General features: G+C 38.3%; 2 protein-coding genes across 2 annotated transcripts; one reads left to right on the top strand and one right to left on the bottom strand.

Annotated features, from left to right (window-relative positions):
• The first annotated feature begins 31,256 nt into the window (after positions 1–31,256).
• pth1r (parathyroid hormone 1 receptor) lies at positions 31,257–53,593 on the top strand. Its single transcript, XM_070844900.1, has 12 exons — positions 31,257–31,428; positions 37,620–37,730; positions 38,341–38,462; positions 41,684–41,778; positions 43,691–43,877; positions 48,588–48,741; positions 50,845–50,905; positions 51,856–51,922; positions 52,076–52,170; positions 52,775–52,916; positions 53,101–53,142; positions 53,231–53,593. Exons 1-12 carry the CDS (start codon positions 31,257–31,259, stop codon positions 53,591–53,593), a joined length of 1,611 nt encoding a protein of 536 aa, XP_070701001.1.
• A 3,954-nt stretch (positions 53,594–57,547) lies between these two features.
• On the bottom strand, positions 57,548–68,256 carry tmie (transmembrane inner ear). Its single transcript, XM_070845781.1, has 4 exons — positions 68,146–68,256; positions 64,879–64,996; positions 63,041–63,190; positions 57,548–57,852 (listed from the first exon to the last, which is right to left on the bottom strand). The coding sequence occupies exons 1-4, from the start codon at positions 68,254–68,256 to the stop codon at positions 57,548–57,550; spliced, it is 684 nt and encodes a 227-aa protein (XP_070701882.1).
• Between the last annotated feature and the right edge of the window lie 3,833 nt (positions 68,257–72,089).

The raw sequence follows: 72,089 nt of genomic DNA, 5'->3' as shown, positions 1-72,089 counted from the left end.
TTTTGGGGGGATTCAACTCACAGCAGGATTTCTGTTAAAACATTTTTTATATCAAATATTTTAAGCCTTAATAAACAACATTTATGCTGCTCTTGTTTGTGTGTGTGCGCGCATGTGTGTGCGTGTGCATGTGTGTGTTGCAAAGAGGCAATATGCTATTTACTGAAGTTTTAACTATTCTTGGTTCCATTCTTTCACAATCAATTAAACATCCCTAACACACAGACTGTAGCTGCAACATCAAAGTGTATCCTGAGTGTTCACCAGCGGATGGTTCATGCATCAAAGATTAGACTCTGAGAGGTAATTAGGATGAAGTATTACGTATTCAGGACGGCAGGATGTCAGTCAACAGGCCTAACTGGTTAGTAGTCAACATCTGTGCTGTGTCAAACACTAACGGCTGAGCCAGCAGCTGAGGCACAGCGCCCTCCTTTGGTCATACTAGTAACTAGCAGGGCCTGGGTAGTGTCAGTCTTCTTTTGATTCCCCTATTGAGTAGATTTATCAACTTTTCCAGGCTTTTCATCTTGGATGCTTTTACCTCAATTAACATGAGTTTACACACAAACAGTGGTGTAATGTGGACACTTGGGTGCTGAGCTGTGCTGAGCAGCATCACTGAATCACTCTGACATTTCTAAGATGACCTTGCACAAAAGTTTCTGCACATTAGGTAGATGACATGTCACTTTCATTTGATTAAAACCCAATCTGCTAGTGTGTGCAATGTCCTCTACTGTGCAGCGCTGCTACTCTCATGAGAAAAAAGAAAAGATTTATTGAGGTATGTTACAAGTACTGAGGACAAGCCGGTATTGATCCTTTATGGGGGACGTTTGTTCTCTGAATTTGACTCAGCAGAGCGGTGGGCGGCCTGCCTCCAGCACACAGTGATCACACGACCGAACGCCCTTGCTGCAAGGCGACAGCACTAACCAACAAGTCACTGTTTGTTCCATGTTTGTTTATTCTGAAATTGCATACTGGGTTATGATCTATGCACAGTGCGGAGACAGCAGTAAACTGAGAAACCACCCTACTGTCGCAGCTATTCCTCACTGCCTCACCCCCACTGCTGCTGCTTGTATTGATTAGTTAAATGGCGTCCTCTGCTCTGTCCACATTATATTTGTTTAGCAGCCAGTTCTCTACTACCGTCACAACCCTAGTGTATGTAATATAAGAAAGCATGTGTAAAAGCATATTAACATACATAAAACAAACATAAAACATATACCAACGTGTTCAGGTTGGTATCATTTTCTGAATCAATTATTTCTTAATTATTAATTGATTTACATATACCTGAAGAACTTGGATCAGCTGCACCCACCCTAACAAGTTTGATTTGACTTATTCACTTACCCAGATCACAAAACAAACCATTTAGTCTGGGTTAAGATGCATCATTGTTGGCTCACCTTATTAAAACTACCATACATTGCTGTTCTTTTGATGTTTTTTTTTTTTTTTTGCTCGTTTGTTGAGCAGGGCTGTGCATAAAATGGAAAGGATCAAAATAAAAGGGCATTTTGTAATTTCAATTTCATCACTGACTTTGAAAACAGTGGCTGACTGAATAAACTCAATTTAGAGAAGCTTTTGAGTTGGCTTTCTTTAATGAGAATTTCCAAGCTCCAGACCTAAATGGACCTTAATCTGCCTTTTCCAAAATGAATTTTCCAGCACAGATGAAAATACTTTAATGAGCTCAGAAAAATAGAAATTATAACATCTACAATTCCAAGAAAAAAAACATCTGCTGAAAAAAGACAGTGTTACATAATTGGAAGCTCAAGAACAGCTACTACATGGACCTTGAGCTGAGATTATTTTGTCAACCATAGCAGTCTATTAGATTTGGGTTTGCAAACTGTTTTCCCATTTGCTGGACTTTGACATTAGTTATGCACTTCCCCCAGCTCTGTTTTTGTATGTGCATTTTTTTCTACAACCACTGTCGTATTGCAAAACAATTTGGTTACTCAGGAATTTGTTTACTCTGATGGACATTGTTGACTGAAACATTGCAACATATTTCATGCATATTGTGTGTGTGCGTGCATGTGTGCGCATGTGTGTGGCTGCTGCATGTTTTTGCACTTACTGTATTTGTGCTCTAATTGTAACTGTGAAGTTTGTTCAACATGGCCACGTTAAGTTCGTCCTCACTCTCGTGTTTTGAGGTCAGTCAGTGGTTACATCACAGTGCCTTATCACCCTGGGAAATGTATTTTATGAAAATGGTCTCAATAGATATTAACATCAAGGTGGAAGGATGGGGTTTGTAATCAATAAACGGGCCAACCTCATCAGCACGTGTGTGTTACCCATGTTCACAATGTCAGGGACAGAGTTTGTTTGACCAGATTTGTTGCTTTTCTCTATTTCTGAGCTATACCTTCGGGAGACCTGAGTGGGTGAGCTGTCAAGACAACAAGAGTCGCTTCAGAGAAGATGAGTTGACCCTGATCCATCTGGAAATAGCTTCTACTCTGGGATTTCACCAATTGTTATGAGACAAAGGAAGAGTAATGGATGTATTGTACATGACGTTTACTGTCCTCAAGTTACGGCAAATGGAAATGATTAAAAATGAAGCAAAGAGGAAGAAGTCATTCCGATCCTAACTGCTTTTTTTCAGAGCACAGTGCGTGGTCATGTGAAATTTGCCATGAACATAAAATTTTTCACCCATGAATAGTATTTGCTGCAAGTAAAGCTTTACCACGCAAATCAAAGATGCAAATATGACTTTTTCAGGGTGATGTGAAAAGGTGAAAAGGTGGCTGAAAACACAGAAAATGTACATATGGAAAAGATAAAGCCAGAAGTATAAATAGTAATCTTCACATGTGAAGTCATGCATGCTACATGAAACCATAAGTATGGTGCAAAAAATGTTTCCACATGAAAACCATCGTGGGTCCAAAACATACATGTGCTTTGAATTTAAATGCGGGTTTTTACATGACTTGGGAAACTCGTCACACAGATATAGGGTTTCAGTGCCCCAGTACCTAGATTCTTGTAGATATTTAGGGTACTTTATATAGCTTCATTTTTTTCAGCAATCTTTTCAGTGAGATTTCTCCGCAAACATGTAATGTGTGAAAACTGGCCTCTTTATCTGATTTGGAAAGGTGTGTTTAAAAAAAAACTAGAGACAGCACATCGACCAAGATAGTCAATAATGTCTAATAAAAAGTTAGTTCAGGAAGTGATTCAGGAAGAAATCTAACATCTATAGTGGGAAAATATCCTATAAATATCTTGCAGCCTCTGTATCTAGGGCACAAACCCGTGCCCAACTTCCTGGATGACTGCAAATTTCTCACTCTCCTGAGAGCGGTTCCATAGACACTGACATCTGACTCGTACCATTCAGCTGATATAATTGCCTGAAAAGAAGCATCTGCATTACAAATATACTTACTATTGACTGAGACTCGCTTTGATGGCAGCTTGCCAAGCTCTTAATAATAAAATTACACCATCATTTTCTATACTTGTTTGCTACAAAAGGCTAAGTGAATGAACACCTACTTACTCCCCTAAAGATCTTTAATATGTGTGCCATGCTAATAAGCTCTTATCTGTTTTGTTGCCTGCAATGGATGACATTTCCCAAATGCTTAGAATAGTTACAGCAGGTGGATAATAATCATTCCAGATGGATATCAAGGATCAGAAGATTTCCACTGCCAGGGATAAGTAGCATAACCAGGGATAGTGACGAGGAGTACTATAACTGTAACTGGCTTAAAGGCACATTTAACCTTTCAAAGAGAATGCTTCTAAAGAAAACCTCGGTCTCTGGTTAATCTTCAGCAGCTTACAGTTTTTGGAATTTCCAAAGGAGACACAGCAGGGTGCAGTCATCTGAATGAGCCAATGTATGGTCACATGTCTTATTGCTGGCTGTTTGTTTATGATAGCATTCATATTGTTCGCTGTCTCTCAACCCAGGAATAACATATTCATGACGGGAATAAAGCCTGTGCTGATTAAGATAGAGGACATTGCTACAGTGATACCGTGATTTCAAAAAGATGAATGCAAAAATGACAGAAAAAAGGAAATGGGGAAAAAAGGAAGATATATTAATGTTCTGAGGACAGTACGATCACTTGTATGTTTCATAACAAACCGATTGCTCATGCACTGATTAGCATCAAGCACATGCTACAAAATAAGAGAACTGAATTGCTTTTCTATTGCTTTATTATCTTTTTTTACGTGCAGCGAGTGAGAGTTCGGGAATACAGCATCAAGGCAATTTTGTCATGAAGGTGATTGTTATATAAAATGCATGGGTGACCTTAAGGTTCTCTGTCATAGTAATTTATAATGTGGCTTGGTGGACCATACAAATGTTAAAACAAATTTGCATTTGATTGAATTAAACTATGAACATGGGGTCTTCAGGCCCCCAGGCTTGTGGGGCCAACAGGTAGTTTGCTCCATTGGTAGTCCAGAACTAATCCACTGACTGAATCATTGCAGCATTGTTGGAGAATAAACTTTTCCAGTTTGACAAAAACAAATGTCAAGTCAAGGTCAGTTTATTAGAATTTTTCCAGAGCCTTCAACTACATCTCAAGGCTTCTCTAATTTGTTCAACGGTCTCCAACTACTGAGAAAGACCATGAGGGAAAAAGCTGGAAAGTGGACTGTGGGTTGAGATTTTTGTTTGTCAAACTGTTTCCACGTCCAGGTAACACTTTACTTTAAGTATAATGTAAAGCATTTACTCTTTTAAAAATTAAGCTGTATATTATATACATGTATACTTAAAGATGTAGTAGATGTGGAAGCAGATATGAGTTTTATATTGATGTACAGTATTTGTCAACAGTTCTAACAATTCTAATTTTATGTACCATCTTGTATTTGTCTGTCTACAGGAGGAGTTAGCTGTCGACAAATATATTATTAAACACTGAAAAATTCGCCTTCAACTACAATATAGTGTGTTAGAACCAATTTAATAAATACGAAAATACGAAATTACGAAATGCTAACCGGGGGACTTGGTATCAATATTTAATTGCACACTGAATGGACAACATAAAGCTTACTTCTTTGTCAATGTGCATACTATAGTATGTTGCATATGTAGTGAGTGCGAGCAAGTTCAAATTTGATTTGGTGCTACATCATGTCAACAATAAGAGATTCCTCATTAGGATAAATGACACTTTAGTGGAGTGTTTTTTTCCACCAAAACGGTAACACATTGCAGTAAATGACTTTGGGTAAAGCATATCTTATCTTAGTCCACACAGTGATGTGTGTCAACGGTAAAAGCTTTTACCGTGTGTGATGTTTGCTGCTCGGTGTGTGCTGTATTGCAAACTTTAGAGCAATAGAGTGAGTGGATTACTGAATTACACAATTATTCCGCTATCATAGCTGTGGCCCTGCATGGTTTAATAGATGGAACATTTCACTCATATTGCCACAGTTAGGGCTTGTTCACAATTGAGACCACACATGCTAAAACCATATTATGCCCTGAGAGTATAATAGCTGCTAGGATGCTATTTTAGCATTATATTGGCCTTATTGTAGGCGTAATTATAACTTCAGAATTCAAAGAGTTTTTTTTCTACGTTGAGAAAATGTAGTTTAATATTGCAAACCGCAGTGCAGCTTCACACCTCTCATGAGGACTGCTGGCCTTAGAGCAGCGCATATTAAAGACTTCAGGTTCAGAAATGACTGCTTTTCAACAGGAACATCAACACTACCTGCCTTACAGAATAATGGTGATCCATTTTAAGTTGAAATGTTAAGTGTTCTGCAGATCCCTGGCAGTCTTCAAAGACCACATTTAGCAGTGTTTTATCACCTTATTACCTCGTAACTTGTAATGTAATTTTAAGAGAATTGCTCATTAAAACGATTTTAAACTCTTGACATATTTCAGCTAAGGAAAATTACACATTACTTCGGCTCGGTGTCTCAGAGACCTCAGCTGTGAAACATTGCACACGCTCCTTATCAGTGATGTTGACAGTACTTTTCATACTGCAGTCAGTGGTGAAAGAACTATTTAAGCTTTTACTTAAATAAAAGTATCAGTATAACAGTGTAAAAATACTCCAGTAATACTCCAGTAGAAATTGAGTGAATGGTAACAACTACAATACAGTAAACAGAATTGTGGTAATTACAAAGGATACATCATATTCTGTAGGTACTAAGTAGTAACTTACAAAGTAGAGGAAATCATGAAGTAATGAGGTATTACTTAGTAACTCAGTAAGATGTACCACTTGGGGTAATTTTGAGTCCTTAATAGTTTTTTTTGCTGCTCAGTAGCTGACTCATAGTCAAAAAGGAAGTACTCATGGAGGAAGTGGTCAGTATGTCTATTCACATTAATTCATGAACATTTCCTAATGATCCATTATTATAGTTTCCCCGACTCTGTTCTCCAGTAACTAATCATTATCTATTATATAGTCCTTAATTTAAGGTTATACAGAGACTACTTATTAATGAGTCATTAACTATCGTGTCGCTCCTGATTTGGTCATGTTTCGTTGTTGTTGTGGTTCTGCAGATAATTGTCCCCTGTGACTGGCACATTATATGATATTATTAGATTCATGATACTGCTGCAGAATTGTGCTGTTGCGCTTAGTAAAGGTGTAGCAGGGTTTAGCTGCAGTGTGTAATGGAAGTTGTGCTTCAACTACAGGAACCCTTTGAACTGGGAACCTTTGGAGGAAACACAGGGACCATGCTGGGTCTAAATAAACCCCCCCAAACAAGTCCCTGTTCGTGGGCTAGTGCATTTCAAAAGTAAGTAGTCACAGCATTGCATTTCAGCCACAGTTTTAAAATTTTTCTACAAAACAATGTATGGGATCGTATAATAATCTCTCACAATCTACCAGAAGTGGGTGGCTGTGTCTGTCCCTGCAGAGACCCTGCACTCTGTCTCTATTTTGTTATTGCATTGTGTGAGATCTTGGACTCAATAAAAAATGTTATAAATAAAAATACTGTCTCCATCGTTCTACTCTGCTCTCTGTCTGAGAGGAGCCGCAGGTCTGAGCTAAACACACACAGAGACCTGACAGCGGGTGGGATGAAACTTCGCTTCAGATACATACTCACAAAAGTGAATTTGAACAATTCAGGTTGTGCGGAGGTGTGTTTATTTGTGCTGCAGAAAGAAACTGCCGTGAAATAATCAGAAAACACTGTTTTATTTACACTGATTCACTGCTTTGTTCTCGTTACCGTCTCTCCATTCAATTTCTTGCTTGTCCACTGTTACTCTCTTTATACATCAGCAGACAAATCTGCCCTATCTTAACAGGTCTTAGACAGCGGTGGAGACTCAGACAACAATAAATGATGATGGACTGAATTGACAATTTAGTTCCTTAAAAAAAAAAAAAGATTCCTGGTTATACAAACTCCAGGTAACTTGGGTGGAAATGTGGCTTTAGTGACTGAGAGTAGTTTCCAACCCAGGGGTCAAGCTCCTCTAAAGGGTCACAAAATAAACCTGGTGGGGCATGACATTATTAATGGAAGAGGAAAAGAGAAAAATAAAGTTCTGGTAGTAATTTTTTTGGACATTTATGGATTTCATATAATTTTGGCTGTCTCCACTCTTCCGGGCCTCCAGCTTCCATTATCTAAATTAAACCATCTCAGTAAGTTTAGAGGGGAAAGCTTTGGTGAAACTGCTAAAAGCTCACATATGTGAAAGCAAGCAGCTACATCAAATAAATGTAGTAGAATAAACAGTGCAATATTTTAGTAGATGTATTAAGTAGCAGAAAATGGAAATACTCAAGTAACATCGAAGTATCTAAAAATTGTATGAGTACGGTACTTAACCCTCCTGTTGTCCTCATATTCTGTATACACCCCGTGTCCTCCGGGTCAAAATGACCCATCTTCGTTAAACCCCCAATATAAGCAACTTAATTGAATTTGAAACACCAAATCTTATTTTGCTTGAAGAAACAACTTGTCATTCACCACAAATTGTGTGAATACCTGAGTTTTCCCTCTTCACCTGGCAGAAAGATTGCATTTATTCAAGACACCACTCCTTGCTGTGACACTGTCAATTGTATTATTGTTTCTTGTTGTCTTGACTCCCGGTTATCAAATCGTAGCAGTCTTGAGTAGGTGTGAAAGAGTTTGAGTGGCATTGTGGCTCAGAAAGTTGGCCTTCCACTCTCTGCATCCCATAGACTAGCTGCAGTCACATGACTGTATACACCTGCTAAGATTCTGGGTATTATAGGGTATTCCTCCCCATCTTCTTCTGATACATCCTCCACTTCCTCTTCTGAATCAGAGTTGTCTTACAGGACATCTGAAAAAATCAGCTCTAGAGCCTGTTCGACGTTATGACACGCACTCCTGGCTTCAGCACAGAGATAATTCGGGGTACTGTCATCTGCAGCACCTTTATAGCGTCTGGGAATCCACAGACAAAGGGGCAATATTGTTCCATTTGGGTCAGATCAAAGGCAGTGCAGTCTGCAAGAAGACCACCTGTCTTGTCTTGTTTGGGTCTGCTACTGATTGATCGGAGACAGAACTAAAACCTTCTCACATTCTGTGGTGTGTAACTAACTCTGTGACTGTGATTTCAACTCAATTTGACTGTCGGGTCATTTTGACCCGAAGACGATCTTTGTACCTTTTTTTGTACAGCTTACATGGAAATGTGAATAAAGGCAACAATTCACTTTTTCTAATGTTGGGGTCAATCTAGGAAAAGTCATCAAATTTCAAGTTGAAAAAATATCGTTTAGGGGATTTTTTTTTGGTTTTTAACACAGTGGCGGGTCATTTTGACCCGAGGACAACAGGAGGGTTAAGTAAATGTACTTTTAAGTTATCACCTGCTGTGCTACTCTTCTCACATCCAAAATAAGTTTGAACACACATGCACACGTGTGAGCTCCCACGCAGGTGCATGTGAGGTCCAACAGGAAGTTAGACCTCAGACATAAGTCCCTGAAAAGACACGTCTTTATATCTGTGAATGACTTTTAGGCAAACAAAATGAACATATAGACTATTTGTTTGTGAATGGCCCATTAAAGGTAAAGTGTAACAACAAAGCTTTATGGTCTTTAATTTCTTCAGTACCTTTCAACATTTTGGAGAAGAAAATATAATAACATTGTTGCTATTACTATTATCATTATCACTATTATTATTATTAATAAGTTAAGTCAATGGGAAAAATCAGGGGTTAAATTAAACAGGTTCTGAAGTGTCAAAAACCTTTAACCTTTTTTTTTTTATACTGCCCTGATACTGTTCATACATTCAGCACTGCAGGCCATAATATCCAGGGTTTCACTTCCAAACACAAGTTTAAAAGCTGTTAGAGAAACTTGTTAATTCGATGCTCTTGAAGCTCTTGATGTAAATTGCAGCAGGCTAAAGCAGCAGATGGTGCCTGAGATAAAAAATCTTCTGCATTATGTCTCGGTAATCCAATCCTGCTAGATGCAACTTTTGAGAGACTGCAGGGGGAAAAAGCGGTTTGGCAAAGACCCTGCGATCTGTTGAATGTAGAGTTTGTTTGAGGGGTGAGAAAATATGTCATTTCGGAGTCGTGGTTTATTCCAACGTAAGAGAGTGCGCACCAATGAGAGGCTGTTACGCTCCACCCTACCTGCCTCCTTTCCGCACCCCCCCCCCTTTCCATCCACATACTCACTACAGAACACGACCTGCCGCCTGCCACATCTGGAGACGCTTCCCAACACGAGAAACTTCAACTTTTGCGTTTACGCACCGCAGAAACACTCAGGCGTTTGCGAATTGTGTGTCCGTCAGGGTGAATTTGGCTTTCTCTTCATAGTAAGTAGAGATTCTTGAAGTCAAGTTGGCGTTTCTGTCTTTTCTCTGAGCTTTTTTTTTTCTTCTTTTTTCTTTTTTTTCTTTTTTACATCACCATTGGTAAACAGAGCCTGTTTGGGAGTTTCATACATTCAGTTGCTGTATGACCGCCACGTTAGATTTGTGTTCCAACTGAAGGCGATTTCTGGAAATAACATAAGTGACACGTTTCCATGTTTTGCTTCCACAATGAGTGAAAAAAGAAGCGCAGCAGGGCATTGATTGAGTTGATCCACGCAAATCAAGTAAAGAAATCTATGAAAAGTTTGTAATTTCATGCTCTGCTCTGTCACATGGTTGTTGTTTTTTTTATTATTATTATTGCTAAATGCCTTAAGTAAACCCTGCCTGAGACCCTGCTGCTGCACGACAGTAGACGGCTGCGTTGATGGTGACATGAGTCAGACGGAGTCAAATTGTGAAATTCATCAGCGACTGGTGATGGAGTGATACATTTCAGGCTTTTTTTTTTTTTTTTTGGTGTCCAACACTGATCTAACATTTGGAAGAGAGGACTGGAATAAGCTATAAGGCGCACAGCTCCATACTGAAGTGTTTAAGTTAGTCTGAGGGGAAATTTAAAAGACCTAAAAATACAGCGTTGGTTTCTTCCCTACAAAGAATCATTTGAACTTCCCACCGCAGAGCGAGAGCGACATAAATAGTTCTGACATGTGGATGTAATTTCAGAAGAGGAAAAAAGACAGATGCAGAGAAATAAAGAGAGCGGGCAGAGCCTGGGCATATAGTAGATTATAGGAAATTAAATTGAGGGCAGAGCGAGGCGATTACAGAGTTATGATTTCACAAGCCGCCATAAGCATCGAGAGACTAGATGGATTAAAAAAAAAATACAACTCGCTCCACTTTGAAGAGAGTTAAGTAGCTTGAGTAATTTCATCTGAGCATCATCAGCGTCTGTTTGAGCCCCGCAAGGACTCTTGGAGGAAGAGCTGCCTCAGGTCAGGGATGGGACCCGCTCAGCTGCTCCACAATCTGGACTTTCTTCTCATCTCACTACTCAGCAGTTTGTGCCTGGTAAGTCTTTTGTTTTTTTTAATGCATTCACGCACGCAACCATGCTTCCTGTGTAATAATCTAAAAATGGCATTTTTGGCGTTGCACTTGCACCTCTCTGTGCACAGATCATTGGTGTCAGAGAGCAGGTAGAAGCAGGGGTGTTAATACAGCCTTTCATATGTAAGTGTTTTGCATCAGGAAATGCTGAGGGGAAATCTACTCCTACCTGAATTATTGATCAGACAGAACAGAACATGCACATTGATCATTTCTGTGGCCTGAAATTTACTCTCAGCTTTCGATTTCTACTAAACCTGCTTGTTGCATCTCTGGCACATCATGGTTAAGGCTGTGCCAGAGGGTAAGCAAAGACCTCCAAAATAAGAGACACAAGTCACAAGCCTTGTACTCGCATCACATCCACACCTTTTAATTGACTTGCTGCGCATCACACATCTTCTGGAATTGCTGTGTTGTCAGCGAACACAGGCTGATTTGGAAATGAACTATTTGTGAGCTTAAATGGTTGGACACATGCTTGTGTATTGACACACACATCGCCCATTTCTTAACTGGACCGAAGGGGTTGATGAGGCTCTTAAAAGAAGCTGCTGTGATTAGTGATTACACCCTTGTTCCATTAAATGCATCATCCCACAGCTCCAAGACAATAACGCAGTGTTTGTGTAAAACAGCGCCTGGTAACCTAGTTCTTATAATAGGCAGGACATTGTGTTTACTACAGATTGTCTCAGAGCTTCGCACAGCTCTCACCGGCCTGAACTGAAGCAATTCTCACCGTCACAGCGGGAGAAAATATTTCATTCATAACTCCAGCAGCACCTGAACAATTTCCCGTTTGTGATTCACAGCTGTAATGATTTACTTTTGCCCACATTGTGATTTCTAATTGCACTCTCAAATATTGCCCTAGCTGTATCCAGAGAGCCTGCTGCACACATACATTTACACACACACACACACACACACACACACACACACACACACACACACACTGAGCAGGCAGAGCAGCGCACTAAGTTGGTTCTGTGTGTTTTGGCTGAGGCTGTTGTGCATTCAACAGGCAGTTCGCCCAGGCTCTGAGGTACAGTGCATTTTCCCAGTGATGTGGTCCATCACTGTACCGCAGTGGACCTCTAGGCTCATTGGTTTAGATGGCAGAGGAAAACAATTATAACATAGCTGTGTATTTATAGCTGATTCAACATTCAGTCGTTAAAAGGCTCTGTCTGTGAATGATGTTTACCCGTTTTTTTAAGTTTGATGTTTGCTTAGTCTTCCCCTCCACAAAAAGGTAATTTTGTTTCCAAACTGTGCATAGATTTCCCTGAAAGCCAAAGCTAGGAGTGGAAAGTCTGTGTCTCGGTTTAAAAAAAGGATACAAAACATTTCAAATTGAGACAAACAGTTGTCAGACTAGAGGACTGTGGCACTTTCCATATGTCTTATTCAACATTTTTATCTGGAGGAAATTGGCTGACACAAGAAAAGACAAGGAACCTCTCCATTGTGTTTTACACCTCAGCAGGCACACTGCAGTGACAGCTCGTAGACAAAGCATTACCTCACAGAGCCTTTGTTTAGTGTGACTGGCTGCCTCACTTACTCAGTTATTACATTTATTAAGCGGAAGCGCTGCTTTCAGGAACCTCAGTAAGCATTTAATTTCTACCTCATGACTGTGTTTTTGTCCATGATGACTTGCATGTGTCCGAATCCTCACTGGGAGGACTAGAGCTGTATCTGCTTGTCACAGCCAAGTATTATGTCAACTCCGGACAAAATATGACTGTTAGGATTGTCATGTTTTGTAGTGTACAAGGCAGTTTTGAGTACTTTGACTAGATGTGGAAAATATCTGTTGTTGACGACTTTGGTCTTTTCTTTTTTACGCGGACAAACAACGGCTCAGTTTCTCAATGTGGCAGAAATTTCTAGATTAAGTAGCTGAATATTTATACCCATCAAAGTAAAACTAAAATGTTAAAATGCCCTTAGATTAAATATTTATGTCTATTTGCCTCAGTCACCCACTCACATGATGTTAACAGACACGACCAATCGAAACTACAGGATCATGGCTGTAGTCTACAGATCCATCAAAATGCATGTAAGAGGAGAGAAATATGCCATAAAATGCACACAGAGAAAGACATCTCTTCATAACAAATGACTGCCTGACTTAGATTATCATTTTAAAGTCTTTGCAGTTAATGGCCCTAAAAAGCACACACTGCATGCCCCTCTTAATAATCTTTCAGAGTAGCTTTATCCATCTCTGGCAAATTACCCTCAATGGAACTTCATAACAGAGATTAGAGTGTGGAATAATCTCATCTCGGTCTGTCGCTGGTAATTAGGGGCAGCAGATTACGTCTCATTAATTCATGTGAACTGCTGGTGTATTTGTGAAATAGGCTTTAAAATTAGAATATATTTCTGCATGGCCCTTTAATTAAGCTCCAGTATGACTTATTATGTGTTTATTATAATTGTTTTTTTCTGCTTTAGACTGAGTTTGTGTGTGTCTGAAGGAGTATGAAATGAAGCATCTCCTTAAATGTATTCCCAAAGCTGCTTTTCGCTGAGTAACTTGGGCAAAACTGCAGAGTCTGTTTTAATTATACTTGCGCTGCAGCTTCATGCAGAGAGTTATTTACCAGAAATCTTCCCTAACAAGAGATGATGCAGTTGACCGTTCTGTGTGTGGCCCAGTGATTATATTTATCATCTATACAAGCATAGTGTGGCAACATTTTCATATGCAAAAACCATATCTTTTAACATAAAACATTAAAATTTGACTTAATGAGACACTCATGGTTTAAATTATTCTTCTTTGCTTTGATTTTGAATATTTTAGCTGTAATTGCATCATTAGCGTGATAATGATAATGCCGCAGTAATTGCTATACCAATTTTTTCAACATTGCAAACTCCATACTGCAAGATTTCATTATGTTTCAAGAACACAAGCAAAGATGGAGCTTTCCAATTTAATGTGCAGCACAGATTCATTACCATCTGAAAAATAGATGACACCTCTTCACTGAAATTACACTAAAAACTAAAACACTGAACTGAACCAGTTGAATGACATGAAACAGGACCTCTCTTTATCAGACATAACTGTTTTTACTCACAGAGGATTTTGAGAGGAAATGAAAGGAAAAGGTTGGAATTTATTTTGTGTTTAGTATAATCTCCATTATGAGTAAATCGATCCAAAATCTATTTGAAAAGCCAAGTGACACGCAGCACATGTAACCAGTGTTTCTTGCCATATTTACTCACAGGGTTCAAAGAGTTTGAATGTGGCCTTGATCTTAATTTTCCCTCTTATCAGGTCCCATTAAGACACAGGGACAACAAAGCCCTGCCAGGACCAATTTGCTAATATCAGTACACATTTCTGCTAAGTGGGTGTCAGTGGGTGTACTCCTTTTATTCAAGGAAAAACCCACGTGTGCGTGAGTAATGCATGGGCAGGCTTTATATTGTGACCTTTACTGCTCCAAAGTGGGAAAAGAGAAGCAATAGGTGTGTCAGCAGTGATTAAATAGCAAAGTGCAGTTTTGGTGTGGAGAATTAACAGGATTTGTTGCCTGCATTCAGGCCACTTCAGAAGCATATGATGCAAATTTGGGTGTCAGCCTCTTTTATGTTTTTTCCACCCAATGAGCAGACTTTTAGTGAAGGTGTCTTTTAATGCAGTCCATTAGTGGTGTTCTTTTATGCGTGGCTTAACCAAACTCCACTGGGATGTGTGAGCATCACAAAGGCTTTTACGTTATTGACATTGGTCACTTGTCACTAAGTTGCCTGTGGATTTACCAGAACCCACTGCTTCACCACTCACAAAAACAATGGAACCACTGTAAGGAATCCCACAAACTTAACACAGTGTATTTTCCTACATCATCCAGCGAGTTCAACTTCAGCAGCTGAGGATCCGTTTAGCGGATTGCTAATTGTTGCTTAGTTTGAACCAGTGTGAGCTTGCGTGTAGCAGGGAGCTATACAGGCCAGGCCAAGGGTGCACCGGCCATCTGGCCATGAGAATCCACCAAAATCTGCACCGGAAAAAACAAACAGACAAATTGTCATTGATAATCCATTATGTGGGCTCACAATCGATAGAACCATACTGGGATGAAATTACATTTTTGGGAGGAAGGTTATGTGTATGTCCAGAGCGGATCAAGTAAAAAGTAATTATAAACACGATTCTATGTGATTTCCAGGCTCCTTGGATATGATTTTGTGTAGTTATCCTTATACACTGTTGCCCATAAAGTTGGAATAAAATGTTTTCTACCTCTTCTCATGAAATGATTGTGACAATGTGATTTATTCTTGATAAATAAAGTGTATATTTTCTCAACTTTATTGATCAAATTCTTCCAAACATATCACAGTGAAACTTAACCTTTGCAAACTGTGTTTTCAGGCTTTAACAAAATTGGGGATATTGAACAATTATTCAACTTTATGGGCAACCGTGTATATTGTAATTAGCTTTGCCTTATTATCTCTAGTGGGATTTTTGAACTCCCTGAAAAACACCACACAGACGGTGAGCTTGAAACCAGCCTTAAGGTAGTTGTGACATGTTTTTATGTTGGCTAATTTCACTTAAATCCTAAAGGATGAAACACTTTTCATATCTTTAATGAGTTAATGTGTTTCCAAAGCGAAGGCCCCTGATACTGATGATAGCAAAATCTACTTTTTAAAGTATGGGACTGGTAGAGGGAATTGTACATCAGAAGATATTGGCCTCCTTGCGTCATCACCTTATATCATCAACTACTTTCCGCATTATTGCAAAATATCTCCTGGGATGAGAGAAACACGGTGACCAAATGTGTAATCTCCTCCAAGAAAATTCAATAAATCACCATATAGCCTGCTCATTTGTGCTCAGTCTCCATCTACCCCACAAGGACAGCAGAGCCACATCAGACTGTTCTCTTCATCACAGAAATCACAGAACTGCTGTTGCGCAGAAGACAACGGCATTTAAAAAGATAAAGAGCCAGTTTGATTGGTCATCACCGATGTCAAAACCCCTACTGATCATTTATTGTATCTCTACATGTTTCACACTGTTTTCAACTGTGCATCAAGTATGTTTTGCATACCCCTGGCTGTGAAATCACCAAACATCAGTCACTTTGCTCAGTGTGTCCTCACCTCACTGATTTCTTAAAACACAGCCTGAAGTGCAGTAATCAGCCAGTAATAATTCAGTAGTCTAACACATAAAACAGAATTCATTGCTTTAAATGTCAAAGGATTTTGCATACATTTTGCATATTGTGACGTTATATTGGCATTGTACTTCGTAGTCAGTTTGTCAGTCAGTCAGTACTGGCTTTTTCAAGTCACTTTGTGACTTAGCTTAGAATTATTAAAAGGCTAAAATCAAGAATGTGAAACTATCCCTTTAAGTTAGTGATCATAAATGCTTGATGATGGTCTCAACAGTACCGTTTGTTGCCAGTTCCCATTTTTACTCTCATGCTACAGTAGACAGCATGCCAGTTGCTCATACTAATACCAGTTTGGGCTGGTGTTAGGGCAAATAGTAGGTCCACATTATAGCTGTTGAACCGGAGAGGACGATTGTGTGGTGTCACTCCTGCAGGCTGCTGTCTTTTTATGTAGAAATAGTGGCAATCTCATGATTTTAGGATGCTGAAAGTCATTATATGTCTTGACGGTCGCTGCATGTGTTTGAAATTATCATAATTGTAGGGAATTTTTATTTTATTCATTTTTTACTATATTGCCATACTTAGTGTGGAGAACTACCCTTAAACCTCTCACTGTTGGCGATAAATGTATATTGCTTGAATACATTTATCCCCAACACAGGCTCGATGTGAATTGCCAGTCGTAGGAGGTGATAGTAGGTTAGTAGATTTTTCAAATTGTGCTTGAGGTTTAACTATGGATTGTGCTTTAAACCACAGGAAGCTTGCAGCTCTGTGGAGACGGTCCACTGCTCCACTGTTTCAGTGACATCACAATGTGAAGTCGCTGAAACATCCAAAATAACATGTTTACACTCTCAGCTTTGATGGTATCATGTAATTGGGAGCTATGGACTGGAGAAATGGAAGTCAGCAGTGGTATATAAAGCTCAAGGATCTGTCATGGTGAATTCTAGTGCACAGATGGTATTTATACCCACCTTGGTAAGATATATTTTCCCCATACAAAGGGCAGATTTGAGACATCCTGTTTTGTAATTTTGTTTTACAGCACGTAATGTGGATTTAAGTGGCATGGAGGTGTAAACTCTGCTGCTGTACATGGCTTGTCGCTGTAGATCGTGAGTCACTCGCTGTCGTCACTGGTCAGTTAACATGTTTGCCTGAATTTTCCTGGGATCAGCATGGGATTCAGCGTACAGAGGCAACTTGTAGTGGGAAAATACCCCTCACACGAATGTCATTATACTGTGTACTTCACTGCAGAGCTTTACAGTAGCTGAGAGGATTCCTGAGATAACTGCAGAATAATCTAATTTCTTGACATTTCTCATAGAAATGCGTACATCTATCCATGGGTATCTCTGTTTTGAGTTGACTGACACATTGCTTGGTTTTTAGAGGGCCTGTGAGTCAGACTCATAACATGTGTCCTAATAGGAGAGTCTTCAGTTTCACCAGCATGGTAAGGTTATACCATGGCTGTGTTTGACTCAGGAAAGGGCTTGTTTTCTTGACTTACTGTGACCTCTGCTTTTTTTTCGTAACTTTTCCACTTCAAGAATGCAAGGGTATGTGTAACTCAATGCCACTTTTACACCTCACTGAAAAACTTACACCTCTAACAGATACTTAAATGATGTGCCCCTGCCCTATGAACTTCCGCATTCATAAAGAACTGCCGTCGGAGTCTGTGGCAATGTTGGCTTTTTATGAGTTTTACTTTTTTAATCGTGATGACTTATTGATGCATTTCAATCGCCTTGTTAGTTCTCAGTGATCCTGTGAATGATGCATCTTTAAAAGCTAAGATCACTACATCTGTCGTTTTCACTCACAAACGTCACCTCTCACTTATTTTTTTTCTCACTGTGGAAATGTCACAAATGAAATGATTTTTCTTTTTCTTTTTTTGCGCAGACAGTCAGTTTCCAAGTTTCAGCTGAATAGCCGAGACATGCTCTATGGTCTCGATGGTTATCTCAGAGAAGTTAAAGCCATGTGTCAAACATTTGACACATTTCAGCTGCCTTCCCTCTGCTGGGCTTTGATAAGATGGTCTGGCTTCTATCCTCTACGAATTCAGTGTTGAGAATGTTGAGAATGTCTAATATCAACATTGTTTTCACTCAAGCATTGCACTAGGAAATTAATGGACAGAGTATTATAGGTCAACAGTTCAAAACCAATTGATTGTTTGTGTCCAATGTGGTTCTTTTTCATCAGTTACCTGCTGTATCAATATTGTGGTGCAGACTTCCTTGCAGGCAATATGCTTGGATTCCCAGAAGATCTCAGTTGAGTTGACATGTGAAAATTCTCAGCTATGTAGATGCCTTTGCCATTGCCATTGACGGTTCTGCTCAGCCCTACCCCCACTGTTAGTAAGGGGATTGAGTTTCAAATATACAGAAGCTCACAGACTCATTCTACTCTCCTAAATGCAACAAGAATTGAGTTTGTAGACAGTTCCTAGTCAATTCCCCAAATTATCAACAGCAGGAAGAGTAGGATTTCACACATCTGATTCAGTTGTTTACGTGATTTGGAAGCAGCTCAAATCTTGGGCAGGAATACTCCCCTGGCACATGGCTTATGGCTGAGTGGAGGCCGGATTTCTTAAAAGAACCTTTATTAGTTTCATTGCAAAACTCCGGGGCTTATGGGTTTGTAAGTATGCAGTTCACAGCTCCAGATTTTCCAGCAATAAGTAAGAAATCCTCACATTGCTCTACAGGGGAAATCTCAACCAATTTTAGATTCAGATAACAGTGTGAAGTTTGGCTGCACTTTCGTGTGTTAGCACCATTGCGTGTATCACAAGAGCCAATAAGAGCAAAAACTCTGAAGTTACACTTCAAGTCATTACAGATCTGAAGTCAAAGTGCTCCACATGAATATGCTTTTATCATTTTGGAGGAGTTTAATTAATGTTTGAGACTGACATTTACAAGTTTTTTGAAGGTCAGATTGCTGATTAATTCCAAGCATTATAACTTTTTTTTTTTTTTTGCATGAGTTCTTCCTCCAACATGAGAAGACATTGCTCATCAGTCAAAGTTCAGTGTATCTTTCCCTAGACTGCTGACGCATGAGTCGGGACAGGCTCCAGCCAACCCAGTGGCTCTATATGTTCAGTAGACAGTAAGAAATAAGCAGTTGAGTGACTGAATAGGTTACTCACAAATTAAAAAATACTGGTAGATTCTATTTGAGTTGTGTGTATATTTTGTTTCAAGTTTACTTGGGTTGCATTAAACTGAAGTTTTAAAGTGTAACATGTGACAGAAGTATTTTGGAGAATTAGTGCATTGAGCTGATCATACAGTGCATGGTGTTAATCTCTTAATTATATTGTGTGTAAAACTATGCACTGAATAGAGGCAATGTTTGAAATGTAGCCCATGGATTTGCTGCTTTATGTAATAACGCAAGCTGCATGTGCTGTACGGTAGCTGTGTTTACGTATTGAGTTTCATCATTTAACAAACTTATCATGTTACTCTGCTGAAGCTGGAACATCTGTTTGAGTCTGTGGCTTATTTCTGCTATAATTTTTAATGGTGATGTAATGTGGCATGCTAGTTTTTGGACGAACCAGACCTTGGTGTGGAATACGTTTATGTAATGTGTTATTATTGATTGTGATTGTGATGTGTGTAGCTTGAGAATCTACTGTACTGCGTGTACTGTGAATTGCTTTTTTTTTTTTTAATTTTCATTCTTTTCATACCCACAAAATTTTAGAAAGTCATGGTCAAATTTTATTTGCTGCGTTTGAGGCTCAAGGCTTCAGCTGCCACAAGCATAACATACCTGAATCTCAGACTGAATTGACTGCGGCCGAGTTGCATTGTGAGCGATGTTGGTGCCTGATTTCGCAAAGGTAGAAGAATGCATGAAAAAAAAAAGATTATGTTTCTAGTGCATTTATTTGATCCTTTTTTAACTTTCCATTGTGAGTCCAACAATGTTATAGAGTGCAATATTAAATATTCTCTCAAAGACTTCTGTCAAAGACTAAAGATTGTGGGGTAATGATGTTTATTTTGCTTTGCAAGGTACATTAGTTTGGTTTCAGTTTCAAGTATGTAACAAGGCAGATGTACTCTTTGCAGATAATATGAAAGAGACTGCTAACGATTGTGCATATGAGGAAAAGCTCCAAAACCCTGCTGATGTACGATTCTTTCATGTGTCTAGGATCGGTTTTTCTTCAGTTCACCAGTGCTTTTAAACTATGAATGTACAGTGTATTGTCTAGATTTAAACCCAGGAACTTCTTGTCATTAGGCAACAGTGCAAATTCTTCATAATTGGTAAAAACTTGTAACTGTATGATATCGACTTACGCTCTTCTCATCCATGCACACTATTTGCCTTTTGCCACAGACTCTGCCTTTTACCCGTGAGTTCAAGTCATTTTCAGTCAAATAAAAACATGGTTCAAAGACCTCAGCACCAGCGACCTTGTAGTAAGTGGAAAGTGGAAAGCTCATTCTGACAAGTCAGTTGCAGGCCTCTCAGTTGGAGTACACTATGGACAGTGTAGTCCATGCGTTCTTGCATTTTCTCAGTCAGTCTGAGACAGTCTGAGCATCTTCACCCTCAAATGCATTAACATTTGTGTCTCGGATATGTATTAAATCCTTTAAATGCAGTTATAATGTCAAGTATATATGTATCTATGTAGGTAATCTGTTAATGGGTCAGCACATCATTTAGTGGCATTATAGAGTCAGATTTGTGTACGAACTGCTTTTTATAGAGTCAGCAGGCTTTGTGAGAAGCATTTTAAAAGTAATATGAAAAAATGGCATATAAAAGATATTTGTCAGAGACAAAGAAAAGTAATAGTGACCTTGTTTACTAGCCTGGTATGCTTTTTTTAAAAAAACCTTTATCTCAGTGTTGTTGTGGAATGCACAACAATCTTTGTTTTAAAACGTGGCTTGATTGCGGCTCAAATGTGATTTTTATGTAATCTTCCTTAATGGCTTGTGTTTCAAGTGAACTTATGGTGTATGAATGCATTTTCCTGGAAGTCCCGCAGGGAATTATGGTACACGTTATTTATGTTAACCCTTACAGCACTGCTTTAGGGAAAGACGCAATACAGGCCTATGCAAATTTCATATATAATTAGAAAGGTCATAGTAATGTTGTTGTAATCATGTTTTACCATTTCTATGCAGTTGCAAAAATCTGTGGTCATATGAAATATTATGAATAGCCCTTCAAAAGGAATAGATTTAACACATTTTGCCACATGTCAACGTTATTAATTACACCCGGAATGTGATATATTTTAAGAATAATCCACATTAATCAGAGAGTAATTCCTATTTTTTCTTGTTCTATGAAATTAGAAGCATTACTTTACCTTTGCTTCATTTTTTTAAATTTAATTTGCACTAGAATGGCTCCTCTGAAAAACACCTCAATCAGTGTGGCCATCTCTCCAAGGTTCACTCTCAGTGACCTCTTCAATAAGCAAATCAGAGGGGTGGAATATTAGCAGACAATAAGAGACACCTAGGGTAATTAAGCAGTGCCTAATTTGTCTACAATGTAGAGGCTTTATTGGTAAGGCAGTTACAATTAGGGGTCTTACAGTACACAAACAGTGTCCTTGTCCTAGTACATAGCAGAGAGCAGGCTGCTTTGGTTTTACAGTTGAAAGGGGGCTGATTGCTTGGAGTGTTGCCCTCTATATGTCACCTTTTTGTACTCAGCTCCTTCTTCACTCAAATGTTAAACTATGTCCACGGCCCTGATTGCTGTGTTGTTGCTGTGCTGTTGCTATGCTCTGCTCTCACTGGTAATGGCACACAACATGCTTCTCAGAGAAATTATTTTCATCAGGTTTGTAAGGTCAGAAGGACAAGCGTTGCGTTGGCGCCTGGCTTCAAAGCATGCTTCATTGTGCTCGCTTTTATTGTTAACACCAGGCAAAATGAATGCACACCAGCTCCCAGCAGGTGATGTCCAAACCCCTTCCTAATAATTGACGTTGTGTTACCTTTTTTTGTTATCAATTTCCTCAGCTTTGGAGATAAATGCAAATAATAATGTGCATAGTTTTACCCAGGAAATCGTCTTTCACCAGTAGCTGGAAATTCAATTTCCCAGTCTGGGGTCAATAAAGTACATCTATCTATCTATCAAACAATGCCTGGAGGTAAAAATAGATGTGTTCTTTTACGTATAAGCCAAAAACTGCACACTGACTTGCTGCTTTTATTTTTGCTGCATAGTTTTGCTAGGCTGTTCGATCTATCCATATCGAGTAAAAACTGTCGTCAGTTTGTCATGTAAATCAACACATTTTATCACAACCTGCTGTGATCATTTTATCACACAACCCTAGTTTTAAGTCTGCAATTGAAAAATGGCAATCTCCAAAGTGTATATACTATTATATATATATAAACTACTAATAATGATAATAATAATGATAATAATACATTAATTCTGTTCATTGTTTTGTAACACTGGCCACAATGGCCAATACAACCAGACACATTAAATGAATGGATGTCTCAATATAAACCAAATAATAGCAAATCTCTTTTTAGTGTCTCATATTGTGTGTCCCTGATCCTGTTCTTTTTTTTGTTTCTTAGTAGCTTCTACCAGGTTCCACACATTAACATATGGTGGTGTGTTAAACTCTTTTTCCATTTCAAGCAAAGCTGACATAGCTGCTTGTGAATTGTTGCCATAAACTTTCAACTAATGAAATTAATTGATTACACTAAGTGACCAAGAACACACACACACACATACACGCACACACACACACACACACACACACACACACAAACACGCACACAAACTGTGCAGTGTAATGCTGTCCAGTATAACAGCTGTCTCACAGATAATACCTCTGTGAGGTATAATTTCCGTTAATTATATTATTATTTTGCTCTGTCTATGAAAATGTGTGTAAAATATGGCGATTGTTGAAACTGTGTCTATTAATGACTCAGCCTCTATGGGGAAAACAGGAAATGAGCTCAAGCAAGCAGACTGATCTGCATGCCAAGAGTGCTGATGGTGGCGCGATGGTGGTTGACACTCACATCCATTTACACTCATGAAAGTGTTAGTCTGAAATGACACTTTGGCTTAGTGACATTAAACAAAGTAGAATATGAATTGAAAAATCCCTACAGGCAACTAATTATAATGATGACAGTGAGTGCTCCAATACTGGAACAAGGTTCTGCAAATGAAGTGGGTTTGCTTTTTAATTAGAGGCTGAAACGTTTGTGGCTGCGGTGAAGATGCTGATATGAATGAACAGAAACAAAACCGTTGCACACTGGATACTCCACCTGACAAGACCACATGACCTGATAGTATATTCACTGCCATCATTCATTTATGAAACCTTTTGTGTGAGAAAAGTTAGCTTTGGAAAGCTTTCAGATATTTTAAGCTGTGTTTTTTTTCTTGCAGCAGAATGTATTTTGGTGAAAATCACATTTAAAAATGGATGAGACCATTAGAATGTACCTGCTGTCAATGCTAATAAATATTATAGTGGCCTACTTCTGTGACCTCCCCTATTTCCTTGTCACAATTTCAGGTCAAGGTGATTTACAGGTACGCATTTAACCCACAAACGTGAGACTTCATACATGATTACAGCTAATGAGAACAAATGGAAAACCTAAATGATCAATTTTAAATGTGCTAAAGTCTATTTCTCAAAATATGGTGTGTGATCTATTCTTCATTTCTAATGTCACAAAATGTAGCGGACAGTTCTCTCTGTTGACTAAAGCTTTTTGAGTGCTGATATGAAGGCTTCATATTGTCTCATTTTCTATCCTCAACTGCTGTGATTTAGAGGATTACTGCAGATGTTGCCAAGCTGTGACTGCCAGGGTATCATATGCCGTTAATACTACAATGTCTGTAGTGAAAATACACGATCTGTACACATCTGGGGAAAAAAGCTCTTATGGATTATATATCCACTTTAAAATCTATATTTTTAGCCTATAATCCTCATAATCCATCTATAAAATTATATATTTACATTTATTGTAACAAATAGTTCTGCAGTCTGCCACAAGTGTTAGTAGTTGACACTTTTATGACCTCCATTAAGATATTGTGAAATGTCTAGTGCATTTGAATGTTGCATAATCATTAGTAGTTTTTAAGCTTTTGATGAAAATTAAAATTCTGCATTTGCATTGCTTTGTTTGAGGAACAGCCCATACTTTCTGTATTAAATCACTTATGTAACATAAGAATGGTCGTTTTTAATTTGAGAGAACAACGCAATCACAGCTATCTGGGCTCCATGAGATGTCTGCTGTCTGACAGAGCGCACACAATGTTTCCATCAAGGACAAAAGTGCTGTTCTTCAAGCTTACGACCAGAGCAGGGTATAATTAGGAACTAAATGCTGCTTTAAGTCAGAATGTGGTTTGCAAGCATTTCCAAAGGACAACCAGTCTTGTGGTTTGTGGTTTTTATCATCAAATGCAAATTGCACAGTTGAAGAGGAGTGGCACTGACTCATAGAGTTTATAATATCCAGGAACCTCATCCGCTAAAACATTCATGCGGTGCAATATGTCAAAAGTAACATATTCATGTTTTTTCCAGATAGTGGACAGGCCATTAAAAACAAAATTCAGCGGAGTTATAATTTTGTATTTTGTGGTGAAAAAAACGTACAGGAAAGTCCAAAAGCCCTTGGGATCAAATTTTGAATATATGCCAACAACAAGGAAGTGAATGTTAGCCTATGGTGTAAAGAATGGCAAACGACCAAAACAAGTACATAAAACAAACATTTCACTGTATTCCCATAATAGAGGCGCTTTACAGTTACCAGAGTAAATATTATCTGTATATTATTTATCATCCATGTGACGAAGTGTGATCTGGAGAGGAAAGTCGCACTTTATACGATCATTTGCCTAAAAATATCATCCTCGCTGACAAACCAGCCAACAGAGAGAGGCATTATTGGAAGACTCTGAAGGGACAGAGGAAATTAATATGGTTTGTGTTTCCAGTTAAAGTAGTAGTAGAGTTGTGATGAGAAGGTTTATATTGACAATATAAAAATGCCAAAACACTGATGTATAACATGGGAGTGTGTGTATCTACAGCCAACAGTTTACCCTGAAATTAAAATGAATAACATTTACAACCACATTCCCTGTTACTGTACATCTCTTTTATATTCCCCCTATCTATAGTATATTGTTTCTATTTTTATACTTCCTCTGTCTTAGCTGTACATCTTTTTATATCTCCTCCTGTCTGCTGTGACAAATTTGCGTGTAAATTTCCCCTTATCTTAAAAAGCATCTGTCAATGGGAAGAAAATATCTTCTTCTTGTCATTGTTCGTCATGTGAACAATCTCAGACTAATTTATGTGAGACATAAATATCACATTTTGTTCATAGAGGCAAAGAAATCTGCCATGATGTATAATCTAATCATTTCACATACGCTACTGTATTACAGTACATTCACCGTGCAGGTAAATTGAATTATGTCTCTCGTGTAAACACTGGATGCAAGGACAACAGCTATAGTGCTTAAGATGTAATCACTAGGGATTTGATATACATGACTGCTTTAGGAGACAATCAATGTACTGGAACATCAAAACCTACCTGATGTGGATATTGATGTTTCAACAAATTAAATGTCATCTTGTCTTTATTACTGCTCGGTAACATTTTTTCAGGAGCATCATGCCTCAGAATATCTGCAGCTGGTTCCAATCCAAAAGTTTTTTTTTTTCTCATGTTGGAGATGAAGATGGAGAGGCTGTCTAAATCCCAACCGTTGTTTTGGCTCTTAGCCAGTGACTGACTGAGCAGAATCAGCTTTGAGACTTTCAATGGTCCTCTAGTGCCACCATCAAGCTTACATTTCAGTTTTCAAATGAGTTTTTTCCCTAATCCTTCAGTCTTTCCTGTAGCACCACCATTAGGCCACTCTTTGTCCAGTTTACTGAATAGAGCGCCTAAACCAGAGCTCTGTCTTTTACTGGTCTAACTTTGTCAGCAAACAAGTTTCAGCTGGATTCTTTTGCAATTGGTAAGATTTCTCTATTAGCCTTTTTGTGTTGCATATTTGTTGCATAACTGGCATTATAGATTCCTACCCCCGGCAATTTAGTAACATATCACAATCATTCAGAAATACTGTATACTCACTTGTGGGATTGTCGTGAATTAGTTAGTTAAATTAAAAGTGTGTGTGACAAACAGTACGTTCCTTACATTGATTTATTCAACTTTTTAAATTCATTATCATCTATTGGAGAATATTTTTACTTTAACAGGGAGCTGAGTGCATTTGAGGCATTGTTCTTTTGCTCACAAACACACAGCTTCTCTGCTGTCACGCTCATTTAAACGTCTGGTTAAATGTGGATTTCATTCTCTTGACTTTGGAATTTTGTTCAGTCTTGTACTTTTTCGTATTTAGACTACTTTTTCATGGTCTGCGATACTGCTAATGAGATCATTGGGATTCTATGACTCTCAATCCATTGTTGACTTAATATATATAATTACACCCCAGTGAAGTCAGTGGTGTTTTTGTGGTTCATTTAAACTTTTTGGATAGTCAAGTTTTTTGTTTTGTGCTTTCTAATGAAAGTCTACCTCACAAGATCCAACATTTGACTCTCTTATTCACTGTAGGGCATTTCAGGAAATGACTTTGGTCAACCACAACTTTCTTGAAAAAAAAGAAAGAAAAAGCGCAAAGCTGTCCACAATCAAGACTGTTGGTAATGTACCGGAAACCCAGTGTCTCCACTCAATGTATGCATGGCGTCTATCCACATGGCTCAAGATTTTTATTAATATTATTTCTTATTACTTTACTACAATGTAGATTTTCATGTGTTGCACACAAGTTAAGCTTTTATAACTAAATAGCATTAAGTTACTAAGATAATTTAGCAACTAAAGGAATTAGCAAACTAAACAGTAAATGTGCCTACACTTTCATACTATACAGTGTCACTATTTAGCCGTAGTGGTTCAACACTGTCTTGACATAGCAGCCTAAACACAGTTCTCTCAATATTGGTCTTATATCCTTGCAGAAAGCTGCAGTTTAAGTTATCAAGCAGCAGTTTGCGAAGACAAATAGAAACTTGTGGTTTATTCATGTTGAGTTCTTATTCTAGCGACCAGTGATGAAAACACACATATTTATATGATGTGTATTTTTCTAATTTTCATTTTGGCTCACACTCAAAAGCATTTAACAAAAAGATTACTGTGTTTTGGATGAAATGCAGTAAATAAGAATGTCCATGTTTCTCCCTGTGAGAGTTGTGTTTACTTTGGAGGTTTGGACTCTGGCCAGTGGAGGAGGAATAGTTTTCAGAAATAATCAGGGGGCACACTTATTACCCAGGATTCTCTTCTTAAAATGGTAAATGATACTCTTCTTCGTTCTTGCGAGCGGGAGTCTGCAGATGAAGGAGACATTTCCTTGGTTTTTTGAGAAAGAAAATAAACCCTGAAACTCCTTGCCTCGTTTTAGTTTAATGTTTCAGCAGGGCCCAGACGACGCTGTAAAGGTTAAGATATTTGTTCTTAATGTGTTGGAACAGCAGCTTCACTTAACCAGAAAAAAGCTGGAAAAAGCAAACTGCAACTGATGTCCACCCCAGGATTTCAAAAGTCACTCCACTTTAGAAGGGTATAAAATTAAACACATGATATGAAATAGATGCATGCCATACATTAAGAGCTTGTGTCTATGCAGTCTTCATTTAAACTGTACAAAATAGCAGAACGACTGTGCAGTCATGATAATGACACTTGCCCTTTCAGAGAAGTTGCCATTCAGACTCACTGTTCCTGGCTTTCTGTTGATTCAGCCTTCACCCAAAGTAACACCAACCATTTATTTAGATGAAAATAGTGTGAACGTCTCAGGAGTGTTCAGTGGAATATTCTATATTGGCATAGTTAGTACAGTAAACAGGTAGTATCTATCCTTGTTCGCCTGCGGTCAAATGTTGTTCCATCTGTGGTTGTTTACTGTGCAAAGCCATAAACGTCTTCATTCTATAACCTTATTCAGCTCACAGACTGGACATCCTTATTTCAAGGCTGAAAGTAGTGAAAATATTGATGGATTGAGGTATTATGGTTTTGTGTGTAGCAAATTCTCAACAGCTTGGTATTTACAGTTTAATTTTATACTCACAAAATTACGCACTTGCATCAGAGACAATGTATACACATCTTTGTTCCCAAATAACTCTCTGTCTCAGCATGCAGATTTAGAAGTTCCTTAGCTGGTTCCCCAGAGAGGGTTTAAAAAGTCTGGAAGATAACAAATCTTCACTTGGCTGCAATAGTTTGTTCTCGTGTTATTAGTGGCAGCTAGCTGGAGAACTATACACTGCTTAGAGTGCAGTACTTCTACTACAGGGACTGTTGAGTGTAACCAAGTACATTTACTGCTGTACTGTACTTAGATACTTTTGGGTACCTTCACTTTATTATTTCAATTTACTACTACTTTATACTACTTCACTGCATTTTACAGGGACATAGTGTATTTTTTACTTAACTACACTTATTTTGCAGTTATTGAGAATTTACATATACATAAATATGATGTTGAAACTTATGAAATATGATGTATTATTATAGCTTGAACGGCCTAATATGATATGAAATTTAAAAAATGTAATAAATCAATTGGCCAGCAGGTTTGTGGTTTAAGCCTTTCTGTGTCGAGTTTGCACGTTCTCCACATGCTTGCGTTGGTTTTCTCCAGCTACTCAGGCTTCCTCCCATAGTCCAAAGACATTCAAGTGTTGGTGACTCTAAATTGTTCATAAGTGTGAGTGTGAGCGTGAATAGTTGTCTGTCTCTATGTGTCAGCCCTATCACTGACTGGTGACCAGTCGAGGGTGTACCCTGCCTCTCCCCTAATGTCAGCTGGGATTGGCTCCAGCCCCCCACGGTTTAAGGATAAGCTGTATAAACAATGGATGGATGGATAATATGTTATAATATCATTCTAACAGGGGCCTTTCTGCTGTATAGTGAGTTTTTTACATTGTTGATTAACTATTTTTTACTTCTTTTATAATTAAGTATAAGTATATCATAATGCATCATGCACAGAAAGTATTATACAGTTAAAGTCTGTACCAAGAATTATGTACACTAGGACTTTGAATCAATCACGCTTTAAAAAGTGATCTCAGTTTACTGTCACTTTCTAATAGCAGTTTTTCTGCAGTAAGCAACATCTGACATGTGCGTAATTAACAAGTGAATCATGCTGGCCAGATGCAAATCTCATGTACAAGGGAGACGTGGACAGTTCAGCTGTGTCAACAGACAGGATGGATCATAATAATTATATCATAATAAGAAAATGTCTCAACACTGTCAGCTTGAGTGGAAGCTATGGCTAAATCTTCCACATAATTGTTTAATATTTCATATTTGAAATATCTAATTTGCCTTCAAATAGATGTCATACATATTTTAGAAATGTAATTATTTGTATCTGTGTGTGCATTTAACCTCTTCACTTTTCATTTCTTTCTTTTCTGCATGTTGTGACTGAAATGCCCCTGGGCGAATTCATTTCCCATCACTATATAAACCTGCCCACTTCTTGTTTTGATTGAAGAATGAGTAGAATTTAGTTTCTTTACATCCAAACTGACAAAGACATCCGCAGCTAGAGAAATGTCTTTCATTTGTACTGTTTGCTCTGCATCACAACCCCCCTCCCAAAAAATACAATGTTTGTTTTTTTTTGCTGCAGTATGGCTGAAAGCACCATGAAAATCCCTCTATGAAAGAGCAGAAAACCCTGACAATGTGTGCTCTGATCTACACATTAGTTGCAGCACTGGGTTTGAATTTCTATGTTTTCATTTCCACTTTTTATGTCACGCTCTGTTAAAAATGAATGTGGTCATTTTCAATACAGTCACATTTGTCATTGCCCAAAAGTGATCCACGGGCAAACAGCGAGCCAGTCAGTGTGACCTATTAGAATGGAAAATGTTTCCTTGACTGGAAAACCACACCTGATGTACCACGCCACGCTCAAACACAATGTTCAAAAGCTGAGAAAATATAAGGTGCAAGAAAATGTCGGGAATAAAATGTCATTTTTGTCCATGTTATAACTTTGTCATGTCCGATTAGTGAGCACATACTGGATATAACCACAGGAATACAAGCTGGGACTATAAACAACAAGTGAAACTGATACTGTTTAGTCAAGGAAAAAAATTTGTTTTTTTCCAACCTTTTTTTGCTTCGTGACAGTTAAGTCAGAAATAAATATAGCGCTCATAATTGCTCATGAACACTTTGACGGGTGGACTGTTACGGTCAAAGTACAATCTGATGTGACCTTCCAGATATAGAGCAGGCTGTCTAACAACCAGGCCACCCTGTTGCTTTCACTCATATTCCATTTGAGAAAATGTCAGTAGTGTCCATTTTGGGGAGTATTTCACAGAAGGCAGCACCAGGGATGACCAGGGATGCAGAGAGCAGTGGTTAGGGACTCAGTTGTGATGAGAAAATTATGTCTGGAAAGATTAGAAGTTGGTAATACAACACTGAGTCATGGTCACAAAGGTTTTTGTATAGTTATTCTTTAAATCAATATTTTTACACCAGTCTCATTTTAAATGTTGAGAAAATTCCTTTCAGTCAAAATTGATTAAACATTTAATCAGTATTGTCTCATGCTGCCCATGATCCAGCCACAACATTTTAAATTAAATTAGGACTGGGGAAAAGCAATTTTATGATCAGTGTTGATTCAGTATCAGTCATGCTTGAAAATCTGATGTTTATTCAGCATTGAACATAACAAGCACTATCACTGTCAGGCATCAGAGTGGATTCAAGAATTCTGCCTGACATTATATCACTGTTGATTCTATATTTTGCTGTCTTGGGGGCCAACTGATGCATTTCAAGCTCATTTTTACTCAAAGACCAAAGTCAGATGGGTTCAGTTCAGCCTCTGTGGATGGATCAAAAAACATCTTAGTGCTCATTGATGGAGCTTGGTAAATTCAACATGCCTCTTCCACATCACTGCCATTTCCACTTCAACATTTACCAAATTTCATCTTCTTTTTTTTTGCAGGTTTACGCAGATGATGTGCTCACGAAAGATGAACAGATAGGCCTGTTATTCAGAGCTAAACGGAAGTGTGAGGGGAACATCAGGTCAAAGCACAAGGTCCCTGGTGAGTAAGGAAACCAGAATAAGAGTCTACATCCACGCTAGCAGTGCATCAGCAACACTAATGTCAGCATGAGACCATGTTCATATAATGACAATGCTAACATGCTGATGTAAGGTATAATGCATGGTATAATGTTGATAATGGGCACCATCTTAGTTAAGCTCGTTAGCATGCTAACATTTGCCAATTAGCATTAAACACGAAGTAGAGGCTGGACAAACAGAGCTGGACAAATTCAAATTTTGCGCTAGAGGAAAGGTCAGGAGACGAGCAAATGTTAAGGCGTACTTGTGTATGTAATGTACAGTATGTACCAAATATCACTACGGTCCAGCCAGTAGTTGTTGAAATGGTACATAATGTCAGCTTCATGACAAGGTAAAGTCACAAGAGTCAGTAGGATTCATCCTCAGGTTGTCATTACTGTTTAGAAAATGTCATCACAAAACATGAAAAAATAATTCACTATGGACCAAAGTAGTGGACCGTGTTAACCCGCACTGCTACATGGCTAGAGAATAATAAATAAAGGCATAAAATATCAGAGACTTTCACTCCTAATGTAAGATATTTATTCATTTATTCATTCATTTATTTATTTAGATATTTATTTATTTAGTTAGTGTTATTTTTGCTGCCAGGACATCTGTAATCACTCAAGAGATGGTAGCTTTTGCTCCACTGTTTGTTCCTTTAACCACATAGTGACATTTCGCCTGCTATGTTAGAATGACGAAAGGATGTGGGTGTTAAAGTCTGTCATGGAAATCAACCAATTAAATCAATGTGTTCAATAGACAGCAGATAAAATCCATAAGCCTGTCTGTCAACAAAAAGCAATTTCCCCCTGGGGATTATTAAAGTAATTCTGATTCTGATTCTGAGTCATGGTTTGTGGATATTGACCAAAATGCCTTGTTTACCAACACTGAAGGAAATTATGTACAGTGTGTGAGCAGCTTCCACTTCCTGCAATAAGTTGCTTCCAAAAGATTTCTGTCAGAAATGCTTGTGTCAAAGGAGAATGAAACATTTATAATAGCAAAATGGCTTTATTTGTCAGAGAAGGCACAGCTATTGAGGGAGCTCCCCAATGAATTCCAGCTGAACCGAGAGGTTCGATGGGAAATGCAATAAATCCCCCAGGGGCTACACAGAAGAAAACCTCATTGACACAGATATGAAATACACATAATGTGCAAGACAGGAGATAGCATAGGAGGAGCACCAAGAAATAGCAGTGATGGAAGAACTCAATCAACACTAACAGGGAAGTTCACCAGCAACTGTGGGAGAGTGCTTCAGACTGTAAAGACCACCTTGTTGTCTTGATTGAATGTGATTGGTGACTTGTTTGAATGTGATTGTTGATTATAAGAGTATGTACTAATCAGCTGGTGTGCACACTTCAGCGCCCTATGAAAACCACAGTGATGCTTGCTTAAAAAAGTTAAAGATAGATAAAGATTTTGGAGGCTGTTTTTGCCTACTTTCTGCTGATGCGTTCAAATCAAGGAGCAGTTGCAAGGCAGCTCAGTGTGTACTGAAAGTTGATGGTTACAACATGAAATGCTGCTCTGTTTCCTTTATCCTCCCTGTGGCTTTCTGAAGGCTGGGATTCAAGGCAAAGCTGGTCCAGGGGTGTATTTGTGCATTTATGGGTGTCTGAAGAGCACCATTTTCCAGCAGACCCCAGCATCTACTGTATCCCATTGTGGTTACTGTCATTTTCCCAGTTGATTGTTCAGAGGAGGATTTTGGATTCCAGCGCCAAACCAATAGTATTATTTTCTCTTTAACCCCAGTGCATTGTGGTCGCATTGAATTCTTTGACCCTCCAAACGATACCCCCTGGTAAATGAAACACATAATTAAAAATGTTTATTTCCATGCTAAGAACACAAAAGCTTTTGTTGACCATTACCACTAGTTACATTGCCCTGTATGGTATTTCCCAACTTTTCATGGTTTTGACAAATGTCCACAAATCTCCAATTAGATTTGATGAAATATGACAAAATTGCTACTATTGAGAACTGCAGGCGCCAAACAGCAGCTTGTGTAAGATGGTTCATATAACAACTCTGTGCTTTTTCTCAAAGCGTATTGAACTGGATGGGTATAGGTGCTAATGCAGAGCAGTCTGTCACACATTAGGCGTCTTTCAGATGAGTCAGTGCAGTTCATCTGACCACCATCATGCTTAATTCATCCTGACATCGTGTAGTGACTGGCAAGCCTGGTGTCACACTTCACCAGCCACCTCCAGGCACATTTCCAGCTGTGTTTTCATTTACATAATGTTTGTGGATTTAGCCAAAATGGAAACCAAATTTCAACCAAACCAAATTAGAGAAAATGTATTCAAAATTAGACTAGACTATTTATTTATTTATCATTAATTGCCAAGAGTTATGGGAAGATTAGCCGCATGTCTGTAGGGTAAAAATAAAGCTACAGCTATCAGCAGATTAGCTTAGTTTAGGAAACAGATAGCCTGGATCTGTCTGAGGGAACAAAATCCACTTACTATGCCTGCGTTGTTAAAGCTAGCCAATTAATTAGTCAGGTGTTGTTTGTTTAATCTGTAGAAAAACTGAAGTGTGCAAATGATACATTGTGGTTTTACAGGGTGGTCGCTGGGTGCAGTAATGTCCTTGCTTTTTTTTTTATTGTGCTTTATTTTAGCAAACTGCCTCCCGGTGTTTTTTTTTCATGTTTCCTGTACAGACATGAGAGTAATATTAATCTTCCCAACCGACTGTTTCCCCAAATGACGGACTATTCCCTTTACTGTAGCTGCAACTTTGTGTAATTACTGCCATTTTCCCATGTAGTGTAGTACGGGAACAATTTGTGAACTTGATTGACTAAAGAACAATTTCTAGTTCAATAGTTCAATTTTAATTGTTTATATTATATATTTATATTTTCAGCTTTTCAAATGTGAACATAAAGCTCCTTTTTTGTTTTACACGTTTAAAGAATTTAATTAAATTGAATAAATTAGGGTTTTGAACTGTTCAAACTGAAACTGGTCAAAAATAAGCAATTTAAGACATCACTTTGAACTTGTGATGGGCATTTATCACAACTTGTCACATTTTACAGAAATAATAACCGATGAATAAGAAAAGAAAATCACAGATGTATTATAAATAATATAAATAATAACTATTTAAGCAATAGCCCTCTTTTACTGCACTATATAATCTTTCATGGGTATTTTTCTCTGTCTGTACATCGGAGAGGATGTTGACACTGAATCTGGGCTCTAACAAGCCCATCAGGAATGTCTGACTGGGATTCTGTGAAATGCTTGAGGTGCTGGTTTGGGGGTACATCAGCACATGACAGCTGACCTGCATATCTGAGGATGCTGGCACACACCGGACGTGACTCATCCTGCATGTGGTGGCTGTTTTCTGACCTCTTTTGGAAGGTTGCACATGTGTGTTCAATCACATAACAGTTGAAGAAATAACGATAAACGTATTGCCTTAATAAAGAAAAAAAGAGCCCCCGGTGTGATCGTACTGTATGCCTGGATGAGCACATATGTGCTCATTTAACATGCTTGATTTGAGATTTTTTTTACTTAATGGCACACGAATTGCCTTGACTTCGTTTCGTTTGAACTTGTTTTGAACTCAAGTGGCTCATCTGGTTGGTTGTTTGCTTGTAATTATATAATGTGGAAATCATTTAAAGTTTGGGTAGCGGTTTATCTGTGATGCTGAGTAAAATTTAGGAGATTGTCAAGATTTGAGATAAAGTTCAAGGAAAACATCTCTGGTGCTTTCTGATGACCCATGTAAGTGTTTTCCTTGAAGTGGTGGTGAGGATTTGGACAGAGTTCACTCTATTTTTTCGTTTAACATACTCTTTTTTTTCTTATATTGTGGTGTGGCCTTGAATCTGTGGGTTGAGGTACACTCGGAGAACAGCAGCTAGTGTGCATTTTTTAGGACTTTGGCTTTATGTCTGTATTTGTCTTGCCTGTGTCCTGCCTGACCACCCCCGAAGTTTTTTTCTGGCACTGTAAACTCGTGGTTTTCTGAGCTATTATAGGAGATGTGGAGTGATGACTATTTTAAAACTGGTGTGAAATGTAAGATTTGTTCTGAGTAATGAAGTGACGTTCCAATTCTAGGTTCATTGAGAAAGGACTAGATCCCGTGTGAGGCCAAAACCTCAGTTTCTGGCTGTATTTCAACATTTGATCTATTTGTTTTTATTTCTCATTTGTGCTTTAAATACACAAAAGTCTCCATTACGTGACTGAGACAAGGTTTTCATTGAGGGAAACACTGAGGTTTGCCTGGAGAGGACAGTGGAGGGATGTGGGTTCAATGCCCCAGACCTTGCAGTGTGAAAATAGCTCAGCCTTCAAGCTTGTGGTCTGGGTGTAGAATAACATCAGCAATCATTATAAAAGGTTGCATGTATCATGAGAAAATGCAATATGTGTTTTGACATCTGCAGGTCAGAATCAAAAGAGTTGGGGGGAAAGAAAACCTTATTAAAAACCCCAGTGACATCACTAATACCAAAGTCCCCCCATAGTCACGTTTATATTTAAATCGTGGTCAAGAAATGTACGGGAAATTATATGTGTGTTCGGTGTTTAATTCGAGTCTGTTTGTAGGTGGTCTTAGGGTAGTAAAAGTGAGCAGCAATTCTACTTTTACTCCCAGGATGTGTGGTCAGTGTAATTTTCAAAACTAAAAGCTGTTTTATTCCCACCAGAGATCTGTAGGAATCAGTCAGCTCCACTCAGTCTGCTCTTTAATTTTGTGCTCCAAGTGACAGGAAAATAAAAAGCATGTCGTCATTGCTTCAGATGTTTCTTTGTAAGTCTGATTACAGGAATGAGAAAATAATGGATCTACTGCAAAGAGAGGATAGTTTTAGTTTTATCCATAGCTACTTATTAGTGGTCAAAATGGGGCAGATGTTTTCAATAATACAACATAAATGCCAAGCCATAAGGGAGGCCTTTGCCAGGAATCTGTGGGGAAAGGGACTTTGCTCCCACTATCTGAGGTCCACGGTTTAGCAGACAATTAAGGGGCTCTATGCTTTAAAATTGGACTTCCTTTCCCTTTGAACCTGCAGCTCTTTGTTTGACCTAAGTTTAAATGTATTATTACAAAGTCTCAAGTGCATTCCTTTCTTAAAATAGATGATACACTTTTTGCGTTCTTCAGGAAAAGTACACAGTCAGCAATCTTGTAGGAATCTTGAGAAAGTATGCGGAACATACTGAGAATTCCATGCAATAACAACAACTCTGTACATGCTAATGTTCACCAATGATCACCGGGCTTCCTGAAAAGCTGTAAGCTGAAACAATTAGTTAATGAAAGCAAAAATTATATTCTGTTTCCAGCTTCTCAAATGTGAAGATTTGCTGTTTTTCTGTGTTTTTTATGATTACAAATTGAATATCTTAGGGTTCTGGACATATGAAGAACATGAGATCGACATTTTCTTCTTTTTTTTTGATAATTCATGGACCAAACTATTAACTGATTAATTTGAAAAAGCTGTTAAAGATGAATCAATACAGAAATGAATAATTGTGTCCCTAAGAACATTGACTTTGACGCTGGTCAAAAGCAACCTCATGATACGGAGAGATATAACATAGCACTTTTATTTTGCCATAATAGGCTACTAAGGATATTACAATTCAACCAGTGTTGCAGGGAATCTTTTAAATGAGATCCATACCAAACCCTATTCCATACAACATAAAAACAGTATGATGCTAACGACAATGTTGCAGTTATGGGAATGTACCACAGCTCACAAACAAGCCTTAATGAACACACCAGATTCAATGGACAACTTGTTATCAGCATGCTGGGAATTCCATGATTGCAAGTCTTAATTATAATACAATAGATGGAGGGTTTGCTCACTGGTGACCCATGTTTTCCTTGAACAAAACAAAAAAGGTCTAATTTACAGTCAGGCTTACCACAAATTACAAGGCTGCTCAGTGTTAATTTACATAATATGTAAAGTTCACGTATCTGGCCTACTTTTTAAAGGACAACTGAATTCTTGTAAACTGAAACGCTGCTGCTCTTGTAAATGCCTATAGCCATGTGATGCTGGAACCAAGGCAAAACAGCGCTCTGTGGCTCTATTTTTAAAAGTCAGCTCTGCTTTTGTCTCTGCAGATGGTTTCTGCTCACCAGAATGGGACGGCATTGTTTGTTGGCCTGAGGGGCCTCCGGGAAAGCTTGTATCCACCGCCTGCCCAGAGTATATCTATGACTTCAACCATAAAGGTAAGACTGGCCCTCGATAAAGTCAGCAGTTGAAACCCTTAAGCTAATTTTCAGTCGGGGAAAGAGCACCAGGCCTTGGATGCTCATGTTTACTGTACAATCATAACCTGGGCTCTCTCTGTGTTACTGTGTTACAGTTTATTCAATTATTATTATATTTTTACAAAACAACAATTTATTAAACTCTAGATTCTTTCAGCTGAAGATATTCTTCATAATTGCTACAAAAAAAAAAACATGACATGTTAAACACTGACTAATAGTCATTAGTTGCATTTGTTTTTTAAGTTTAAGTTTGTGGACAGATAAATTTACACCTTGAAATATTTAAACAATTACTCTGTAGGGTGAAATATTTCTGTTTAAAAATGTATAAAATCTCTTTATATATTTTCTCTCCAGTTTTTGTTTTGTGAGGTTATAATGTCATGCCACCCTATTGTTGTCTATTTGTGTATTATTTTTGATCTGATTTAAAAATAATAATATGGGGAAAAAAATTACAATACTGGTTTAATTAAGACACAAGCAGAGGTTGAATAATTGACTGTGTTGGGAGCCAAATGGCAAAATCTGTGATTAAAAACAGACTTTTCTGTTTGGTATCTAGGACTTGCATACCGCCGGTGTGACAACAATGGAACATGGGAGCTGGCCGCAACCAACAAGACATGGGCCAATTATAACGAATGTGCAAAATTCCTCTACCATTACAACCACAGCCATGAAAAGGTGAGAACCGTCTCATCTCCATTTACATGCTCAGTGACACACTTACAGTGCCCTCCTCCACAACAATCAAGAGCGATAGCTTTTGTGAATACACCATCAGAGAAAATTGTTGTGCTTTAGATATTGCAGCCTTTTAGGCAACTATTGCACCATTTCACCCTGTAATTACAATCCTTTTGAAAATTGTAACACATTTCCGACATGCCGTTTCAGTAATGTACAGTGCCAATAAACTTTAATCATATTTAATAAAAATGCCAAGATGATGATGGTGTAGAAAATGACAGGATGGCAGTGTGGCTGGCGTGTGATAATATAAAGCTGCAATTAGCTAAATGTACATTGAAATATAAACTGGAAAGCGTGTCACATTAGACTTAATTGCAGATTTCAAGAGTTGCTAGAAAATATTCCTTTCAGAGAAAAGAGTTCAGAGAAGTCACCAATCATGACTAAACCTTTTGACAGGGCAACGCTGTGGGACTGATGCTTGTTGTTCTGTCCTATAAGTAGCCATTGCTATTGTGTATTTTCACATTTGCAGCGCTTCATATCTGCAGGAAAATGAAGGACAATGCCGTCATAACGTATAGTGGCAAAGGCTTTAGTATTAGTGACATTCAGCATAGCCACTTATTGCCTGCTTTCATGGAAAATGTACTGACACAACTTAAAAAAACCACTGCAACACATTTAGATATTACAAGAAAGTGAAATTAGCTTTCTTAATCATGACTGTCATTCCTATTTTATTATATAACATTACATAAACATGAACTTGAATTAGCCGCATCCACAAGCCTTTGGCTAGCATTATGGTTAGTAGGAAGCTAAACTATTAGCAACATTCAATGGCAACCTAACACATTAAAAGTTATTTAGATGTTATACGATAATGAAGTTAGCTGCTTCGTCGCGAAGTTCTCTTCATCTCAGAAACGCTTTGCCGATATTGACTTTATTGCATTTATTGCCCGCCTCTCTGTTAGACTGTATTTGTCTGTCTTCCTTTGTTTGGGTTGCTTTGCAAAGTAGGCGGTTGTTGCCAATACTGGATTAGCAACTTTTTTTGCAGGACTTTGTGCCACTGAATCAGGCTTTCACACACATCAGAAGAAACACGCTTACACATCTGCATTTGTAGAACAGCCAATAGGAACGCTCTCGACAAAGCAAAAACAAAACCTGTGATTTGCCACCTGTGATTGGCTAATGGCTGCTGTCACAGGCTAGATTTTCTACATCCTGAAAACAGAACCAAGAGGAGGTGCAGAAGTCTAGTTTTCTCTCAGACCACTGGAATTATACAGTGATATGCTGAAAGATTTTGCCCAATTACACCAAAGATGAATTACCTACACCAGCTTTAAACCTTACATTTCTAATACTGTGTAGTCCCTTAAACATTATAATTAAGCTTATAATAAGCTTTAAGTATGTGAGAGTCAAACCTCAACCATAAATACCATAAGAACTGACTTCAACAACCACAGTGCATTTTGAGAAAATTGCTTTGTGAATCAAGCACAGCAGCATTTTCCTACCATCATCCCCATACGGCTTACAGAGGTAGATGTGACCCTGATCGCAGTTGCTCCTGTTGTGTTTCCCTCTCCCGTCATTGTGTATAGGTTTAATGTCAGAACATGACATGGACTTGAATAGGACTGCTGGGTATTGTAAGAAGGGTGGGAAACAGCTAGAACCTGGCTGTAAATGGAAAAATAGCACTCACTCAGCTATTATCATGTATATACTGTACATATGAACGGTATATGGTGTATTTTTTAAGTATAGTCCAGAGGAATTACAGTAATCTCACAGTTTTATAACCTTTAAATAAATATGTATATTATTATATCGGAGTTTAGTGTTAAGCGGCTCTGCAGTTTGAGTAATAGAGTAATCAGTCACACAACAATAGAAAAATTCAAATCTCAGCTTGGCAGAAAGCTGTCATAATTTAATTTTTACTAATTTTTGCCATAAAACGATATAAACATCAGCTTTACCGCATACATTTTCCTCTGCACTGCTTGAATGTGGTGTAGAGGATGTGGGCATAACCTCATCATGGAGCCCTTCGGTTTCTTTCTGACTTCAGATGTTTATGTTGATGGGCTCCCGAGGGAGTGGTTGCAGCAGTTAATGACGAATACATATGCACGAATGAAAGCCCCGCACTGCACAACTGCCATACCACAGACCACCACCACAACTTAGACACTCGTTCACAGGATCCTGATGCTAAATGATAACAGCAATGGAGTATCTGGTTACATCACACGGGGGCTCTTGGCCCTTTCAACATGTTGACGCACAGAGGGTCTGGTTAGTGGCTCTCCTTACAGTGTCCTCTGGCTGCCAGCTCACTGGGAGATCAAACTGCCCCACCCAGCCTTTCTCAGATCTGCCACCCATGTCAAATATCATTTCCATCAGTAAATTCTGGGTGCTTGAGACATTTCTGTCACCAAGTGGTAATGCATTTTAAAACACACTGAAGTTAACACATTTTGAAGCTGCGTTTTGAGGGGGAAAATACCAATATAATCTGAACATTTGAAAACTTTCCCCCTCATCTGTATATTTACTTTGTCCTTTTGCACATTAGTGTAATGTTAGAGTACAAAGAACAACCCTTATGCCTCGTTCTTGTAATCTCAAAAATATGTAAGCTGAACATATCTTGCTTATAAATTGTCTGCATCCTTCAAACTGAACTAAATCCTGCCAGTACATGTGAATTTTTCTGCAGTTGGCGATAAGTATGTTTTTTTTTAATGAAAAAGATATAGACTATACTGACTGAATGTGCTGGGTTATCTGAGACCGCCTTGCTTTATCTATTGTACATGAGCATATAAATGTAGACTTTTATGAACAGTACATCTAATAAATATATATATATGAAGTTTGTGATCACTTCTATCCTACGATGTTATATTACTGATCATTTCTTCATAGAAATATGGGAAAACTTTTGTTAAATTAACAATGTAATCCTAAATTGCCAAACTGCTACATGCATTAGGATTTCTTAAAAATAAAATCCTAAATCCTACCAATAGTCACTACTTAGTACACCTGTCTAAGTGCATCTATTCTATATATACAGTGGTGCTATGTGTGAAAAGGGAAGATATGCTGTGGTGGTCTCAGTCCGTGTATTTATCAATTTTGCTGCCCTGTGACACTAACAAATTATCTTTTTCCCACAGGAGGTCTTTCACCGTCTATATCTCATCTACACAGTGGGGTACTCCATCTCTCTGGGATCTCTCATGGTGGCTGTCGTCATCCTGGGATATTTCCGGTGAGTCTAAGCTGTCTCTGGAATTTTTCCAATCAATCCTTTTAACCACAGATGATCCCAAGAGAGGGATTTAAACATAGGGTCAGAAATTAGGGTTACAGCAGTTGCAGAGGGGATCATAACAGGGAGTCTAAATGTTTAATGACATGGCAAGGTTTCTGACCATACTTTTATTGTCATAAACATACAGTGCAGTAGAGAGCTTATTATTTCATGATGATATGATATATAATGTATGATGTAATTTCATGACGACTTAATGGGAAAAAAGAGGTTTTATCATGAAATTGTGCTATTGGCCATAGCTGTATAAGCGTGCAATGTAGTATAATTTGTGTCATGGCAGCAGCATGAAGCATGCAAACCGTATCAGACATTACCTTTGACTTTTACTTTGACTTTTAACAGATTATGATTTGTCTACCTATAAGAGTTAAGAGTCTTCCTCCAGGCTTGCAGTTGTGCATGCTCTGTTGTCTTGACATTTAGGTTCATTGTTATTTTCATGCCAGTTTCAGGTTTTAAACAGCAAACAACCAAAGCATGGATATTGATTTTGTGATTCCAGCAAACTTAAAAAGATTACGCTTCTTAAGCCACAAAGTGTGCGTCTTTCTTTTATTTCTCCACTGAAAAATATAAAAAAGATAGAAGAGAGATGTTTTTTGAAAGATGTAAAGAACTGAGAGTAAAACAGCTTTGCTTCTCCACCGTAGTGATGTATGAGATAAAAAGGATTTGCCTCAGATTAATAGTATATCAACCATATTTCTTGCCTCTTGTGCCTCAGTGGCAACAGTTGAGTGGAAAAAAACCCTAAAACAAGGTTGAATTCATTTTTTCATGTAGCAACAGTCTGCTATATTTTTTTCACAGCTGATTAATGCAGGGCATATTCGTCATTATTTGCTTATTTTATTTAACATAGGGAGTATCAGGAATCAATGTGAAGGCGCTGTTTACAAACGTTCCTACCAGCGTGACTTACCATACAGGCAGGCAGTCAGGAGGCTTTAGGAACGCTCCCAACTGGCACCAGGAAATCTATGGGCCAAATGAGTTTAATAAGTTATCCCAGGGGCCCATCTGACATTCTGGCTCGGTGCTCCGAGCACTCCAGCCATGTCTCCCCTTCAACATGTCAGCTTTTAGACAGGAGGCCTCATAAATGTTTTCCAGGGAGAGAAAAGGGATATTTCACATTAGCAGTTGTGTTCAGTACTTTTCACTAGGGAAATGTACGCTAGATTAGTTTTCGCCCACCACTCCTAAATCAATAATTGTCAAAGAGTTCCTGTCAAATATTCAGCTCATTAATGAGGCTTCAGAAAAAGAAATAGTTAATAATGCATAGCAGTGGGCCAATTTCAGTATGCGATAATTGTTTAAGATTTTTTTATGAGACTTATAGTATAGAGTATATTCCAGTTTGGAATTTATTAAAACACTAATGAATATTCAGGTAATATTATCATTGACCTCTTTTATTTGACTTTGTAATGATGTAACCTTTATGGCTATTGATCCAGCAGCCTGATACCAATTCTGGAGCATGACCTCACTTCACAGTAAACACTTGGACAGGATGTTTTGGGAGAACCTTTGACAGATAAAGTTGTGCTTGTCTGGAAGGAAATTAGCACTTTCTCTACACATGCTTGCAATTTTGTTTTTACAGCTCACTTTGCGCCAAGCAATTCAATATTTGTGTGTTTCAAGCCCTTAAATCTCAAGAATGTGTTGTAGTCAGCGTGGAAGTCAGCTGGCTCTAATTAGGATGAGTATTGTTGTATGTGTGTGTGTGAAAATACTTACACACACTTACATGTAGGTGTGCCAGCCCACACAAAAGCGTACACTTTCCAAACGACCTATCCTTTGACCTTGCCACTCTTGTTTGTTTTCTCCCCAGACGATTACACTGCACCAGGAACTACATCCACATGCACCTATTTGTGTCCTACATGCTAAGAGCTATAAGTATATTTGTGAAAGATGTCGTGCTCTACTCTGGATCAGCTTTAGAGAACATGGAAAGGGTCACAGTGGAAGACCTCAAGTCCATCACTGAGGCTCCGCCAGCCAACAAAACACAGTTTGTGAGTACGCCAACACAGCTCAAACACACCGTCAAAATAAAGAACTCTGTCCATGAAGATATACTAAGAGAAGAAAAGAAACTCACTTAATTTACGAGAGAGAACTGAAAACTGAAAAACAGTTTATTAGCTGTTTTCATGCAAAATACTATATTAATGATAGGTGTTTGGTACTTAACAGACAATATAGCCAATAAAGATTTTTCTCTAAACAAAATCCATATATATATATATGAATCATCGTACTATAGGAATCATCTTTATTTGATTACATTACAGATGCAAATATTAATTTAACTTGTAGTGTTTTTGGATGTTGAACGTTTTGCTTCCAAGGAGGAAGTGATATTTTGCAAAGTCTCACCTGCTTTTCCAGTGCTGGAGCAAATAAACTGTACTGTTGGTCAGCATGCCAAACTTTTACTAGGCCAGGACTTGGCTTCCCCTTTCAGAGTCAAGTTTAAAAAATGGGTAAAGACTGGGCACTTTTCATGCATGCTTTAATACGCAAACAAACAATTTGTGCAATATATTTAGTAGACATTTTTATCCTGTGGCTTTAAAAATTGAGTTATACTGGATTAAAACTGCGTAGTAGGTGACATATGTGACACAACAAGGGAACATATATGTTCAAATAAGACCATCACTTTTGGCTTCATCCTGAAACTATCATAGATATATCAATAAAAATGTATTTGTAAATTTAGATGAAAATTACCTTACATAAGTTGTACAGTGTCAATAGGGGTTGGTGATAAAATTAAGTTTTATTATTCACCTTTGATGTGCACATTTCCTTGTATTTGCATATTTATTATCATTTAATCAACTGCGTATTAATCATGATTTAATCAACCTGTCTTGGTTTATCACACCTAGTCTATCCTGGGCAGTTACACAGCACAGGTGAAGTAGCAGCTTTTTCCGAATTAAGGAAAAATAATAAGAAGGAACATTTTCAAATTACTGATGAGAAAATAGATAGATAGAGATGACAATTACAAGACTGGTAATCAGTATGGTTTCCAATAATCATGGCATGGTAATACAGCAGCAATAACTAAAGCTGGATAGCGGTGTGGAGTGTTGACTAAATCGATGGCTGACTAAATCAATTTGGGCTCCTGTGGTTCACATCTTGTCAATACAAGAGCACCTTATACTAACTGTATTCTTATTAACCTGTGTTCAAACAGAGATAATCTATTGCAAGAAAAATGTCACTTTCAATATTGTCTATTAACCGTATAAAAACAGAACATTTGCAGAAGGTTGTCTTTAAATTGATGTAGAATAAAAACTGTAATAGCTAGAGACGCCTTTTTTGCAGCTGAATGGCGATGGCGCAGTGAAATGCCGCCAGAGTGGATGAGAAGCAAGTACATAGTTCATGTCGGAGAGAGGTTGTCATTAATTTAAAGTAAGAAAAAAATCTGGCATATTTTTTTGCGTGAAATTTGATTAAATTAACACACAAAACATATTGATCCATAACAATTGTGATTGTAGAAACATGACAACAAAATATTTGTCAACGTGACTAACATTGGGTGAACTACGTACATGTTTAAGGTTTTGGCATATAATAAATTCAAAATAATTTTATCAGTTATGAATGTTTATCAGGTTGTACAGACTTTAGGGATATGAAGCAATTTAAGATTTAAGCAAAAATACCAGTGCAGGCATTGAGGAAATATTTTCATTGCAGATAAAATTATCAAAACACCTTTGCATTCTGTTTATGAAAATTTGCCAGATTTATAGATTTTCTTATTCATGACACAATTTTTTATCATGGTTTGTTGACTTACATTACCTTTGAGCTTAGGTTCTACAGATTATACGTATATTAAGTATTTGAAGAAGTTACATTACATTACATGCATTATACATTTTAATAAGTGAGGGATGATATAAAACAACATACATATTAAATTATTATTATTAATTACATATTAGGCACTGATTGACTGTTTCTATTGCAAAGTGCAAACAGCAAAGGGTTAATGGAACAGTTCTAGGATACTCATTTTGAACCAAGATGTTTATTAGTTCATCAATTAATTGATTGCTTTTCTATTCAATCAATAAGACAAGTGACGTGTCTGGATTTTCACAGCTGTCCAGTACAAGTCAGTGGGGCCCAGGGGAAATTCACATAGTCCAAAAAGCAATGAAAACATGTAACTTGAACACAAAAGCTGCAGCTCCTTGCTGTGACACCTCCACCTCCTCCACCACCTGCACTGATTCCTGAGTTCACTTTATGTCTCGGCGGTTATATTTATGGTTTTTACAATCAATACACAGGCAACATGTAGAATGGTTTTGTTTATAAATAAATACAACCAGTCATTTGGGAAAAAAACATCCACGTCAGCCACCTCTTTTTTTCTTGTGCAGTGTCAAACTGGCAGCTGAAAAGTTTTTCGAAGACATCTTTCCCACATGTAACTCTGTAATAACCCCCATAATTAAAAACTGCATATACATTATGCAGTTAAAATGTTCAATTACTTTTAAACTTCACTTGTTTAAAAATTAAAGTGATAGCACTTTCACACAGTAAGCTTAGAACGCAGCGTGGGCTTGCACAAGTGTAGATAATGAATCAAGACACAGCATGAGAGAAAAATAACAGGCTGTGGATAACGCAGGCACAAATGCCATTTAAAATGTGTGAATTTTCGGGTGAGTACACTGTAGGCTGATTCGCATGCATGCTTTAGGATTAGACTGTCAGGAGAGCCAAACAAATGTCCTCTATTCTTAAAGCAAATGGTTTATATCCATTGACTATTATGGCTATTGTGGTGAAGGAATGTCAACTGCAGTGAGTTAGGGTGGCTTAATAGCGCAGTATGCAGTAATAAAGATTTTAGTGCCTTTTTTTTGCAAATTAATGAATTTATCCCGATCCTTTAGTGCTATATATATATATAAGCTGTATTGTTAGCTGTTATTAGATGTTGCCAAGATTTATGATTTGTGTCTGTGATCAAGATAATAACGTGGAGGCTCCTGAGCAGCAAACAGGTGAATATGCAGAGTCACCACTGAAATTACGAGCAGGTGAACATGACAGTACTTTCAGTAAAAGCCAACGCAATTTCCACAGTTTACATATTGTTACCTTTTGAATTACAAAGATGGTATTTAAATGACGTTTTAAATAGACCAACATCAGTATTTTCTTGTTGTAAGATGGAGCTCCTCAGTCCTCACCCATGATGTTACTGTTTCTGGGGCTTCCGTTTTTGCAACCCCTCCAACATGTTTTACAATCACTACTATCTGCCTAAAGTCCCACTGTGTGTCCCTGCAGGCCACATCCGTCAAGCCAGTGCAGCTCAATCACCAGCTCTCGCGGCCCACATCAGTAGCCCCAGTCACATACAGTGCTTGGAAAAAATGTGAATATTGTGGTTGTGTGAATGCTTTTTATTGCAATCCATATAGATTTTGAGATAATTCAGTGTGGACCAAAGTGGTGGACCGACATGCAAACACACTGACATTGCTGTATTTAGAGACATGCTACTTGTGTGGCTAAACACATTGGCACTGAAACATACATGCTGTTTTGCAGAATTATCTATCATGAACATTCTGTTGTTTAAAGGTAATTCAAAGTAATTACATAACAGTACTGACTTTTAGGAATATAAGCCAAGGCAAGGCAACATCTTTCAACAATAAGGCAATTCAAAGGGCTTTATAGCACATAAGAGGCATTAAGACAATATATAAAAGAAACCCCAGGCCATGAATGATCGTGCCAAATTGAAGTGGAAAACAGAAAAGTTTTAAGCCTTGATTTAAAAGAACTGAGAGTTGGAACAGACTGCAAGTTTCCTGCAGTTTTCTCAGGTTTTCTGGGAGTTTGTTCCAGGTTTGTGGTGCGTAAAAACTGAACACTGCTCCCTCGCACTTTTAGTTTTGACCCTGGGGACAGTAAGCAAAACCAGCCCAGATGACCTGAGAGGTGAGAATGGATCATAATGCAGCAGCATGTCAGAAATGCATTTTGGCCCAAAACCATTATATTTTTCTTTTTTTTTTTTATTTGACACACAGGGGTCCAGTGCAGAGATCAGAACTGGAGGGATGTTGTCCACTTTTTTGTTTTTTCTTGGTCTAGTGAGGTTTCTGGCAGCAGCAGCACTCTGAATCAGCTGCAGCTCTCTGATTTGTGTTTTATTCCGGGTTACATTAAGGAGTATGTTTTCAGTAATCTGCAGTGGAATATTCCAACACAGATTACTGAATACGTACGACAGTTTGAGAACCATATGTTCTTCATTCCCAGCTTTTTAATGAGGTGTGACTGCAGTGTAAATGTTATGGTGTTTCAAATGGTGTGTTTTGTGTTGGACTCTTTGAGTTTTTCTTGGCTCCACTGAACTGTCTACTCAACAGCTTGCAAACCAAATCAGAATAAATTAACGCAATGATAAAAGTGGAAAGTAGAACACTATAATGAGTATCCTTCTTGTCTACATCATTTGTACAAATATCATCTATACCTGAAATCACCACTATATACTGTACGGGATTCATGCTGACTTTATTGTAGAAGTAGTGTAGCATTATGAGAGGAGATACGAGAGATGAAGATATATTTCAACAAATGTTTGAAAATATGTGACATTTTGTCAATATGGGCATTCATTAAATTTGTACTCCTTATCTGTTTGTTTATAGATTGGCTGCAAGGTGGTTGTGACCTTGTTCATGTACTTTCTGGCAACCAATTACTACTGGATCCTTGTGGAGGGTCTGTACCTCCACAGCCTCATCTTTATGACCTTCTTCTCGGACAGAAAGTATCTTTGGGGATTTACTCTGATTGGATGGGGTGAGTTCTGCTTCATTTACATTTTCCTTGCAACAAGTGATTACAATCAGAGATGGGCACAAATACATTGAAAAGTATCTTGTTACAAATTTCAAATTCTTGCTCATCAAAATATGCAAAATACTGTGAAATGCAAAAAATGTATTGAATTAAAATACAAGTCATTTGTAATTTGAAATTACAAATATACAAAATGACATAACTGATATCTGATTTAATGTGTTTAGTGTGTGAGAGAAGTTGCCACAGCCACAGAAAAGTTTGTTATGCTATTAAATTAAGTTACAATCTCAAAGATTTGCAATTAAATAAATGTTTTTTAAGTCTCTATTGCCAAATAAGTTAAGACAATGGTGACTGAACTTGTGGCCCACTGATGAAAACCCTTGCATTTGCAGTATTCTTTGGTAGTATGAACTAAGTGTCGAGTAGATATTCATGGGAAAAGTCATAGCGTCCATTACCCAGCAGTGGTTGCTCCATTAGAGAGTCGGCAGAAGCTGCGCACTGTTTTTTCTGGTCTCTGCTAGCAATGTGAGGAAACGGTTGCTATGGCCAAACAAACAAAGAAAAGATCGCTGACTGCAGATGATGAAACTTCTTAAACAAGTGCAAATCCAAAGAAAAAGAAGCAAATTGGACTTCAAAACTGTCAGCGAGGACACGGTTTGGATGGCTGTTAAAGCGGGGTCCAAAAATGCGCCTGCAATTTCTGCTTAATGCCATAGATGCTGCCAAACAGAACAAAACTGAGATCTTAAGTTGCTGAATTCAGGCAGAAAGTGTCTGGGTAAGCTCAGATTGCAGCGCCTGCTGCCACAGAAGAGAAATAAGATGGAATAAAATAACCTAAAACCAGAGGTCTCCCACTATGACTCCCACTAATGTGGAATCGTGCTTCGTGGGCAGAGTAACAAACGTATTGCACAGCAACAACAACCGCATATAATAAATTAATCTCACTATTGAAGTATCCCTATGATGATTAACCAGAAAACGCTTGCTCATGTAGGGATTCTTGAATCTTTAATTTTGAATTCCTGAATCGTTTCTCTCTTAATTAAAGAGTTTGGTCTAAACCTGCTCTTTATGTAAAGCGTCTTGAAATAACGCTGTTATGAATTGGCGCTATATAAATAAAGATTGATTGATTGATTGAAGACGCCACTGCTCCAGGCTGCCTGAGCCTGTCTGTGGCATAGCTGATATGCCAACATGACTAGCTAGTAAGTTTATTTGCCAGTTCTAATACACGTTTGTTAATAGTTTTTTTCCTCTTTTGTATTGTAGTGTCGTTCAGTTATCTTTCCTTAGCTTGCAATATCTTACATACATTTATCTTAGAGGAAATTTGCACCAAACACCTACTACTGGTCAGAAAGAACACAAATGACGTACTATGGTTCACAGTGCTCATACTGATGGACCCAACAGGATGTGAGTCACTCTAAAGACTGTGCTTAGGTTACTCATTGCACAGTATTTTTCTAAACCTGGAGATAAAATGTGTCGTGATTTTGTTTGACAATAAAATGACATATTATTTTGAATTCTTTCAAATACACAAATACAGGCTTGTTAATTATTTTGTTAAGATTACATCATATTTTTTTCTTGTAAGCAAAATACAAATTACAAAATACATATTTTGTAATGAAATATGTATTCTAAATAAATTTACTTGAAATACTGCCCATCTTTGATTGCAATATGATGAAATGACTCAATATCCGGCAAGTTAAATCATATGTACGCTGTTTAATTTTTGATGGTCTAATTAATACTAGTAATGGTCAATTAGTATTAGTAATGGTCTAATGCAAAAAAACTTAAAAAATGGGAGCTGCTGTGAAATCCTTTATTGTATTAATATGTAGGCAGTAACAATAGGAAATGACTTGTGTCTTTGTGAAAACACTGCTTGAATATGGGCTCTACAGTTCCTGCATTGTACACACTGTGCGTATAAGTTACACAAGCACAGCGCATACAATGTGGATGCTGTGCTACCCAGGCTCTACCCATACGATGAAAATTATCTTGTGAAATCATTTAGTGTATTTTCTCGTAGTGATGGCTTTCTTATCACAACAATCTTTTCAGGAGTACCAGCTATGTTTGTGACAGTTTGGGCAACTGGAAGAGCCACGTTTGCAGACACAGAGTAAGTGATCTGCATAGATTATAAACACATTCTTTTTTGTAAGATTTCATACAGAAACACTTGGTCATGAGTAGATTTTGTGTCAGTTTTATTTGGCCGATCCGATGTGGTATGTGTGGCATGTCTCCTTCAGTAAATAATACATGTGTTAACTCAGCAGCATGTGAGACAGATCTAAACTGTGAAATTCAGAGATAACAAGTCTAAAAACACCAACAATCATCCCAATTAAGGGGCTGGAGCTAAGAGCTCACAGCTAATCTGGCATTCAGCTGCTATCCACCAAAACCACATATTTCACTTAGGTTCAGCAGGAGAGCAGCAGGTCTGCCTCTCTTCTACTCGTCTTTGTCAGTATAACACACTAAACATAATAACACAGCTCAGGCATGTGCATTCAATAGTAAGAGGTAATGGGAGGCTTTTGGCTCAAAATCTTTCCACAGTAGATACCACACTGTTAGTATCGACCAACTATCAGTGCTTTTTGTCTGCTCAAGGCCACAAAAATACCAGAAAAAACGCAGAAGTGAAAACCTCCTTGGCAGCTACAACCCCAATTGATGACATACAACGGCCTAGGAAACTGTTTTGATACCAACATAAAGAGGCACAGATATTTTTTACTTTTAATTCCTTGGTGCAAACATAAAGAACTGCAAAAGCCCCTGAAAATGAGGGGGACTTATGAGAAGCTCTGGAGTAATGAATCAATTCATGAGGAAATATCATATAGTGAAATATTTATTTTGACAAACTGATCATTTCTGAATGACTTCATATAATATTTGTGTCTAGAACCGTCCTATCAGTTTGGAAGAGGGGAAAGAAAGGGTCGATGTCTAATTCCTGATATTTTGTAAAATGATGGCCACGGTCATTAGATTCACACCTAGCAGAGTCTTATTTATCTCTTGCTGATCCGTTGTGCTGTTCTGTACCTACTGCAGGTGCTGGGACTTAAGTGCAGGCAATTTGAAATGGATATATCAAGTGCCTATCCTGGCGGCTGTAGTGGTGAGTACATGCTCGCTGCTTGTGCCTTTTCCCTGCTGAGAAGGAAAAGACAGTGTTTCACTGCACCTGTGGCATTACAGCTGCTGGATAAGAAATCTTGTTATGTTTGCAATGGCACCTAATTATATCATTATGTTTCTATTTTCTCTTCAGGTCAATTTTATGTTATTTCTGAACATCATCAGGGTCTTGGCAACTAAACTACGAGAAACAAATGCTGGAAGGTGTGACGCAAGGCAACAGTACAGGTATTGATTGTGCAAAATGTTTATTTTCATTTCTGAACTCAACAAAACCAGCTGCTCCACTTGGTTCATTCAACATAAAACTTGTTTGTAACCCATATCACTGCCAGCATGATGAAAATATGTTTGTAATCACTCTAATTGCTTTTTTATCATGAGACAGGTTCTGAAATGGTGATAAAAAATGGTACATAAGTATGTGCTTTGACGTTGTGAACCAAATAAGGCTGCAACTAATGATTGTTATCATTACTGATTAATTAGTTAGATATATTTACATTTACTTGATTATTGTCTATAAAATGATGGAAGATACCATTATAGTTTCCAAGATCTTCAAATTGCTTGTTTCATCTGACAAATCCAAAACTCTTATTCAGTTTAGAATGATTTAAAACAGAGAAAAGCTGCAAATCCTCACATTTGAGAAGCTGTAAACAGAACATTTAATATTTTTGCTTGAGAAATTACTTTAACTGTCACTTAAATGGCTCAAATGTGTTGTTTTCAGTTAAAGCTTTAGTTCCTTAATGTGCGAAGAGTTCCAGAAACTATCTGTAGCCACAGTATTCTGTTAAGATTATGGAATGTTACTGCTGTGTTGCAGGAAACTGTTGAAGTCCACGCTGGTGCTGATGCCACTCTTTGGTGTCCACTACATCATATTCAATGCCATGCCGTATACAGAGGTGTCTGGATTTCCCTGGCTGATCCAGATGCACTATGAGATGCTGTTCAACTCCTTCCAGGTAAAGCTGCCGTCTGTCCAACAGCTGCTTATTGTTGAGATATTTGGTTGTGGTTAGATCTTGATTATTAAGAGTTTTTTATTATTATTATTATTATTTTTTATTAAGTTTAAGTGTACACCAAAGAAAGCTGGCCTGGAAATTCATGTATGATGTGAATAAAGCATTCTCTTCTCTTTTCCAGGGATTCTTAGTTGCAATTATATACTGCTTTTGCAACGGAGAGGTAAGAACATAGAAAGTTGTGCATTATACACCAAAAACTGTAAGAAATTTAGGCTCTTGTGTGGCTAAATCACTTCTTTTCCTCTAAGGTGCAAGCTGAGATTAAAAAGTCGTGGAGCAGGAGGACTCTGGCCCTGGACTTCAAAAGAAAAGCTCGGAGCGGCAGTAACACTTACAGCTATGGACCGATGGTGTCGCACACCAGTGTTACCAACGTCACCGCCAGAGGACCGCTGGCCCTTCATCTCACCACAAGGCTGGGACCAGTGCCTGTGAACGGGCACCGGAACCTCCCCGGGTACGTGAAGAACGGCTCGGTCTCTGAGAACTCTATACCTTCATCAGGACAGGAGCTTCACCTTCCTGACGAGGAGCATTCTGCTCATACTCGGCCCTGCGAGAATGAGAAACCCTCACCTGTGGTGGAGGAGGAGAGGGAGACAGTTATGTGACATCCAGGCAGCTGTGTATGGGGGATGAAAAAAATCATGAAACAGTCTCAGGGTGGTCTGCAGGGGATGGCTGCGTGCGTCAACACTGCCAATTTTTTCTCCTGTGAAGTGAGCCAGGACATTGCAGATAATGAGGCTCAAGGAAAAAAAAAGGATATCACTTTGGTGAGCTGGGTCGCCTTTATTTGAGGGATGTTGACCCTCATTGTTGTGGCAAATACTCTCAACTATTTCACCAACCACCTGCCACAGTGAATGTGTAAAAGGAAGAAAACAGACTGCCGTTTCTTGTTTCTTTTCCACTGTCATAACTGTTCTTATTTTGTTTTCTTGTACATAAATCAAACCGGGGTTAGTTACAGTAGTTGCCAGGAACAGCCTTAATCACCTTTGTAAAGATGTAGAGCCAGGTGGATTTTGAGGGCACTTAGTGGTTCATGTGCAGGCAATTTCTTCAGCAAGTTTCAGATTAAGTCAGTAGACTACACATAGGGTCAGCTTGGAAAATAATTGATGCTACTAAAGCATTTTGAAGCATCTGTTCATGCTGTTCCACATTGACTCAAATCCACTTCAATGTAAAAGGGAAGGTACTCAGGTAATTGAAGTCCTCTGTTGTTGCACACCTATTTTGAAACTTTTAAATGGAGTTTTAGTTTGGTCAGCATTTATCTGAGGATGTTGGTGTGTTACATACAGCTGTGTTCAATGATTCTTTTCAAAATGTTTTGCTGTTTAGAAAAACATAGTATTCATAACTCTAATTTCAGCAGATGTAAAGGAGTTCAAATGAATGTTTCATATTCAGATTTTCTTCAAACAAACCCTTACACATACACACACAACACAATGCCAAAGTAAGATTCATTTGAAGACTATACTTCTCTTTGGGTTCACTGTTTGTTGAGGTAAATAAGACCTTTATGGAAATCTTACAAAAACTGTATCACGTGTTCCCACACAGTTTTCAAAGTAAGCAAACCCCATTTCTAAAACACAGTGTGCAGGAAACGCTCATATATTCCAGTGGAATGTTGATTAAATGAGAAATCCAAGAAAATCTCAAATTCCACTGGAATTCCAAGAGTGACATTTGTGTTGGATATGAAGGAAAACCCAGAGATGAATAACACACAGTAATCTTTACAGACAGTCCAGTGTTATGCTGCTTTTTGATGTGTGTGCATATATACATATATATATATATACATATATATACATACAAGTCACAATGTTTACAAAGATCAAAAATACATTCTAATTGTGAGCTCATAGTGTTCATGTGTATGGATATGTTATAAAGCTATGGTTCAATGTAAATATTTTTTTAATGTGTTTATTTACGGAATGTTTGCAATATTTGATCATGTATATAGACCAAAACAAAACTGGTGAATACATTTACAGGTGACAGAGGATATTCAAATTAGCATTTAATGAGGCAGTCTACTATATATTTTAAACTCTGTAACTTGTAATTTACTGCTCTTAACCTGCATGGTTTGCAGGTTAGGTTACATTATCTATTATACCAAAGAGAAAAGGCATTACATGCTGCCGGAGAAATGGTTACTTTTGCGGCATTTTTTGTATTTTTATCCACCATGTTGTTTACAGTGACCAAAAAGTCTTAAAGTTAGAGTAAAATCACCATCCAAAAAAGAGTTTGCTACCGGTAGCTGATGTAGGAAAATGCCAAGAGAAAAGTGTTGAAACAGAGCGGCCCACAGATTGACATTTCTTTGGAAGTACTTTCATGCATTGACGCAAATGTAAAAAACATTCACAACACTTAGTAGCTTGGTAACAATGGGCTGAGTCCATTCATATTAAAGGCAGTTTTGTTGGTCTTAATCCTCCACTTGGATTTTTTACTCAACTTGCTCTCAAGAGCTAAATGTTGCTATTTGGTTAGGATTAAAATGTCTGATGTTGTGAATGTTGTGATTTAGATCAAATTCAGCTAAATGGATTTTTACCTCGCATTAATTTCAGCTAAAGTGTGACCAAAGCTAATATTTGCTTGTGTATGCAGTGTTATTCCACATTTTTAACATCATGCAGTAGTGATCACCGTTTGATCGTTGGCTCTCTTGTCCCTCTTGCTGTTGTGTTCCTTAGGTGACTTTACACTGACTGAATTATGCTGCCAATTACCTGATTCTCCAGTTTTGCTCCACCTGATGCCAGATCCATTAAGGTGTGAGCGTGGACTGAGTTTTGAAGGCCCGGTCTATTCCAGTTTGTGCCCATCCAGAACATATGATTCTACATCTAAAAGAGTAGAATGCATTTACTTTTTTTTTATTGTCAACAAATCCCATGAAAAGACCCAAATCAACAATGACTTGACATACTAGTCTACATGTGTGATGTAGCTTACTCGTCTGTGCCATAGAACTCTAAAGGTTTCTAAAGGTTAAAAACACAATAAAAAAGGTACACAGTTGCACTGCGTGACATTTTCCTACCTTATGATGAACATGGGCACTGTAGTTTATTTTCAGTCGATCTCATAATGAAAAATCCTGGGTGCATAAATACTCACAGGCACACCAAATATTTAATAATCCTCAACTGAAAATAGTCCCCAACAAATGCCATTTACTCATGTCTGAGTAACATTTCCATAAAGCTACAGTTCCCAGTTGCTTTTGGAAATTATGCATCCTCTTTTTTAAAAAAAGAAAAAGAGAAACTAAATATCTGTAACCTATTTTAAAGACTTTTATTTTGGATAATAGACAAAAACACACTAGGAAAGTACTGAGAGATGGACTAACACATTCATAGTTTTGGTCTTTTCTTGACAATAAAAAATGGGATAACTCCAACCTTGCAATCATTTTTGAAATGTCCAATCTGCAAGTAATAGCCAGTCTGGCTCCTGGGCCTTAAACCTTCATGGACTCATATTGGACCCAACTTGAGCATTTCCATGGGGATCGTCTTTATTGTAACCTGAGGGTGAGTGGATTGATGATGTACTAATTACAGGCGGCTGCAGACCACAGCAGTGGAAAAAAGGAAAAGACAAACTATTATCCCTTGATAATACAGTATCTTACTGTCACATATTTAACTGGCTTTTTTAAGCTGGTCTCTTTTGCATTTCTCACCAAACTTTACCCTGAATTTTTAGCCCATTCAGGAGTACAGTTGTGTGTACATTTAGAAATGCAGTTGACTGAGGTGCTTGTTCTTCAAATTCAATCTGTCTTTTTACTCATTGTTACTGGGCAGGTAAACATTATGTAACTGTTGTGTAATCCAGACAGTTTTACATTCAAAAAGTGGCTGGTATCAAAGCATGAAAATCTTTTATATAAAAAAAAGAAAAAGAAAAAACAAATTAAACTTGGAAAATTATATTTGAGCACTTTAATATGCTATAATACAGTATTTTGTTCTGATTGTATCATGTAAAATGATTGTGTTTTGGAATCAAGTGTACAGTAAGGCCAATAATCATAGAGCTAATGTTGTATTTCATTGTTTTCAAATACCTCTCATGGAAATATAAAATGTGTTTCATTGTCTTTTATTTATCTCGTGCCGAAATGTGCTCAGTGGAGTCGACGTTTGTCTTCATGCTTTAGATACAGTGTGTGGACAGTGTTTGCTTAGACACATCTCACCCTCTCATCACTCCATAGTGCTGTAGGCACGTTGTAGATATCAGTGTAAACTCGGTATAAAGTAGGAAGATGTTTTCTGGTCTCTAATGTCCATCAGTGAATTGTGAATAAGACAATAAATCTGTAATTTTACTGTACTCTTGCAGCTTTCATCATTCTGAAGTAGACAAATGATGCTTTTTGTTATATATATGTTTTTGTTTATTTTAAATATAACATGATACAAACGTCATTTTAGAAAAAAAAAAGTGCGTAAAATGCTTCCAGTGAAAAATATGAAATGATGATGTCAGTGTTTGTCCATGGAAAGCAGAGTTCACTTTTGAGATTTCTTGCCTCCCCCTTTTGCCCCTCCTTTACCTCCTTTTTCTCCTTTTTCCCCTCTGTCTCCCTTCTCTCCAGATTTCTTCCCTTTCCCTTCGCCGGCTTCTTTCTTGGATTCTCTCTTTTCACCTTTTTCACCCTTCTTCTTTGTTGATGCATCCTTTTCATCTCCTTTCCCCTCTTTGGCACCCTTGCCTTCTTTCTTGCCTTCCTTGTCCTTGGTTTTCTTCTCTCCTTTATCAGCATCCACTTTTGCTGAGACCGTTGTCACCTCCTCAGTTTCTGCTGCTTTTGCAGCTGCAGGAAAACAAAAGAGAAAGGTTAAAGGCTTCATGGCAGCATCAGGTATCATTAGGGCCCTGCCTGTAGCACTAATTGGAAAGGAGAATTTAATCCAACAGAATGCATAAGTAGGTTGCATGTAATGAAGGCACATCTGTTTTTATCTGTTCTAATAAGCACGGTCTATTTATCCTTTTAATGACATTGTCTGAAGTGCATTCTGGGTGAGAAAGGGAGAACAAAAGTTTACACTCAGCTGTATATGTGTTTTAACAGGGAAGCAGGGGTTTTTATCGTTATTATTCCAGAGGTGAGTCTTGTGGTTGTACACAGCTAACAGGTACAGAGGATGAACATCTCATTAACCTTACAAGACTGAGGTTGGGAAAGGTAATTCAATTTCAGCTGCAAATTTCCTCTGGACTTAAAGGAATAGTTTTACATTTTAAGAGATATGTTTACTCTCTAATTTGTCGCGAGTGGTCGCTTAGCTGAACTGAGCATAAATACTGGAAATGGGAAATGTCCAAATACCTTTGGACAGAGCTAGTTCAGCTCTGTAGCAAAACATGCCCACCAACACCTCTGAAGCTCACTTATTAACATATCCCATGTGTTTCATTCATTTAAAAGTTGAAGCGTGAAAACGAGTTAAAGTTACAGTTTCAATAGGGTTATGGCAGACAACTAGCACAAACCTCACAGTGACAATACTTAGCAAAGTTACCGTGCAGCTGATACCCCCCGTAAACGTATTAAATCAATGAGCTACAACATGTTACAGAAAGCAATTAAGCTTATTTTCTAAAATATCAAAACTATTGAGAAATATATAGAATTTCCCCATGGCTGATAACACATTTTCTCTGTTTCAAATATCCCAAAGCAGCTTGCCTAATAATGTTTTAAAATTACACATTATTACACACAATACCTAAAACAGGTCGGCTGTACGTGGAGACTGTGAACCACCTTTATCATGCAAAATAGACCCTGCAGCCCCTTAGAAACCAAAAGTTTCTAATGCTACCCTTAGTTTGCTGAAAAAGGAAAAAAAAATAAAGACATCAATTCATTTCATGGAACATTTTAGCCCACAGCGTTTTCTTTCAGGCATCAGAGCTGATAGGCAGATGCACCCCTAAAATAAAGCTAACAACACCCCCCAAAAAATGGCCTCAGACAAGAGTTAACGAATTCTGTGATATAGGTCAGCAAGACACATTGGTGTGATTTTACACTTCAGCAGCTATTGTTTAAAATCTGTAAAAAAGAAAATGCTCAAAGGAAAGACTCCAGCTGAGGCCAAATGCCACTTCATCGCCTTTTTGTATGTTTTTCCAGTAGCAAGACAAACATTTTCCCGGTGCTTTACAAATGCTGCAGAGACACTGGATACACAAACGAAGGGCAAAAAACCAAATGACAAATGCACACCAAATGTCAAAAGCTGCCGTAGGGGGTCAGAGTAAACCTGAAATTATTTTGGTCGTGTGTGTTTTACTGTGTTGGGTCAGTCCAGCTGACTTAAAATAATCAACCAACCATCAGAATGTTTGTGATAGGATTTCTTTGTGCTTTGAGTGAATTCGCTCTTATCCTTCTCCACTCCTCTTTTCTTCTCCACTCATTAGCTCTTTTCTTAAATACTGACTTTGGCTAAACTTGGAGACATGGTGCACCAGTGCTGCTTGTTTAAAGCCTGAGTTGGCGATGGCTAAATGAAGAGCTGTAATTAAATGTCAGATTTCGAAACCCAGATGTGTCTCACGCTCAAACGTTGTTCCAATTTTGGTCAAACTTGGAGTGCCAGTGTGTTTTTGCCCATGTGCTCTGTTGTTTACATACTGTGCATGGTAGTGGAATAATTGAAGGGTAACATTGCCGTCTAAAGGCCTTGACCCTCACACCAGCACTGAATGCCAAAAGTTTAGCTTAGATATGGCTTGCGGACGTTTTGATAAAATTTGAGTGCATTTTGGTATTGTGACATTTGGTATTGTGTTTGTATAAAAGAAAATCCCACTTTAGTCTGACTGGTTCAACGTGACGGATAATATAATCCCTGAAGTGTTGTTTCTGCAAGCAACAAACTGTCTTAGTGACATCGAAATAATATTTTTTTCTTAAAATAATTTAGCATTTTCCTCCTGAGGAAAAGAGCAGGATTTGTGACCAGACCAAATTCCGTTTCGCAAGTCCGTCACTCAACAGTCAACGTGCTGTGATCCTAAAATGACCTTTTCCTCACTGCCCATTCAAAGCTAAAGGGGACAGGTGTGTGAGAAACATGTTTGAGTGGTTACAATGACAGCTGCAACTGTTGACACTGAGAACATCTTTTTGAGCTACGTAGAATTATGCAATTTCTACTGTAGAAGCAGGGAATTCAGTTGGAGTTGGTGTCAGACAAGTGACAAAGAAAGTGAGAAACAAAGGGGATACATTCTCAAGTCTGTCTTTTCAGTCCCCGTATTGTGTTTGTGTGGGTGTTTGTGAGGGAAAGGGATGATGAAGAGATGAAGCCTTTTTTGCTTATTTCTCTGTTACTCAGTGTTTGCGACAGATATTGACTAGAAAGGCTCTTTGCTGTCTTTTCTTGTATGTTCTCCTGGATGATTTTAACATGCATAGAGAAACTACTAATGGATAATGTCATCATCATGACATCTTAATGGGGCCCAAACTTTGCAAAACCAGTTTGGATCAGTGTACAGTTTCATTGTCTTCCTTGGTCCCAGGTTTTTACACAGGAAATGCATTTTTATCCAAATGGATATTTTTCTGAAAAGACGTTAACGGAGTTTGATCAGCTTCCATTATGCATTCATTCACACATATAAATGATAAGAGAGGGCAGTTTGTTATCCTCATTTGAAACATTAAATTAACCGCTGAGTTAAAAAGAAGTTGTTTTTACTGACAGCTCTGGAATAACATTTCTGTTCCTTTGCATAATCAAGCCATCATTTTGAAAAATGTAAAAGTTTTAATTATGAATATTATTTTGAATTAAGATTTTTACTATTTAACAATCAGTGACACTACTTTCACTCTATATTATCTATTTATGGTGATTTGGTTTTATCTAATCCTATTGCATATTTTATCTCAGTGTATCCTCAGCATGACATAATAACTAGAGAAAAACAGCAGTTTGAATATTTGCTCATACATTTATGTTCCCCTCCTGCTCAGTTAATCCAGGAGCAAATATATGTTCATCCTCAGTCTTTCTCATGGCTGCAGTCAGTGTAGCTCCCCTTTGGCCTCTCTCCCAGCCACATGGTTGATTAGTTATAGTCACGGAAGGGGATTTTCTCCAATGCATATTAGATCAGCTCTCTGTGATGCTCTTGCCACAGTAGGTTTACCATGTGATCTTATTTGACACAGTTATCATGCAAGGAGAAACTTATTGACAGCTCAATGCTTTTCCTCCCATAATTAATTACACAATAACCAATGAATGTATTTGTGCACATGAATGCATAATGTATCACAGAAGGGAACAGGACAAGACAGATGTCAGTCTCTATTTGTCACATGTCTTAACCTGCAAAAGCCACATTGAAGAAGCTAAAGTGACGCAGATACACACATGGCATCACACCAAAATCCAGAGAGAAGTAAAAGCAAGAATATTGAATCACAGATGTGATCAGTTCTGTTTAAATCAATGATCATATTTATTTTACACTAGCAGGAGATAGTGTGAATGATTTGCTTTATTCAAAGCTAGTGGTAGGAAAACAGTCAGACAGTAGAGGAACAAACAAACAAAGAGCACAAAGAGGCATGCTGCATGCATTTTCACTGCTCACAGAAATAGTTATTTCCTATGCTCTTGACATTTTCATGCAAATGTACATGAAGCAAAATATGTGCATCTATATTAAAAACATCTAGGCCATAAGAAAGAAGACAGCCTCACAAAAATACAAAAACAACAAAAGTCCAGCTGCAATTCAGAAAACATGTTTGTAAAAGTTGTATAATCTGTATTTTGTAGCCACAGTAAAAGTTTCATTTTCTTCTGCACTCAGTAACTGCTGCACTATAACTGCACTACCAAGCAATATTTGAAAAATTCAATACTCTATAGTATACTATACACTCTAAAGTGGTATGGTAAGCTTTTGAAAGAGAGACACATTTTTATTTGCTTGAATTTCTCTTACATTTCATTTTTTAGAAGGCCAGATGGACTGACTGCAGGATAGATGGGTGTTGGATGCAAGAAGAGGACTTTTAGAGTGGCTACCAATGTATACACTATGTTTTTTAGAGTCACTTAGCCAGGGTGAGTGTCTGGAAGAGGATAAGAGCAGAGGAAAAGGAGGAAAAAAAATCAATCCATCTCTGACAAAGTCAGGGAGCTGGGGTGCTCCTCGCTGACCCTAACTACTGAGGGCTGGCTGTTGTTAGCACTTTGAGATTGGACCTGCTCAGAGACTGTCTGTACTGCAGAAGCATCTGGGGTAGCTGGAAGAAAAGCAGGAAGAGAAGAGAAGAGAAGAGAAGAGAAGAGAAGAGAAGAGAAGAGAAGAGAAGAGAAGAGAAGAAAAGAGAAGAGAAGAGGAAATTTAGTATAACAGCGCATAAAACAGCAGAAGACTTGAAACAAGTGCACCATGCTTGGTGAAAAGAAGGGATAGTTTAAATTGTAAGAAATGAAATCTGCCCTAGAAAAGATGTTATGTAAAAAGACAGCTGTCCACAGCCTTAATCATGAAGCAGGACTGCATCAATGAAGAGTCTTGTAAGACGCTGTGAAAAAAACATGTAATTCTAGTTTTGAACACACTTCTCTGCCCATACGTACAGACCCTAATCCAGACTGTAGCTCTCCATCCACCGGAGCTCAACTCACTACATTTATTTCTCCAGCTTCTCAGGTCTCTGGGGTGTGCTTTTGTGTAAAGCAATCACAGATTTGTCGTAGGGGGGCATAATGTAATCAGTGCAGTTTATTGTTGTCACTGCAGTTCAAAGTACGAAAGTTCAAACAGTTATCTCATTATTCCCCCTTTGGAACCATCAGTATTTGAAGTTGCAGCTTCAAACGGAGGATTCAAAGAAACAGGGACACCACCAACAACAAATGAACAGAGCCAGTCCAGAAAACCGCTACAGCTAGTTAATATTACCGATTTAATACAGTCATATTAATATTAGAAATCTATTAAAGAGAGGTACTTACATCCTGGGATCTCAGTCAGCTCATTCAGAGGTGGCACTGTCTCTAATGTGTTGGCGTATTTCTTGGCGGCCTCTCTTTGCATGCTCCGTGCCTCTATTTCCTTTTTGGTTCTCGGGATTCGACATTTGAATATACAACACAGAGTGATGACTGAAAGAGACAGGGGAATGCAGGCATAAGCACATGGTAACAATTTTATGATTGGGATGTGTTAGAGTGTGTTAGAGTGCCATTTGACTTACCTCTAGTGCTATCTAACCCACAGATATGCCTTGAGGCAAATCTGTTACACTCTGCCTTGAGGCAAATCTGTTATTTATAATATTGGGTTATTTTAAAATTGACTTGACTCGACAGTTTTGGTTTTATTTGCTCAATTTTTGAGATAACCTGTCTCTGAGATTTCTGCTTGTCTAAGTGTTCACAGCATTGAGAAATTACATTAACAAAACTCAACAGGAGCAGCTTTGCTGATAGCATGGCTAATTAACATTTGCCATTTTGTTTACAGCAACATTAAAGCCATCAAGATGAAAAGTAAAGTGAGAGTTTTTCTTTCCTCATTCTACAGTTGCTTGTTCCCGATCTGGGAACCTCAGATTTGCATCTCTGCTTTTTGCAGATGATGTGGTTCTGCTTCCTCAGACTGTGACCTCCAGCATGCGCTGGGGCAGTTTGCAGCTGAGTGTGAAGCAGTCGTGATGAGTGAGATGTGGGATGGCAGTCGGGATGAGCACCTCTCAGTCTGAGGCCCGGGTTCTCTGCCGGAAAATAGTAGATTGCTCCCTCCGAGTTGTGAGCGAGTTGCTGCCCCGAGCAAGAAAGATCAAGTATCCAAGGGTCTTGTTCACAGAGTGAGGGTAAAATGGAGCATAAGATGGACAGATGGAGTTGTGCGGCCTCAGCAGTAATGCAGACACTGTACTGGACAGTTGTGGTGTAGAGGGACCTAAGCCAGAGGGTGAAGCATTCAATTTACCAGTGTATTTACCTTTGTTCCAACCCTAATCTATGGTCATGAGCTTTTGGTAATTACAGAAGGAGCGAGATTGTGGATACAATCGGCTGAATTGCGGATACATTGTGGCTAGGGTGTCTGGGCTCAGCCTTAGAGGTAGGGTGAGGAGCTCCGGGACATCCAGGAGGGAGCTCGGAGTAAAGCCGCTGCTCCTTCGGATCAAAAGGAGCCAGTTGAGGTAGTTCCGGCATCTGGTCAGGATGCCTCCTAGGTGCCTCCCTTTAGAGGCTTTCCGGGTGTGTCCAACTGGGAACACACCCCAAGGCAGACCCAGAGCTCCCTGGAGGAATTATATATCTCATCCAGCCTGGGAATGCCTTGGGATCCTCCAGGTAGAGCTGGAAAGTGTTGCCCGGGAGAAGGATGTCTGCAGTGCCCTGCTTGACCTGTTGCTACCACAACCCGACCACAGAGAAACGGAATAAAAATGGATAGATGGATAGATGGATGCATTCTATTTTAATGTTTTTAGTATGTTACATGTGAAGAACTTTGCATGTAATTTCTCTGTTGCAAAGTACATGATACATTGCATATATGAAAGATGTAAATAAAGTTTTATCATTATTGTCATTATTATTAGTAGTACTATTGTTATTATTTGGATGACTCACCTCTGGAAACACAGAAGCAATCCCTCTCCTTCCTGACATAATATCAGTGTCATTACCACTAATAGCACTGTGCTTGATAATTACACTGTGGATGCATAATTGCATGCATTTACATCTTTAGCCTGCAGTTATTTCTCACAATAGCTGTCTGTTTGAAGAATGGCTTGTGAAAGTGACAACAAAGTGATTTAATTAGATATACTGACCAACTGCTAAAGCAAACATTGCAAAGATGGCGATGACCTGCCATAACCGCAGCCCCCAGAAAACAACGGTCTCTGAGGTGACAGGGTCCGGCTTCTTTGGGGGCTCTGTGGGTAAAAGCTGTGGGGAAAAAAAGTAAATGTTGATTTGCTGTATCTGTACAACACAAATAAACCTTCACAAACAACACAGGGGGCAAACCTCAAGGAGTGAACAAGAGCTTGGAGTAACTCAAGCTTTATATCATCAAAGAATTATAGACAGATATGTCTATAGTAGGTATAAGTAAGTATAAGTAAGTATAGGTATAAGTATAATAATAGCAATATAGTAATAGAATATATAAATATACTATATAAATAATAATAATATAATATGTTATATTCAGTTTTCTGTTGAAATTGAATTACTAATGAACTCTGATTATTGTTTTATTGTATTATATACAATATTTTTCTTTCACTTTACTTTCACCATCTTTGCCTTTGCAAAGATGCTCAGTGCTCAGTTTCAGACAAGCTTGCATTAGCATGCATACAACCTCATCTCGTCTGTGAAGGACAATCCATAATGGCTGGTTGTTGATGGGTGGTTTTTGAATTTATGACATTTAACTGATATACACTTCTTGGCAGAAATACACGAAGGAAAGCACAGAAATTTGAAGGAAAAGTGCTTTTTTTTTTTTCAAGGTATTGACAAAATGTCTTTTAAAGGCCTTGGTGAAAATGTCTTTCATGTTTCCGAGAAAACAAACACAACTTTCTTCCCCTGAATCTCCCCTTACTCCTCACTAACAAGTGCTGAGGTCTACAAATGTGATAAGCATGAGACCATGCAACTGGAGTAGGCTGGTTTCTAGTTTTCTGGTTTTCTCTGAATTTTCACAATGGTCATAGATGTCTTAATTCTCAGCTACACAAAGTTCAGTCGATAATGTCCACATTTTATTTCAAAACATCTCTTCCCAGAGCTGGAGATTGGGGAGCAACTAGTCTAAGAACTGTGCGCATTCTTGTGTTAGGTCAATGGCTACATCACAACAGCAGAGGATCAGGTCCCTGATAGAAATCATTGAGAGAATTTCTCCCTGTCTACTGCATATTGATCACTTGATTGGATAATACAAGCTTGTCTTGGGAACTCTATACTTTAGTCAATGAACCAACAGGCAAAGAATCAGAAAATGGATACTTATTGCATTTGCCCCCTTTACTAATGACACCATTATGCGGTGAAAGAGAAAAATGTTTTACGAATAAGCTGTGACAGAGATCTATTAAACACCAAAGGAGCTCTGCAGAGGATAAAAATGACATGGAATGAGATGTCTTTGGTAGAAATGAACTAAAACACTTTTTTTTTTAAATAGCCAAGTCAAATGTTGAGGTGAGCATTTCTTTGAGTTTGTGCGAAAAGCTGAATAAAATAGCAGATGTTTCGATGAGATTAGAATCTGTGCGTCCCGTGTTCAACATTTCTACGTGTCCAGTCCTTTGTGCCATGAGAGACTCTCATCACCGGAGCAAAAGAACCTGTTGTTTTTGCAATTTGTCAGACCTGATAGGCATCAGCAAGGCAACACGCCAAATGGGACAGCACAGCAAGGAAGGCGGCAGAGAAAATGGTCTGACTGTGTTTAGGCTCGTGTTTGAGCACCTCCCACAGATGGATTAGCCTTGATGGGGATATTTAGCTGCTCTTAAATAATAACAATTTTCGCCTCAAGAGTGATTATGTAATGCTAAGTCCTTTCCTCTGGAGGGGCATTTCATGTGGCAGGATTAGTGGCTATAATCCTTAAGTTTTCTTTTGGTGGAATGAACAACACAAACTCAGAAGTATGAAGTGACCTTAAGTTACTGTACCTCATGTTAATCACTATAAACTCACATTAATTTAACTTTTTGTTTGTTGGATGGTTGGTTGGTTAGTTTGTTCATTACATAATTAGAGGTATGTTTGGATAGTCAAACTCAAATATGTGTTATGTTTAGTTTTTCTAAGAAGATTCTTTAGGGACTAATGAAGGTAGATTAGTGTAAATGAATGGAGGATTATCATCTAAAAATCAGCACTGGGATTCAGATTTAGTTGTAGTAGCGAAGGACCAGTATAACTTACAAAAGGATATCCTGCATGAAGAATATATATACAAATCAGTGCCATGTCTACCGTATTTGGATTCTATTTCCCGATGGTCTGAACCCTGTTTTTAAATTCGTATTTTTTGTTGTTTACTGTCTTGTGTGTTTTGCCTAAAGGACAAGTTAATTAACCACTTGAAAGTAAAATTGGTGTGACTCAAGCATGCACTGTCAGACACCTGCAGAGGCTGAAACTACTGATCTAGTCTTCAGTATAAACAGTGTAAACTTTATACCTATTCATTAAGCTTCTTCTGCCATCAACTTAAATTTCACCTTTTCACTTTTTCAAAGCCCTGAATGCCTCAGCTGTCAGAAAGAGGCTGTTTCTCATTTTTTCTTTGTACTTTGCAGAGCAAGGTTCAGCAGACATGGATCTCAAATGTGCAAACAGGGTTATATTTGTATAAATATTTAATGAGTTAATACACAATCTATTATCTGTTGCCCCCTGTGTATACAGGAGTGTAATCTATGGGATTATTAATCATCAATTTTCCAGTGTGTAGATGATACAATCAGCAATTTATTGTGATAAGCGAGTTTGTTTCTATAATTTGCTTCTGACATAATATACAATCATAACTATTCATTTATTCTGATATAAAGGATATAAAGGATTTTATCAGTGATGTTTATGTTGTATTTTGTCCTTTGAGTCATGTTTCTACACAATATACTGTGTAGCAGGTAAGTAAATTGCCTAATTTTTCAGAAGTAGAATCATTTTATTATCTTGCTTTTTAGGAAACTTCATGGATTTCAGCTGCTTTTTTGTAGTCTGATCATATTCTCTGCAATGGAATCCTCTTTTTTTTCAGCCCAAAAGCAAAAAAACAACTTGTCATGACAGGACTCAGCATATTCATCCTCCCGTTTGCACCTATTTAAACACAGACACGGCTGTTCACGACCATATAATGTATCGGGTTTCAGCATACCTGCATGTACCCTCACTCCCCGTCGTGTAAGACAAACAATAACACTCGGGACCAAACAGTAAGTATTAATCACTTAAGGCTACCTTTTAACAAGCAAAACACCTGCACCCATCAGATAGATACCCTCAGGATGTTTCTGACTGAGACCTGTGGAGGATATGGTTATGTATCAGGCTCTTACCTCAGGATCCGGGATCTGGGAGAACACGGAGGACAAGCACTGAGACAGCAGCACTGCTCCCCAGCCCCGGAGTAGGAGCTGAGGTGGACATACAGGCTGATCCCCAACCATTGTCTCCCCCTGTTTCTCCCTGCAGCCACCCTGCCCCCTCTCTCCCAGTTCCTCTGCCTCTTCCTCTCTCCTTCTTTCTCTCTGCCTGTCTGCCTGCCTGCCTGCGCTGGCGCCGTACACAGGACAGGACCACAATGGCCCTGGGTGATTAATGGTTTCTATGGTGCTGACGGCTTCCTCCCATCCACAGTTGTCTGCTGCTCTGCTCCTCTGTCTCCTGCCTTTTCTCCACAGCACTGTGAGAACCCGAAGACACACCGGCGGTCACCACTGCAGGCAGCTCAAAACTGCTCCTCTACAATGGAAGGAGCCAACCCTGCAGTTAGGGTACATTAATTAATTAAGGGACCTGGTGTGGTTTACAGTCAGCTCATCCTGCTGGGGACAGGCAGTTAACACAGCATGGGGGGATGGGCAGTACAGTTAACCATGCGGCTGGCCTGTGCAGGACAGTAAAGCAAATGCTATGAGCGTTATCATGTTCATTGCTTCAGATTCTGGAGCATAAAGCTCCTCACAGCCTCTTTTATTCAGCAAAATGTGAAGAGGAATCATGCTATGGAATCCATGTTTTCAATCAGCACCCACTTCAGGAAAGAGGAAAAAAGTTGGACTGGCTTTCGTTGCAGCCATTTGTGTATTGCATTTTAGTGTTACAGGTGATCCAGGTTATGCAGGTCTAACTAATTTGCATGGAATGGATAGTGGTTTAAACTGTAACAATGCATTATTTTCTATGAGCTTTGAACTATGTAGTACAACAGTCGTCAAATGCAAAAGAACAAATGCCGATATTATTTCCTAAAGTCTTACAAAATGGAAATACTAAATGAAAACTTGAGTGAAAAGCTAATATTTATTTATTTGGCTGCAAAAACAGTAGATGGTGTAATATTATTATATTATTCATTCCGTTGATATGTCCACTGTCTTCAAACTGTTGCTTATGTACACATCCAGCATATCCAGCAACATCAGCATTCATTTCAAACGATGTTTCAGGCCACCTACTGCATAGTCCCCATAGAGCTGAGGGGAAACTGCAGTCGGGTGATAAAACTGATGAACTCAAAGGTTCACAGGTCCCCTTTTACATCAAACATAGTCGTTTGATGTATATGTTAAAGGAATAGTTTGACATTTTGAAAATACTGTTTAGTTGCTCTGTGGCGGAGAGTTCGATCTTCATATCAGCCAGCTGCTGGTTACCTTAGCTTAGCACAGAGAAGGCTGTAAAGCTCACTAATTAAAACGTCATACTTTGTTTGTCTTATCAATGCAAAAAAGTGTAAAAATGACATGTTGCAGTGTTACATGGATGATGTGTCGGTCTTTGGTGGTTGCCTGGCAACTGCTCAGAGGCGGGTTTCTGTGCAAAAGATGAAAGAGATGCACTTGCAACTAGGGGGCAGAAAGCAGCACTGCACTACATGTCGAGCAGAGCCACGCTCTCAGGTAACCCACAGCGCCTCTGTTTCAACACTGACTACACCAAATGTTACTATTATACACCTAATGGCAGACAGAAAATGACTTCAAATTTAATGGCACACATGGACTACATTTCAGGAGTTACTATACACTATTTGTACACCCTATTTGTGACCTCTCAAAACAAATTACTATGAACATCATTATAGAGTAAGTCTGACTGATGGTTTAGTGCAGGGGTGTCCAAACTTTTTTCACTGAGGGCCACATACAGAAAAACATACAAAGGGCTGGGCCACTCACTAGAAGTGAGCTATATTGCTAACTGTAATCCACTAGAGGTGATGTATATCGCCTCTAGTGGATTAAAGTTGGCAAAATCAATCAAATGGAGGTAAATTCTGCTTGATAACTGAATATGATTCAAGAAAAAAACAGTCTTTCCATCAATGGGCTTTCATTTATTAGTTGTGGTACAAGCTGGTCTTTGTAGGCTATTGTTCAGTGTGTTAAGGTGATCAGTGAGATCCACTAAAAATGCCATCCAGAGAGGGTCACTGAGCTCATGAAGAGGTCGCTCCTTCTCTCTTCAAAACTGGTCCATTTCTGATCTCAAGAAATAAAACCGCTGCAGCACAGAGCCACGACTTAGCCAGCGCACATGAGAATGATAGAGCAGCCCGGCCCCCAGCATCAGCATCAGAGAGGGAAGCTTGAAATAGTCTGTGCCAGAGCCCCAGTGCTCAAATTAACAGCCTTACCTCCACTTTCTTGCCCCTCGGCGGACACCGTAGAGGCCATTCCTTTGCGCTTGCCTTCCCAGCTGGAGGCCCATCCGTTGTACCTCCACACAGCTCGTCCCATTTAAGTCCCATCATGCCAACTGCATCTGGCACAGCTTCAAAAACATCCTCACCTGTCATGGTGCTCTTTAGACTGCTAAGATCAAGCAGCTCCTCCGTAATGCAAAAGTGATCATCATAAGTTATTAGCTGTGCTCTCATCGCACACCGCGGATGAAACTTTCTGCACTCACTTGCTCTCTTGCGTTTCCTTAATTCTGCCATTTTGGGTCACCTGTAGCAAATTTCTTCTTCGATTACTCATTTTGTAGTTCGTTCAAGACAGTTACTCCACCTAGCGGTGAGACTAAGAAGTACAATACAGTCCAGCGCAAGTTCCATGTGTGGGCCATACTCCAATACATTTTTAGAATTTCCTGCGGGCCAAGTAGTTTGGACACCCCTGATTTAGTGCAATTTCACCATGCTATATATGTAGGCATGTATGACAGGACATGAGTAGTATGGTAGCTATTAACAGGTCACAGGTAGTGTAAAAACACATGGGTGACAGAATATAAGATGACTAGAGGACAACGCACATGCCACTTGCTATATCTCTTAAATGATGCAGGGAATCAAAAGCGCCAAAAAAAACCTGTGCACACCTATCACCTCTGCATTGATTGATCGAAAAAGAGTCTACAGCTAAATGTAAACATTAAGTTAAAAAAGCATGTTGAACTAATTAGTGGAAAATATTAACAAAAAATAGCATTACAACTCAAATAAGACCTGAACGGAGCCCAATCAATGCAAAAAAATTTCCTAATTTGAACAATAAAAAAAAAAAAAAAAAAAACATTTTTATTCAAACTGGTGGAAAACAAACGCTTTTAATAGAGAGTTTGGTCAACGGTAACAGAAATACACAGACTGCATTTGGCTGTGGAGTGCTGCTTCTTTTACACCAAAGCAGTGGTTGTATTGTGTAAAGCAAGACCTCCCAGAATAATCAAATGAGATATGACATATTCAATAGATTTGATTACTTTTGGAGAGGCTAGCAGATGGTTGGTTGGTCAGTTTTGATGCTGAACTAAGGTAACCTTATCCTGACTGTAGCCTTATGTTTAACAGGCAAACATGACAGTGGTGTCAGCAAGAAAGCCAATAAGCCTTTTCCCCAAACTGTCAAACAATTCCTTTGATACAAAAATATTTATTAGAACCATTTTAAAGTTTGTTTAAAGGTTGTTTATATGATATCTCAGCATCTCAGACAGCTGTCGCTGGGCAGCAGCTCAGATTCGTTTTCAGCTAGGTTTCGCTTTGCTACGGGTTCGGACTCACAGCTCACTTCGCCAACTCACGTGCACTAAAATGTACAGTCAGAGTGAGTGGGGCTTTCTCTGCTCAGGCTGCCATTACCCCACTCTATCTTTACCTAGCAAATGTTCTATATGTCACATAGAAAACATTATTATCCAATCCCATCTCACCTTTTGCTATTGTGAATGTAATTTCCACTTTTTCCATCTACTACTATATCAGAAAGACGTCATATGTAATTTACAATTCTCATAAAGGTTTTCATTAATTAGAGATTGACTTGAGGTG

This window comes from Pempheris klunzingeri, chromosome 15 (genome assembly GCF_042242105.1).
Source record: "Pempheris klunzingeri isolate RE-2024b chromosome 15, fPemKlu1.hap1, whole genome shotgun sequence".
In the NCBI taxonomy this organism is placed as follows: Eukaryota; Metazoa; Chordata; class Actinopteri; order Acropomatiformes; family Pempheridae; genus Pempheris; species Pempheris klunzingeri.
The sequence above is the reverse complement of the archived record's forward strand: the minus strand, read 5'-3'. Positions and strand labels throughout refer to the sequence as shown.

Excerpts from the sequence above, each read along its gene's own strand:
- pth1r (XM_070844900.1), top strand. The coding sequence starts at position 31,257 with ATGCCTCTTCCACATCACTGCCATTTCCACTTCAACATTTACCAAATT. Across the intron at positions 51,923-52,075 it reads CTATCCTGGCGGCTGTAGTG|GTCAATTTTATGTTATTTCT; the intron begins GTGAGTACATGC and ends TTTTCTCTTCAG. Across the intron at positions 53,143-53,230 it reads ACTGCTTTTGCAACGGAGAG|GTGCAAGCTGAGATTAAAAA; the intron begins GTAAGAACATAG and ends TTTTCCTCTAAG.
- tmie (XM_070845781.1), bottom strand. The coding sequence starts at position 68,256 with ATGGTTGGGGATCAGCCTGTATGTCCACCTCAGCTCCTACTCCGGGGC. Across the intron at positions 64,997-68,145 it reads CCCAGATCCCGGATCCTGAG|CTTTTACCCACAGAGCCCCC; the intron begins GTAAGAGCCTGA and ends TTTTCCCCACAG. Across the intron at positions 57,853-63,040 it reads GCTGACTGAGATCCCAGGAT|CTGCAAAAGCAGCAGAAACT; the intron begins GTAAGTACCTCT and ends GTTTTCCTGCAG.